This window comes from Chenopodium album, chromosome 23, assembly GCF_948465745.1.
Source record: "Chenopodium album chromosome 23, dcCheAlbu1.1, whole genome shotgun sequence".
NCBI classification, from domain to species: Eukaryota; Viridiplantae; Streptophyta; class Magnoliopsida; order Caryophyllales; family Amaranthaceae; genus Chenopodium; species Chenopodium album.
This window is the reverse complement of record NC_137856.1, coordinates 27889632-27944537: the sequence shown is the minus strand read 5'-3', so window position 1 is coordinate 27944537 and position 54906 is coordinate 27889632. Positions and strand designations below refer to the sequence as shown.

The following is a 54906-nucleotide window of genomic DNA, read 5'->3' as shown; positions in this document are numbered from 1 at the left end:
AAGTTCTGTGAAAGGAACTGTTACCTGCAAATTTTTTACTACCTCCAAAAACTTACCAAACTGCTTATCCAACTTAGTCTTCAAATGACGGTTGGGAAAAGGTAGCTTGATAACTGGTAGTGCTTCCCTACTCTTCTCCTAGGGTGCATCCTTCCCTGAGGTTGTACCCTGCAATGAAACATCAGAAATATTAGTATCAGGAATTTTACCCTGCAGCCCTGCAGGGGAAATTGGTACAACAGAATCAGGATTAGCAATATTAATTAAATCAGGTTCATCCTCTTTGGGCATTTGGGGCCCATCGTAGTGTGAACCACTCCTTAGGGTGATTGCATTGGCATGATCCGTAGGTTGAATTCCCTGCGCTGGTAAAGCTCCCTGCTGACGAGATTGAAGGGTAGAGGACAATTGTGCAATTTGGGTGTCCATGACTTTATTATGGGCTATAATAGAGTCAATCTGTTGGTCTCTACTCTCCATATGTTTTTGCATACTGGTCAGCATTGCCCTAATTTCTGATAAAGCAGGGTCAGAAGATGTAGTAGGGGGTTGTGATGGGGGTTTCTGGTTAGCATGAGGATGGTAATATTTCTGTTGTGGAGGGGGTGCTTGTTGTGGTTGTTGTGGGGGTGGAGGATTTTGAACATTAGTGCTACGGTAAGATAGGTAGGGATGGTTCCGGTAGCCAGGATTGTAGGAATTGGAGTATGGGTTATTTTGCTTGTAGGTTTGAAAAGCATTAACTTGCTCCATTGAACTCCTGCAATCTTGTTCATAATGACCTACACTTCCACAATTTTCACAAAAAGCATCATTAGCATTATTAGAAATAGCAGAAACATTAGCAACAGAATTAGGATTGTTAGTAGTAAGGTTATCTAGTTTCTGACAAATAGAAGTAAGCTGGGCTTGCAATAAAGTGACTGAATCAACATGATGCTTGCCCTTGTTAGCATAACCTCTAGCATTGCCATATTGGGAATTATGGATTGTCATATCTTCAATAACCTGACCTGCATCATCAACATTTAAATTCATAAATCTACCGCTAGCTGCGGAATCTAAAATTGTCCTAGATGCATTTCCTAAGCCATTGTAAAAAGCTTGAATCAACTGCCACTTCGCCAAATTGTGGTGGGGACACTCCCTCTGCAGATCCTTGAATCTTTCCCAAGCTTCATATAATGCTTCATCTGTCTCTTGGGCAAAATTCTGGATAGCGCTTCTCAATAAAGCTGTTTTCTCTGCAGGGTAATATTTATTATAAAAATTCAACGCAAGAGTCTCCCAGTTAGTAATACCAAGTGCAGCTCTATTCAAACCATTAAATCATAATTTAGCTTTTCCACATAAAGAAAAGGGAAAAAGAATCTCCCTGATTTGGTCCTGCGTTACCCCATTCTGCCTAATAGTATTGCAGTATTGACAGAAATCTGCAATGTGAAGATTAGGATCTTCACCCTTTGCTCCACTGAATTGCTTTCTTTCTATCATCGTTATGAACTGGGGCTTGATCTCGAACTGGACTCCCTCGAGATCGGGCGTAGGAGAAAGATGTGGAAAATCCGTCAAGGATGGTTGCGAATAATCGCTAAGCTTGCGAGGTGGAGGTGGTGGTGGTGTACCCATCTCTAGTTCTGAATCAGAAGAATGCTCCGAATCACTAGAAGTAGGTAATGGATTTCTAGGAATATTATTACTCCCAGAACCTGCTAGGATCTGCCTATAAAAATTCTTCTGTCTATGAAACGAGCGTTCGATCTCAGGATCGAATGGAATGTAACCTGATCTGGAACACTTGGGCATAAACAAAGAACTAAAAAGACAGATATTAGAACTACCTCAAAGAACTAATGTCCTTTGAGGCAAAAGGGAAAAATAATCTAAACTACAAAAACAATTAGAAATAAAAATAAAACCGTTTCCCCGGCAACGGCGCCAAATTTTGACAGGCTAAAGTCGTATCACCTAATCAAAAGTACTACCTAAATCCTCTAACTAAAGTAGATAGGGAAGTAGGGTCGAATCCACAGGGAAACTGGTCTTTTTACTCCTAATTAATTAATATAGTCTAAATTGTTAGAGTAACCAATTTGTTGTATATAATGTGAAACTATTCTACGGAGATCAAGTTCAGGGAGAAAATCAATAATAAGAAGGCCTAGGGTCATGGGTTCACCAATAATTAATACTCCGGGATAAAACATAATAATCAATCAATCAACATTGCATAAATAACATGATTAACAGGCTCTCGCAATTTATTAACCAACATAGATCTAACAGGCTCTCGCAATTTACTAGATCTAAGTTCCTATTGAAAATAGCCTTTAATATCAAATTAACATCTGCTCGATTCATCAATTCAATATTGCTAAACATTCACAATCAAATTACATCTGCTCGATTCATAATCCAATTGCAAAGAATTAAAACAATTCAATAAGACATTACCATGCAAAGTCAATAATCAACAATAACAAATTATCCCTTCATATTAATTATGGATTCCCTTAAACCCTAGAAATAAACTACTCGGACATAATTAAATCTAAAACATGCATAATAATAAAGTAAGCCATAAGGGAAATTGAAAGGAAGAAATTACTAAAATTAATTGAAATAGAAATCGTACCAAGACGGCGAAATTACAAAGTAGTCGAGATCAAAAGTAGGTAGAGAGAAAAATCTAGAGAGAGAAAATATTAAGTAGAGAGAGAAAGTGAAAAGGAAAGAGTAAGTAAAAATTACAATCCTAAACGTACTTAAACGAAAATAATTAACAACTCCTAATTAAAACTAAGTGCCTCGACAAAACAAGCTTCTCCAGAAACACGCGCCCGATCGGGCGCGCCTTTTGCTCGTAGCCCTCTGTTGCGCACCTCGCCCGATCGTGCTAAGCATCGCACGATCGGGCGCGCCTAGCACGTTGGCCCTATGATGCCTTGCCTTGCCCGATCGGGGCTATGCTTGCCCGATCGGGCCCTTGTGGCTCCACAAGGTTTTGGACTTGTGATTGGGCTCGACTCCTCGGCCCAATCCGGATTTCTCCTTCGGGTCGTCCAAACCTCGGTATTCCAAATACCGAGCCCTTAATCACCGGCTCGATGGCTCTAGCCGGACTTGGGCTTCAACGACGGTCATGCTCCTCCAATGCTCGTAGTAGCTTCATAAAATCCCGGGAAAGTGCTCCAAAGGTGCAATTCCCTACAAAACTCAAACAGCACTACAAAAACACTAGAAAATGCATATTAGTAACAAAAGTGGCTCTAAGGAGCCAAAAACTTTACTAATTATGACCAAGGGACGGGGGTAAAATACTATATAAAATGGACATATCAGTAGGCGCACTTCAAACGACGCTTACAGCTACGTATTACAATCACAGAATTAATCTACCGGTATTAAATCGCATCTCTCGAATCTTGACTTAACCATTAATAAATTAACCTGCCTATTGAAACTAAGCCTAAACATCAATTCTCATCTCTCGAATCAATATTGCTTAACTCATACAATTAAATCAGGCCTAATCTAATTGCATAGCATTAAAACAATAAATAGGAAATTAATCAAACATTGACAGTCAACAATAATAAATTACCCCTTCATATTAGTTATGGATCCCCACAAACCCTAGAAAGAAAACTACTCACACATAGTTAAATCTAAACTAGTCAAAGCATATAAACAAGACATGATTAGATTAAAAAATTACATTACTGAAAATAATAGAGAGGAAATCGTTACTAAAATTAACGGAAATAAAGGACTAAATTAAATCAAGAGTTGTGGAGAGATAAAAGTCATAAAACAAAAGAGGAGTTTAAGCTAAAACTTAGTAGATAGAGAAAAGCTAAGAGAAGAGATAATCGTATCAAAACAACTAAAAACGTATTTATACAAAGCTCCTAAAATCCTAATTAGAAACTAAGTATAATCGCCAGAAATCTCTATCAAAACATGCGCCCGGTCGGGCGAGGCACCGTTGACCGGGCCCACCTGGCGCCGGGCCCGAGACAAGGCGAAACATGCCCTTTTCCTTCTTCTGCCCCGCCTAGTCGGGTGCGCCTCAGGGCGAGGTGCCTGACCCGGGCGAGGCCACTTGGGCGACTTGGACTTCTTGCTTGGGCTATTAACTTCAGCCCAAACTAAGTTTCCTCCTTAGGGCTTTAATTACTCGGTCCAACTGTCTTGGTATCTTCAAAGTCAAGCCCTTAATCACCAGTTTGATGACTCCAACCGGCCTTGGTCTATGAAAGGTGGTCGCACTCTTCCTGTGCTTGTAATTGCTCCAAATAATCCCGGGAAAGTGATCCAAGCGTGCAATTTCCTACAAAACTCAACCAAAAACTACGAAAACACTAGAAACACAAATTAGTAATAAAAGTGGCCCTAAAGAGTCAAAAACACTACTAATTATGACCAAGGGACGTGAGTAAATTACTATATAAAATAGACATATCGTTACACGAATTATATAGATTTTATTTTTTTAAAATTGGTTGTCAATATTCTTTATTCGAAAAAGAATAATCATAATCTTATTAATTAGTTTTGAAAGAAATATTGTACTTGTTTGGTTTTAGAACTTATGAGGAAAAAAATAGAGAAAAAGATGATGTCAAAAATAGTTTTGGTGGGAAAATTTTTCATAAACAGTTGATAAGTGTCCCTTAATGATGTCTAAATATTTTGTTTTAGTAATAGTTAATAGATTTGTTCAAAATAGTTGTCAATGTTATGTTCTTTATTCGAAAAAGTGTAATCATAATCTGTTTTTAAATTATTTTGAAAGAAGTATTCTTTATTTAGTCTTAGAAATTAGGAGGAAAAAATAGAGAAAATAAAAAATGATATGTCAAAAATAGTTTTGGCGGGAAAAAATTTCATAAGAACTTGACATGTGTCCGTTAATGATGTCAACATGTTTTGTATTAGTAATAGGTATTGAAAAGAGTGGGTGAGTATAAGATAGAAAAATGTTATTAAAGTAAGACAGATGGTATAGTATGGGCTTGTTGGGCCCATACCGGGGGCAAAAATGTAATTTCACGTATATATTACTTACTAATGTTGTAAAAATGTAGTCTCAATAACAATATTCAACACTATAATAATAGTATACAAATCAAACAGTTACCGACGTCAATTTCGACCAAACTTAGACGATATCCAGCATAGAACTCACCGTTTTTAATGGCTATTAGAGTCATAAGTTTGCGTCTCTCGTTTTTAGGTTATGTTTTTTGGGTGGTTTCCGGTGATTTTTAACGGAGGTAGTTGCGTGTTTTGGGATTTCGACCAAGGTAGTAGTTGGTGGGTTGGGTTTCTTGCTGTCGGAGGTGAAGGTGTAGTGGGCGGAGGTTTGGTCGACAATAGGAGCTATCCATGGAGGTGAGGATAGGGTTTAAGGGAGGAAGAAGATGAAGAGGAAAGGAAAAAAATGGAAAGAAAAAAAAATATTTTATATTGTGGTATTGGGTAATACCTACTCCATTAATAGGTATGTGGAAAATTTAAGGAAGAAAGAGAGGAAAAGTATAAATGTGTGGAGAGAAAGAGTAAGGTGGTAGTATAAGGTTTGATTGATAAACATCATAAAAACTCATAACATTATTTAAAATACAAAAACAAATAAGTTAATAATAACATACTTCCAACATTGTTTTTACCTAACCTATTTTATTTAGGGAAATTATCAATTGTACACCCAAGGTTCGGACTTTTGTCAATGGTACACCAACTTAGTTTTTGTTTATCAGCGGTACACCCCACTTTTCACACGATTATCAACTATACACTTAACGTTAAACAAACGTTAAGTAAAGGTTAATTGGGGTTTAATTCGATTTTTTTAACTTAAAAAAATTCCCTCCCTTATTTTCCCACTTCCTTTTCCCTCATTTATGTACTCTACCCCACCCACCCCCTCTTCCTCTATATATAATTTCCCTCCTTTCTGATATTCCATCTTCACTCTTTTCCCCTTTTTTTTTTCGAATTTCACTCTTTCTTTTGTACGTGTTTATTTTTTTATTTTTATTTTCAATGTCTTTTTCTGGCATGGGTTTCTCTAGCAATAGAAATGGGAGGGGTTTATGGTTCAAATTAGTTAATTGCAATTGTCACCCCTCAAGATCTTCTAACATCAGATTCTCAAGCTATGTTTCAAACCCAAGAAGACCCTATTACAAGTGCAGATTGTGTGAATTTTTCATGTGGGTGAAGGAGGATTAGATGGTTAGTGACACAACAAGTAAAGTGGCTAGTACAGCTGAAGCTACAAGTGTTCAACTTTTGAGAAGAGAATTCAATGAGTTTATGTAGAGAACAAATGAATTTGCTGACTTTGTTCATTTGGTGGTCAAAGTGAAGAGGGGGTGGGTGGGGTAGAGTACATAAAGCAGGGAAAATGAAGAGGGAAAAAAAGGGAGGGAATTTTTTAAGTTAAAAAAATCGAAGAAACCCTAACTTAACCTTTACTTAACGTTTGTTTGACGTTAAGTGTATAGTTGATAATCGTGTGAAAAGTAGGGTGTATCGCTAATAAACAAAAACTAAGTTGGTGTACCATAAATAAAAGCCTGAATCTTGGGTGTACCATTGATAATTTTCCTTTTATTTAATTCGTTTTTCAATACATAAATCTAATCATCACATCAATATCTTTATATTTCATAATAAGTAAAAATTATAAAATAAATGTTATGATATGATTTATATATTGAGACAACTTAAACAAGATCTCACATTAATATGTTTTTCCTTACGTATAAATCACAATAAATGATCAAAAGTGAATGTGTGAATAGTGTCATTTAAAGTCAAAATAGATCAATTAAGTAAAACAATAATAAAAGTACACCATAACATTAAATTTCACCCAACTACATGGAAATAATCTACATACAACCTAATCAAGTGTATTATCTTTCCAATTGCACCATCTATTATTTTTGAGGGATTTACTATAAGGTCCGCCCTTGAGATCATTAGGGGTGATGAAGCTATAACGTTTACATGGACTCCCTCCATCCCTTATAATTTGCTCCATTTGACTGAAAATGCTCTCATAAAAAGTGAGTCCAGGCCATGGTGCAAATAAAAAGGGACTGAGGGAGTATGAGGTTGGAATTGAAAGATACATAGAGAGTAAGTGTCTGTTTGGCCGGGTTTCTCAAAGTGCTTCTAAGTGGTAAAAGGGGAAACTAGGCCAAATAGTATGATTTACAAAAGTAAATTTAGCTTCTCGAGAAGCCCACTGAGGAATATATAATACGCTGTTGTAGAAGTAGAAGCTAAAATTTGTAGTTTCTTGGTTCAGTTTCTCGAGGAGGAGTTTTATTCCATTAAATGAAAATTTATGTGGGCCAATATACCCTTAAAAAAAGTTAAAATGACCATAGGTCCTCTTATAATAAAATCAAGCCCTTTATCCTCTCTCTTTTTTATCTTTTATCTCTGTAAATTTGGCCACAACTCCGTCAAAACATGCTTTGCATTTGCAATTAAAACCTTGAAGCTTTATTGTCGCCGACTATTTAGACCAAAATATGAATGCTAGATTCGAGCAGGTTCTATAAGACAACAACTAGATTAATAATAAGTATGCAAATGATAGTGTAGGTTTAATGAATGAGGGTGAATAACCTATGAAAGATGAACAAAGGGGAAGGGATGAAGAGACAGAAGATGATGACGCAGAAAACCCTAGGAATAAGGGTAAAAACTGCGGGTGGCGTTGAATCCACCAATCTACTAGTTTGAGAATTAAGTATAGGTACAATGCAGGTTGTTTTTTTTATCAAGAATGAATTCGTAATTGGGTGCTAAATGCTAATGGCTATGGATAATGCCTAGGGCTCGTATGGTTTTTCAACCTATTTATAATAGGAGACCCTTTTGAAGTCTTGTAACAGCATCTTTGATGATTCCTTGAAAGTAGGAGCTAGTTGCTAGGTTCAGCTTCGAGATTTATACCACATTCTTCATGCTCTTATCCATTATCCTTTGACTTGATCTTTGTCAATGGATTGGAGAGTAGTGGCCTAGTGGGAGTTCAACTTGGATTCTCTTAGATTATTCCTTGGAAATATCTTTGTTTAACTTCGTTGAATACCTGGAACCAGGTAGCTGATCACGTAGCAATCTGTGACCTGCAATCTAGCAACCTGCGAACATCTGAACCTGTAGTGAAAATTTAGGCACAACACCGACCTGGTGGAGATTGTGGTGGCAAAGTTGGTGAACTTGTAGAGGAGTGGGTGGGAGGTCGGATTGATGTATCCGATGATTTTTAAGATGGGTTTTTATGAGTATAGCAAGCGACATATTAAGGATAGCAAGTGGTTGTGTCGTGGTAGTTTGAAGCAGTAGCACTAGTGTTAAAGATAAAGGCTTACAACTGTAGCACTAGCAGGAGAAAGGCAGAGATATGTGAGAAAAATAATAGGTCTTATATCATTTTTTTTAAAGATGAATAACATTACTCCACTCATTTTCATTTATCAAATAAAATTAATCTTTAATTATCAAATAAACATCATCTTCTTTTTATCAAATACTTCTTACAAATTAATCTTATTTTATCAAATACACAATAATTTTATTTTATCAAATACAGAATAATCATATTTTATCAAATAAGCATGGCCGTACTATTCCACTTTTCAATGGGCCAAACAATGTAAAAATTTTTCTCTCTCTCAAAAGCACTTTTGAAAATTTGTGTCCAAACAAATATGTTTCTAGCAAGTGTTTCTCTGGGAACAGTTTCTGGAAAATAACTTCTAGGAAACAGAAATTGTTTTCCAGAAGTTCGGCCAAACAGACCCTAATTGTGCCGCAACGAATTCGTTTTTTCTTATGGCTAGCTAGCGATCCAAGGATGATTGGTGATTATAAACACTTATTACAAATGATCTAAGATGTCTAGTATGAGGCGAGGTTGAAGAAATTGTTGAATATGTGGTTTGATAATGTGTAATACCTTGCAATTTTTAAGAATTAACTAGTATTTGGGCCCGGGTGATGCCCTGGGTCATTACATTTTTTTATTAATAATTTTTTTTTACGAGTTTTTATTAATAATTTAGTTATACATATTAATATTTTGTATCATAAGGTAATATAAAATATCACATAGCTTGGTGGTATAATTTTCACTTCTAGAATTAAAGGTTGTGTGTTCAAATCTTGTGGATAACATGTTTTAAAAATAGAAGTGCATGACATGCAATGAGAAACATATGGAAGGAAGAGCCACGAGGCGTTGAGTGGGTGACGTGGCGTAATAAGGAGTTGAGTGGATGATTGGCGTAATGAAGAGGTGCATGTTAGTGTTTATATATCTTATTAGTGTGTATGTATTTATCTTTAAAAAAACAATTGATTGAAGATCTTAATAATACAATCGCGTCGTGAAATGGAATCCACTGCCTTAGAAGCGAAATACGCCACCACTGGTACAAATTTCCTAGTGACGCACACCCCCCAAGTTTAACGCAACTTTCATCGTAATCCGTGTACCCGAACTCAGAGGATGAAATTACAACAAGAATTGTACATATCTCAAAGGGATGGTTTGTGTTTAATGTACTTAGGGTTTTTTTCTTTTCGTATCTAGCATATGGGGAATTAAAAGAGTATGTAAGGAGTAGACGAAAAAAGGAAAATAAAAGAAAAATCTTGCCTTCCACTCCACGTACACACAAGCAGTCGAGCTATTGCTCGCTTGCTATAGCTCGACCCTACCGAATACATGCGAGTAGTTGAGTTATCGCTCGCATGCTCACCCGCGAACTTGGGTGCATGCTTAATCTTGCGGTACACAAGCATGCACCCAAGCTATCGTTCCCCTCGTTTGTGAGCCATAGCTCGACCTTGCCGCAACCATGTGTGCAACCAAGCTATTGCTCGACCATTCCGTCACCTAAGAATGATAACTCCCAAGATAGCACGGTATTAACTTCCTCCAATTTGCATTACTATTGTCATAACTCCAACAACAGTTGCATCATCAATAGCATATTGGGATTGAGTGATGAGGGTTATTTGTATTATGTTACTCTTCTTAAACAATTTATTTTGATATCATTTATGTGGAATATTGTTTTAAATACATTTGATTTTCAGGTTTTTTTACATCACTATGGTTTTCAATTTGCTAGTTTTTTATTGTGAAAATCATATGATATACCCTTACTTCTTAAAACACTAAAACAAACATTTATGTATAGTATGTGGAAATTTGTACCCCTAAAAATGTTTGTTTACTTATTTGCTCTCATTAATGTTAATTGTCTCTTTTGTGTTTGAACTTGTATGAATAGTGTGCGGACATTTATATCCATAAATAAATATTTGTTTACACACACACACACACACACACACACATATATATATAAATTCCCTTATTAATGTCGCTAACAACTAAATTTGTGACATAAAGTCATACCAAAAGAGATCATTGGACGTGGCTAACTATGACACGAAGCCGCCCTAGTTTTATAAAAAAAACATTAAAAATTACTCAAATATATTATTATCATCATAATTATAAAGACTGACAACAAAAAAGTCCAAACTAGTTTATGTCATTTCCCAATTTTTGTTTACACAAAATGAAGACAAACTAGCCCTCAGACATTTGTTTGGTTTAATTTGGACCGTTTGGTTCCAAGCTGCAATAAGAGAGTTTAAAATTTGTTTTGAATCATGATTTGAGTTTGATTTAGTTTGGATACTGCTTGCTTAATGTGATAGAATGAAACTAAATGTCAAGGACCAACTCAACAAAAGTTTAAGTTCATAGTTGAAGTTCAAGATTGATTCTTAGTCTCTATGACACTCCCTCACATAAGAACCTATTGAAATGTGGATGCGGCATGGGCCTCCTCATACCCATTGCTAAATATTCCACATGAAAAGAGGGGTGGATGAGATTAATACCCATGACCTCTTTGTCTTAAAGGTTCTATAATATACTATGTTAGAGGTCCACTCAACCAAAAACTTAAATTTATGGTTAAAGCTCAAAATCGGACTTAGTCACTAATGTTGACTTTTATTAGTATATTGAGTGTTATTCCATATACTGACTAGATTCTTCATAAAAGCAAGCAAACTAAGGAAGCGAATGACGTGAGAGTTTTTGTAGGCACCTTGTGTGGCTATAGAGATGGCAAAACCAGAGGTGCTCTTATGCAAATCTTAATAATCCAGCTAACCAAGCAAGCTTGTATATTTGCTCAAATGGTAACAATTAAAATAGCCATGAAATGTGAGATTGAAATTTACTTTATAATAGATAGTAAAGAAAATGATAAGAAGTATATATTAAATGGTTGAGGCCTCAAATTGTGTGAATGTGATTAAATACGGATGGTGCAACAAAGGGTAACCTAGGAAGGGCAAGGGTAGGAGGCTTGGTTAGAGATAGTAGTGGAGAGCTTCATAAACCGTTTGCCTTGTATTGTGGCTTTTACACTTGTACAAAAGCTAAGCTTTTAATTGTTGTTATTATGCAGCTAATCAAACAATGGATAGGTTAGCTAATTATGAGGTTAATTCAGAAGAAAAACTCGTTTCTATAAAGCAGTCCTTAAAAATCTTCATGTTGTATTATTAGAGGTTCTTAGCGCAATGGCTTGACCGAGATTGGTGCATGAGAAGCTAGGGTAGCTGTTTCTTTTTCTTCCTTTTAGTCGTATTGATTATTTTTGTTTCTTATTAGTTTCTCCTAACCTTGTTATTTCTTCCGAGGCTTGCCCTACTCGTTCACAGTTTTTTTCAAACACATGCCCAAATATTACAAGAAGTGTTTTTTTTTTCTTTTTTTTGAAAAAACAATAAAAAAAAGAATTACCTAACTAAAATGATGCTGACATACATCCCACAAACTTTTCGTTGCAAAATAGGGTCCACAGTCCACTCCAGTACTATGTATCTGGTTGGGAGCAAAATTTGTGTGCAAAAATCAATCTTCTTATTTTAGTTGTTTAGACTTCCAAACAATTTTTTTGATGAGAGAGAATCAATTGCCCATAATTGTGGCCCTGTTTTGGTAGATTCGCCTAACTTCCATAGATTTAGACAGTGGTTTTCATATTACTTTAATCAATTTTTTGTACTGCAATACTCAATAGTCCAAGATTACTTTTTTTTTTTTTTTTTTAGATGAAGAAAATTTAAATATAATTACAAAAGAAAACCCCTATTTTTTACAAAAAAAAAAATAAAGATAACATTTTTGTACGATTACTCGGTTTTTTTTGTTGTTTTCTAAAGTGGGTTTTTTCATGTCTCCCTTCAATTTGGGTTCAATTTATCTCACTTTTTGACAAATTCAACATCGTCCTCCAATATTCCTCTCTCTACATTTTGGGGTTTTGGTTTTTTTTTTTTAGATCTTAATTTTTGTTTTCAGATCTTGCGGTTGGTTCGCAAGCCAGAATCAAGGTTAGATTCAATGTTTTGAGTTATACAGTGTATTTTTTTTTTTTTTTTTTTTCTTTTTTCTTTTTTATGTATATAGATTTGCACTTCAACTGTTTGTTGAATTTACTCAAAGAAAGAACTGGGTATTGTAAAAGATGTGATTTTTATTGATGTTGTTGTGAACTGTATTGTGGGTTTTCGATTTAAGTTTATTTGTGAAGGTATTGATTCGGTGAACTGGTAATTTGGTAGCCTTGTTAGTATAAATTTTGATTCTTGCTCATGTATATCAGCTGGTTAGTTGGTTTGAGGGGTTTATTGAGAATTTCTTGTTATATGTTTTCAAGGGAGCTTAGTTCAATCGGTGCATCCTCTATCTGATGGAATTGGGTAGGGAAATCTGGGTTTAAGATTAAAGTTGCATACATAATTGGAAATTGAGCTGTTTTGAGGGTTATATCTGTAAACAATGGAGGCTGGGATGGGAGGGATAACCGATGTTTATAGTTCAGCGGTGATGCCGGTGTCTGACCCGAAATCAGTAGGAAAGAAGACTTTGGAATGGGATTTGAATGATTGGAAATGGGATGGTGATCTTTTTCTTGCCACTCCATTGAATACTACTCATACACCTTTAGATTGTAGAAGTAAACAGCTTTTTCCCCTTGGACCGGAACTTGCAATGAACAATAATGTAGGCTCCGAAGAGATCAGTAAAACTAATGAGAAAGGAAAGAGGGAAATGGAGAAGAGAAGGAGGGTTGTGGTTGTTCCTCATGAGGAGTTGAATGAAGAAGGTAGACCACTGAATTTGAAGTTGGGTGAGCAGGTTTATCCTATAGCAGAAGATGAAGCTGATAAATTGGAAGGGAAGAGTGTGAAAAAGAGTAGGTCCGCTGGAACAGGAACTTCCCAACCTGCCTGTCAGGTAGAAGGTTGTATGGCCGATCTTAGTAATGCCAAGGATTACCATAGACGTCATAAAGTTTGTGAAGTGCACTCCAAGGTCAGTGAAGCTTTTGTGGGAAATGTTATGCAACGGTTCTGTCAGCAGTGTAGCAGGTTCCATGCTCTGCCAGAATTTGATGAAGGGAAGAGAAGCTGTCGTAGACGTCTAGCAGGGCATAACAAGAGGAGAAGAAAAACACTTCCTGAAACTTCACCTAATGTTGGTTCCTTGACTGATGAAAAGAGTGCAGGCTACCTACTTGTTAGTCTGCTGAGAATTTTGTCCAATCTGCACTGTAAGTATTTGTTTACTTACATTTTGTGTCTTTTTTAATGCAAGTTGGATGCTGATGATGGACATTGTTGATTGCTATGTGTTTTTTTTTTAATTAAATTGGACTGTTACTGCAGTGGTTTACTTGTCTGCTTCTCATCCATCACCTCTTAAAGTTGTTGTCTTCAGTTCACCATGTGTTTGTAGTCAAACATGTTGAATAAAGGAAATCTATTGTTGCATTCAGTAGTATATTTAGCGAATGATCTCAATTGTAGAATTTGAAAAGGCCTTTGGTGTGTTTACTTATTGTCATTATCTTATTTTAAAACAGTGTATATGTTTTCACTTCTGTCATTTTGATAAGAGCTGGATCCCTTTTACATCAACTCTTGCCGTTTCTGACAGACATAATCCCTCTGATCATACTTTCATTTCAACATCAACAATGCATTTGCACCAACACCTTTAGAGTGGTTTTTTCCCTGAAGGGAAACAGAAAGTTGGATGTATGCAATCTTTCTTTGTTAAAAATGGACAGGTTGTTTCCAATATACTTTAAATTGATATGCAACATATGCATGTTACTTTACAATAATTAAAAGTGCTAAATCTTTGATTAAAGATAAAAGTAAACCAAGATTTGCTACCCTTAGGGGTTGACTGAGGAAAACTCCCTCTGATGCTTAAGTCAGTGCCTAGCCGAGTGTAACTGTAAAGTACCAAAAATGTCAGACCAAGAAATAGGGGTATTTATAGATGTGCTTTAAGCCTTTAAGGCGTATCATCTTTTCTGAGATTCTTCTTTCTTGTCTATATCTATTTACATCTGTACCGTTTTAGCTAGATGCCTGTGGTTGCCCTCATACACCAAGTATTATAGAGCTTTCATTCCACCAGAAGTTTAAAATAATGTTGCTTTAAGTGATTGCAATCTTGATTTAAAGTTTCATCCCGCCTTACTGTTAGCAATGTGGACACTGGCAAGTTTAGAAGTAATTATTTAGACTAGCAAAATAATAGTTGGAGATATGTTACAAGCTACGTTGCTTTTTAATTTTGTTGCCTAGGGTCCTAGAGGAGTTGGTTATGTAATCAAGTTGTCCCATCTTGTCTCTGTGAAATTGATCCTTCTTGCTTGATTATATAAAGTTCAATGTGAATTGCAGCAAATGGTTCTGATGAGACAAAAGATCAAGATCTGATTTCTCATCTGTTGAGAAATCTTGCTAGTCAAGTTAGTGGAAGCAACTTGCCTGAACTACAGCAAGGATCTCAGAGGCTACTCAATGCAGGAATATCTGTCGGAATTCCAGAAAAGGTGTCAGATCTTATCGCTGATGGTTTATTTGAAAATTAGCTTTCTTTTTCATGAAGCCTCTAAAATCCTTTTTCTGGTATTCAGAACCCTTCTAGCGCACAAGAACTATGTCAAGCTGTGCCTTCAGCAGAAGCACATATAGGATTACTGACAAGAGAAAATCAGCATCAGAAAGAAAAAACACAATATGCTTCACAACCGGGCATTTTCCATCCAGCTGATGGTTCCATGGCTACAAAAGGAAGTGTACCTAGGGCTTACCTTGGCATTGACTTGAATAATGTTTATGATGACTCTCAAGAATGTGTAGATATTCCAGGAAATGGACATGGTTCTATTGCTTGTGCATATTGGCCAGAACATTTACAGAAATCAAGTCCACCTCAAACAAGTGGAATCTCCGATTCAAATTCTGGTCATTCTAGTTCTAGTGGCAGTGATTCACAGGTACATTCCTCTTCATGCAGATCCTCTAGAGCTTACAAATTACCAGATTTGGTTGGAACACCCCCTCTTCCTTTTACACAAACATATTTTGTATTGGCATCATGGATAGATGCTTGGCACTTCAACTTTCTAATTGCTGTTATGCCTATCATAGAATCAGATGAGGCTTCCCCCCCCACCCGTTCCTTAGTTTCTAGCATTCACTTTGACTGAGAACATGACGCTGGAACATTGATCCAAGATTAGTCAGCGTCTTTAATTTGGGAAAAGCTGCATGCATGTCATCAAGAATATTTGGACATGCGTTTAATTATTCTGTGATTGCATTCTTCTTGAATAATGGCTATAATGCTGTTATCTGCCTTATCATCAGCATTTCAAGGTTTTGTGTAAAGGGGAGGGTATTTTTCACACTATATTCTTTTACGGGGAGAAAGGGGGGTTTGGGGGGTGGGGGTGGTTATTGGGATGGGCTATATACGCTTCAGCTGGCAACGCCTTGATCCACCCGTTAGGAATCTTTTTGGCCATTCAGAAAATATCCTTTGGACCTTTTGTCATTCTTGTTTCTGTCACTTTGTCTTTTCTCTCGTCCTTATTATTCTAAAACTTTTTAGGGCCGAACTGATCGGATTGTTTTCAAGCTTTTTGGTAAGGATCCAGATGACTTGCCTCATCAATTGCGAACACAGGTAATGGTATTCCTCCCTTACTATGATTAGGCCATTGTTTGATTAATTGTCTCGTGCTCAAAATGTTGAGGTATTTAAATCTGTGCATTCCAGATTCTTGATTGGTTGTCCCACAAACCTTCGGACATTGAAGGGTACATCAGGCCTGGTTGCATTGTTTTGACAATATATCTTCGTTTGAACAAGTCCTCATGGGAAGAGGTTTTCTTATTATCCTTGACTTGGTAGTTTTCCTATTTTACGAAGGCTACATGCTGAGACTTTTTTTTCTATTATTCTTTCAGCTGTGCTATGACCTGAGCTCCAGTTTGAGTAGGCTCCTGAGTCTGTCTGATGATCCATTTTGGAAGACAGGATGGATCTATACCAGAGTGCAGCAAAGTGCAGCATTTATTTGTGATGGTTGGTTTTCACACCCCCTCACCATTTTTTTTTAATTTTTTTTAAATATTTTTATTAGATTAATGTTTGAAATATCATACATTAGTTTATTACCAGAATCATCACTTAGAGTATCATGATCTGTTTTTAAGGGTCATATAGCTGTCAGTATTCTTTTTTACCCTTGCTAATTCAGCTCTTTTTTCTTGTGCTGAAGGTCGGGTTGTTCTAGATACTCCTCTACCTTTCAAAAGCCGTGGCAGTCGAATTTCAAGCATCAGTCCCATTGCGGTTCCTGCTGCTCAGACAGTGCAGTTAGTTGTTAAGGTTTCTAATCTCTCTGGGCCAACTTCTAGGTACTTTAACCATCATGTTCATGTAAGCTACTTCAGTTGTCATTTTTGAGAGTTAACTTCAGATTGTTCCCCTTCCGTACGGAATACATACATTTTTTTTTTTAAACATTGTTGTAAAATAATTTTAAGGCTTACATTTGAGATTTGGTTAGAAGTTGATAACTTTTGTATATCTCACTTTACTATGTATAGGTTACTTTGTGCTATAGAAGGGAGGTATTTGGTCCAAGATAGCTGTTATAGCCTGGTAGAGAGTACTGCCGAGCAGGATGAGGTTCAGTCTCTTAGCTTTCATTGCTCTATACCAAATGTTGTTGGGAGAGGATTTATTGAGGTAATGCTATCTTATGCTTCTTGGTTAATTACTCGGGCTCTCCCTCCAGTGTCTCACTCTCATGTAAGCTAATTTCTTGTACATAAAGGATGAATACAAACTACTAATACATTCTACTATCATATCTTTTCACAATTTGTAGGAATGTTTTGCTATCTAGTTCTTTTGGTGTTCAAATACAATTTTGGTTAATAGTTTTGTTTAAATATTTTGCGATCCAATCATATGCCTGCAACGTTTGAAGCTTTCCTACTTGATATGCTTGCTTTGATTTGAGATCAAAATTATGTATACTCATAACTCAGTTGCAAACAAGTGAAAGAATCTGACATAATTGTGTTTGTCTCTGCATTAAAAATTGTCATGAAAGGGTTTGCCAAAGACTTCTAGGATTTGGAATATAATAAAAAGTGACATGAAGGATGTGTTTCCCTCGTATATCCAATTTTTAGATAAATTATTCTTACCCTGAATTCTGAGCCATGTGTTTAAGACATTCAGATATGTACTTGGGTACACACAGTTTCTACTTGGTAATTCAGAGTATTAGAATGATCTGCTCAATGTGTCAGGAATAGCCTGTTACTTTTTGTTCCCTGAGATACTTTTGGTAATTATTTTCGTGCAGGTGGAAGACTATGGCCTCAGTGGTTGCTTCTTTCCATTCATAGTTGCAGAACCTGAAATTTGTTCTGAGATTTGCATGCTTGAAAGAGTAATGGAGACTGTCGGTACAGATGAGGGTATTAATAGAAGGAATGATGCCTTAGAGTTTATAAATGAGATGGGTTGGCTGCTACACGCGGATCGTTTAAGCTCAATGTCTGGCCAACCTAATATCCAGTTGGACCTCTTCCCTTTTGTACGACTAAAGTGGCTAATAGATTTTTCAATGGACCATGATTGGAGTGCTGTTTTAAGAAAACTTCTGGATTTGCTGTTCAGTGGAATTGTTGATACTGGAAATCATGCTTCTGTCAAAAATGCATTGTCAGAGATGCCTCTCCTCCACACTGCCGTCCAGAGAAATAGCAGGTCAATGGTGGAATTTTTGTTAAGATATATACCCAAAAGAGTTAAAAATACTAAAGGCTCGGAACAGAAGCAGTCACATTATGAACCACCCATCAGCTTCTTATTTAGACCTGATGTCACTGGTTCCAATGGGTTGACCCCTTTGCACTTAGCTGCCAGTTGTGCTGGTTTTGAGAATATTTTGGATGCCTTGCTTGAAGATCCTGGAATGGTAATGAAATTATCGATGCTTGCTTTGATTTATTAACTATAATACTTGAGTATATTTTTGATAATGCTCTTTAGTTATTTGGTAAAATAAATTAAGGTATTGTTTATGAAGTTCTTGTGTAAGTGTGTGGATCCCCATTATTGAACCTTCTCTTCATTCATTATCATCATTACGTTTTACCATTTAAAGACGTGAGTATGAGCGAAAATGAATATGTATGTTAATTGGAAGTGTTGCACTATTATCTAAATTACCAAATAAGCTGTGTCCGTTTGTGGCTTTATGAATAGTGATTGTGTTTACAAGTGATCATTCTGGATTCTAATATGTTTCTCTCATATAGGTTGGTATTGGAGCTTGGGAAAACGCCCGAGACAGCACAGGATTGACCCCAAAAGATTATGCTTACCTTAGAGGTCATAACCATTACATTGATCTATTCCAGAGTAAAGTTAACAAAATTTCATCTGGCAAACATGTAGTTGTGGATATCCTTGGACTCTCGAACTTAAATTCCAAGCAAAAGCAGTATGATGAACTCAAATCTGCAAAGTTCAATAGCTTATACACTGAGAAGCGGCAAATCAGTCAAAACTGCAAACTTTGCGTGCAGAGGCCAAATTATGGATTCAGAGGAACATCACTAACATGTAGGCCAGTAGTGATGTCTCTTGTTACCATTGCTGTAGTTTGTGTTTGTACAGCTCTGCTTTTCAAGAGTATGCCTCGAGTTTGTTATGTCTTCGTGCCATTCAGGTGGGACTCACTGAAATATGGAGCAGTGTAGTTTACTTACATTCGGCTGTATAGTGTTAAGAGGTTTGTGAAAAAAGTTGGGAGTGGCGGACTGCCTGCTTCTAAAGAAGAGGGTGTAGCAGACTAATTAGTACGAGTAGTTTGTTCAAATATTTTCTTGTATGAGCATTACTCCTTGTACATGTAATCTTATCTTTTGCCCTGTATTATAAAGTGAAGATAGAATTCAAACGTCTAATTAACCAAAAATTGTAATGTAAAAGACAATTATTTATCAATGAACTGTTGCCTAGTCGTAAACTCGTAATAGCTCTTTGGATCTTGCTTCAGTTATTTTGTTGGTTCAGTTGATTAGGAAATGATTGATTCAGAGTTTCAGACTGAATTTCGTAGAAAAGAGAAGCGATGAGGCTGAGAAGCTTGCTGTAATTGCTGATGTATTGGTTCAAAATCGTTAAAGGTGATTGAAGAGATCAATACAAGCTTTGAGCTTGGTGTTTGCTGAGATTTGATCATGGAAATACAAAAATTGGAGAAAACGAGTTGAAGCCTCAATTGCCACGTCCCATCGCAAACATTCTCCCTCTAACTCTCTCCATGCTCTCCCTCACTTGATTATCATCATCAAAACTAGCTAATGTCGTCATACAATACTTGAATCATTGTTCTCATTAGAATTTACTCACGGAAAAAATTGATAACATACCACTACTTAGCATCTTGTTTTGTTAGGTCTAAGGGCATGCTCAACAACAATTTTTGGAGTAGCTTTTAATGTTTTGATCAAGCCAAAACATTACTTAACTCATAGGAAGTAATCGTATAATATTGTATGAATAACTGGTGGTAGATTATAGCTTTTAGCTTTAAAGAAGTAAGCACAAAAGCTAATCTAGAGTAGTGTTTGTCAAAAACTACCAAATCTACTTTAAACTTCTCATATTAAAATTTGTATTAGTATTTCAACAATTTACGGTGTTGAAACCTTTATCAAAGAACTACTTCTAACCCTATTAGCTAAATTATTTTGCTCTCACAAGTCACAACTATTATCAATTCACATATCTATTAGCTATTACAACAACTAATTTTACTGAATACATCTTAATTTTCGAATAATGAAAAGACATTTTAAATTTCCAAAAAAAATTAGGAAAAATACATTTTAATAATTCCAACTATTGCTGACTTACCTATTATAATCCCAACTAAAGTTTATTTTTCTAATAATCACAAAATCGATCCAGCCATCTCCTAACACGGTAACCCAATCATCTCTGTCCTCTTCATGTGCCATAGTAGCTTACCAAATTTTAGAGTGACCATACACTTGCAGGCCAACACCTTTGGAGCCATCATATAAAATGTTGCTGAATTCATCAGGAATACGTTGTAAATGAAAATGCATTAGCAAAACACCAACCCAACATATTAAATTAGCAAGGAGCAAACAGAAGCATGCAAAAATTAGACCAACCAAATCACATACATACAGCTACATTTCTTACATGCATAACAACAACAACTTAAAAATGTATATTTCATACCAACTTATCTTCCTGATTTCCTTCAAAACAAATTGTAAACGTAGGTGCAAAATTAGCCATCCAAGTGCCTAAACAGATTACTAATGTATATGCTTATACTTAGCTTATAATCATAATTCAGTGGCTGATTTGTATATGATAACAAAACAATGCTATTTATAGAGCTAAAACATTGCTAGAAATTTGTATCACATTAAATGCAATTAAATATAGCTTTGACATGAAAAGACTTAAGCAATATTTTGTTTTCAGAAACTGAAACAGAACTCAAATTCAACATTCTTTCCCAAGAGTCATACTAGCCATAATGACAAGTCAAGTATGTTCAAAAGAGGTATAATGATTTATATGAATACAACATTAACTTATATTCTTCTTGATACATTACAAATAACTTACATGTGTAATGCTCACTGATAATTGCTAGCTAATTTAGATCGAGTCATCTTTCTCAGAACTGACTATCCAAGCTACGTATTAGTCAAGCTCTGCTATTACTTAACTAATGAACTTTATCCATTCATGGTCATTGATGACATTCTATACAAATGCTAAAGTAATACATTAAGGTATATGTATAACATTCCTTCTTAAACAGCATAATAGATAGCTACTTACAAATTGTTACTCTATATTCATTGAGATTCATAATAATAAGTAAATCAAATCAATACATATAGACATATAAAACATGCAATACTTTATTTGACAGTTACAATAACACAAACTTTTAAGATACATGTAAGTCAACAATATGTATTGAAAATTATGAAATAATGGTTATCTAAATTGTTTACTTACTTGAACACATAATACTATGTGATTACAAACCACGTGTGTAAAGGAAGCAATGTCAAACATATTTCGATTTTAAACGATTTGTTTTACATATGTATCTCGTAAATTCAAACACAAAATTATAATAGGTAATCCAAATATATTTGTTTAGTGCTTCCTTGTTAGCGCCTTAATTTTGATTAGTGAAATGGTGAGCTCGCAACGCGCGCGGAACACTGAACTAGTAATAAAATAATAAGGCAAACAAGACAACGGAGTATACAAGTACTTGAAAACCAAATAAACTCCAACTCAAAATTGCAGTCTGTATTGTAAAAATCTCCCATGTTTAGTTGTTTACTACTCGTACTATACCAACTCATGTGTTCTATACTTCCCAATTTCCATATCAATGATAGCAACAATAATTATTCACTGAAATTACGATAATACCCCAGGTGCACCTAAAGGGTACTCAACAGCAGCTGAATTTATCTCACTTTACAAATTCAACATCGTCCTCCAATATTCCTCTCTCTACATTTTGGGGGTTTTTCGTTTATTTGTTTATTTAATTTTAATTTTTGTTTTCAGATCTTGCGTTTTGTTCGCAAGCCAGAATCAAGGTTAGATTCAATGGTTTGAGTTAAAGAGTGTATTTATTTTTATGTATATATATTTGCACTTCAACTGTTTGTTGAATTTACTCACAGAAAGAACTGGGTATTGTAAAAGATTTTATTGATGTTGTTGTAAAATGTGTTGTGGGTTTTCGATTTAAGTTTATTTGTGAAGGATTTGATTCGTTGAACTGGTAATTTGGTAGCTTTGTTAGTATAAATTTTAATTCTTGCTCATGCATAGAAGCTGGTTAGTTGTTTTTGAGGGGTTTATTGAGCAATTCTTGTTATATGTTTTCAAGGGAGCTTAGTTTAATTGGTGCATTCTCTATCTGATGGAATTGGGTAGGCAAATCAGGGTTTAAGATTAAAGTTGAACATATAATTGGAAATTGTGCTGTTTAGAGGGTTTAATTTGTAAACAATGGAGGCTGAGACGGGAGGGAAAGTCGATGTTTATAGTTCGGCGGTGATGCCGGTGTCTGACCTGAAAGCAGTAGGAAAGAAGACTTTGGAATGGGATTTGAATGATTGGAAATGGGATGGTGATCTTTTTCTTGCCACTCCATTGAATACTACTCATACACCTTTAGATTGTAGAAGTATACAGCTTTTTCCCCTTGCACCGGAACGTGCAACGAACATTAATGTAGGTTCTGAAGAGACCGGTAAAACTAATGAGAAAGGAAAGAGGGAAATGGAGAAGAGAAGGAGGTTTGTGGTTGTTCCTCATGAGGAGGTGAATGAAGAAGGTAGACCATTGAATTTGAAGTTGGGTGAGCAGGTTTATTCTATAGCAGAAGATGAAGCTGATAAGTTGGAAGGGAAGAGTGTGAAGAAGAGTAAGTCTGTTGGAACTGGAACTTCCCAACCTGCCTGTCAGGTAGAAGGTTGTACGGCTGATCTTAGTAATGCTAAGGATTACCATAGACGTCATAAAGTTTGTGAAGTGCACTCCAAAGTCAGTGAAGCTTTCGTGGGAAATTTTATGCAACGGTTCTGTCAGCAGTGTAGCAGGTTCCATAATCTGCCAGAATTTGATGAAGGGAAGAGAAGCTGTCGTAGACGTCTGGCTGGGCATAACAAGAGGAGAAGAAAAACACTTTCTGAAACTTCACCTAATGATGGTTCCTTGACTGATGAAAAGAGTGCAGGCTACCTACTTGTTAGTCTGCTGAGAATTTTGTCCAATCTGCACTGTAAGTTACTAATATTTTTTTGTCTTTTAAATGCAAATTGGATGCTAATGATGGACATTGTTGATTGCTATGTGTTTCAGTAATCAAATTGGACTTTGGAATTTGGACCATTACTGATTGGTTTACTTGTCCACTTCTTCTCATCCATCACCTCTCAATGTTGTTATCTTCAGTTCAGCGTATGTTTGTAGTCAAACATGTTGAATAAAGAAAATCTATTGTTGCATTTGGTAATATAATCTCAATTGTAAAATCCGAAAAGACCTTTGGTAGGTTTACTTATTGTCGTTATCTTATCTTAAAAACAGTGTAGTCGTTCTCACTTCTGTCATCTTGATAAGAGCTGGATCCCTTGTACATCAACTCTAAGCTGTTTCTGACAGACATAATCCCTCTGATTCATACTTTCATTTGAAACATCAACCAACACCTTTAAGGTGGTTTTTGCAGTGCAGGGAAACAGAAAGTTGGATGTATGCAATCTTTCGTTACTAATAAGGTTGTTTTCAATATACTTTAAAACAATATGCGACATACGTATGTTACTTCACAATAAGTTAGAGAGAGAAGCTTAACATAATGTTGCTTTAAGTGATTGCAATCTTGATTTAAAGTTTCATCCCGCCTTACTGTTATAGTAATGTGGACACTGGCAAGTTTAGAAGTAATTATTTAGACTAGCAAAATAATAGCTGGAGATATGGTACAAGCTACGTTGCTTTTTAATTTTGTTGCCTAGGGTCCTAAAGGAGTTGGTTATGTAATCAAGTTGTCCTATCTTGTTTCTGTGTAATTGATCCTTCTTGCTTGATTTTATAAAGTTCTATGTGAATTGCAGCAAATGGTTCTGACGAGACAAAAGATCAAGATCTGATTTATCATCTTTTGAGAAATCTTGCTTGTCAAGTTAGTGGAAGCAACTTGTCTGAACTACAGCAAGGATCCCAGAGGTTACTCAATGCAGGAATATCTGTCGGAATTCCAGAAAAGGTGTCAGATCTTATCGCTGATGGTTTATTGCAAATTAGCTTTCTTTTTCATGAAGCCTCTAAAATCCTTTTTCTGGTATTCAGAACCCTTCTAGCGCACAAGAACTATGTCAAGCTGTGCCTTCAGCAGAAGCACATATAGGATTACTGACCAGAGAAAATCAGCATCTGAAAGAAAAAACACAATATGCTTCACAACCGGGCATTTTCCATCCAGCTGATGGTTCCATAGCTACAAAAGGAAGTTTACCTGGGGCTTACCTTGGCATTGACTTGAATAATGTTTATGATGACTCTCAGGAATGTGTAGATATTCCAGGAAATGGACATGGTTCTATTGCTTGTGCATATTGGCCAGAACATTTACAGAAATCAAGTCCACCTCAAACAAGTGGAATCTCCGATTCAAATTCTGGTCATTCTAGTTCTAGTGGCAGTGATTCACAGGTACATTCCTCTTCATGTAGAGCCTATAGAGCTTACAATTTACTAGAATTTATTTGGTTGGAACACCCCCTCTTCCTTTTACCCACACATATTTGCATTGGCATCATGGATATATGCTTTTCATTTCAACTTTCTAACTGCTGTTATGCCTATAAGAGAATCAGGTGAGGTCCCCACTCCTTAGTTTCTAACATTGACTTTGACTGAGAGCATGACACTGGGACATTGATCCCAAGATTAGTCAGCGTCTTTAAGTTGGGAAAAGCTGCATGCATGTCATCAAGAATTTGTGGCACGCGTTTAATTATTCCTTGATTATATTCTTCTTAAATAATGCTGTTATCTGCCTTATCATCAACATTTCAAGGTTTTGTGTAAAGGGGAGGGCACTTCTCATACTACATTCTTGTACTGAGAGAAGGGGGTGGGCTATAGTGCTATACATGATTTAGCTGGCAATGTCTGGTTCCACCCGTTAGGAATATCTTTGGCCATTCAAAAAACATGCTTGGACCTTTTGTCATTCTTTTTTCTGTCACTTTGTCTTTTCTCTTGTCCTTATTATTCTAAAACTTTTTAGGGCCGAACTGATCGTATTGTTTTCAAGCTTTTTGGTAAGGATCCAGATGACTTGCCTCATCAATTGCGAACACAGGTAATGGTATTCCTCCCTTATTATGATTAGGCCATTGTTTGATTAATTGTCTCGTGCTCAAAATGTTGAGGTATTTAAATCTGTGCATTCCAGATTCTTGATTGGTTGTCCCACAAACCTTCGGACATTGAAGGGTACATCAGGCCTGGTTGCATTGTTTTGACAATATATCTTCGTTTGAACAAGTCCTTATGGGAAGAGGTTTTCTTCTTATCCTTGACTTGGTAGTTTTCCTATTCTACGAAGGCTACATGCTGAGATTTTTTTTTCTTTCAATTATTCTTTCAGCTCTGCTATGACATGAGCTCCAGTTTGAGTAGGCTCCTGAGTCTGTCTGATGATCCATTTTGGAAGACAGGATGGATCTATACCAGAGTGCAGCAAAGTGCAGCATTTATTTGTGATGGTTGGTTTTCACACCGCCTCACCAGTTGTTTTTTTTTTTTTTTTTTTTTTTTTTTGTTTTTAAATTTTTTTTTAGATGAATGTTTGAAATATCATACATTAGTTTATTACCAGATTCATCACTTAGAGTATCATGATCTGTTTTTAAGGGTCATATAGCTGTTAGTATTCTTTTTTACCCTTGTTAATTCAGCTCTTTTTTCTTGTGCTGAAGGTCGGGTTGTTCTAGATACTCCTCTACCTCTCAAAAGCCAGGGCAGTCGAATTTCAAGCATCAGTCCCATTGCGGTTCCTGCTGCTCAGACAGTGCAGTTAGTTGTTAAGGGTTCTAATCTCTCTGGGCCAACTTCTAGGTACTTTAACCATCATGTTCATGTAAGCTACTTCAGTTGTCATTTTTGAGAGTTAACTTCTGATTGTTACCTTTCCTTCTGGAATACATACATTAATTACATTTTTAATTAATTAATTTATTTATTTGTAATTTCTGTAAAATATTTGAGGCTTACATTTGAGACTTTGGTTAGCAGTTGTTAACTTTTGTATATCTCAATTTACTATGTATAGGTTACTTTGTGCTATAGAAGGGAAGTATCTGGTCCAAGATAGCTGTTGTTATAGCTTGGTAGATAGTACTGCTGCCGAGCAGGATGAGGTTCAGTCTCTTAGCTTTCATTGCTCTATACCAAATGTTGTTGGGAGAGGATTTATTGAGGTAATTCTATCTCATGCTTCTTGGTTGATTACTCAGTCGTTGCTTTCCTTCCGGTGTCTCACTCTTGTGTAAACTAATTTCGTATGCATTAAGGATGGATACAAACTACTAATACATTCTACTATCATATTTTTTCACAATATGTAGGAATGTATTGTTATCTAGTTCTTTCGGTGTCCAAATAAAATTTTTGTTTAGAGTTTTCTTTTAATATCTTGCGATCCAATCTGATGGCTGCAGCGTTTGAAGCTTTCCTACTTGAAATTAGTAATTGGTGCTGACACGAATGTTATTTTAGTTCTGGTCTTAAGTGAGTTGGTTGGTTCTGGTTGTATGTTGGCATTATGGTCTATCAATAGGCTACTTAACCCTGACTTCATTTCATCACAAGTACAAGTGTTGGTTACGCACTTGGATATGGGTGTCGAATCCATATATTGCACTTCATTACAGTTGAATTTGATGTTATCTTGTACCCTGAAATGGTAGAGAAACAAATATAGAAAGTGGGACAGGGGATATAAAGATATGTGCATGATATGCTTGCTTCGATTTGAGATCAAAATTATGTATACTCTTAACTCATTTGCAAACAAGTGAAAGAATCTTACATAATTGTGTTTGTTTCGGCATTAAAAATTACATGAAAAGGTGCTTGCCAAAGATTCTAAGATTTGGATTTTAATAAAAAGTGACATGAAGGATGTGTTTCCCTCATATATCCAGTTTTAAGATAAAGTATTCTTACCCTGAACATGTGTTTAAGACTTCAGATATGTACTTTTAGGTACACTCAGTTTCTACTTGGTAATTCAGAGTATTAGAAATTAAAATTAATCTGCTCAATGTGTCTGGATTAGCCTGTTACTTTTTGTCCCCTGAGATACTTCTGGTAATTATTTTCATGCAGGTGGAAGATTATGGCCTCAGTGGTTGCTTCTTTCCATTTATTGTTGCAGAGCCTGAAATTTGTTCTGAGATTTGCATGCTTGAAAGAGTAATGGAGATTGTCGGTACAGATGAGGGTTTTGATAGAAGGAATGATGCCTTAGAGTTTATACATGAGATGGGTTGGCTGCTACATACGAATCGTGTAAGCTCAATGTCAGGCCAAACTAATATCCAGTTGGACCTCTTCTCGTTGGTACGACTAAAGTGGCTAATAGATTTTTCAATGGACCATGATTGGTGTGCTGTTTTAAGAAAACTCCTGGATTTGCTGTTCAGTGGAATTGTAGATACTGGACATCATGCTTCTGTTGAAAATGCATTGTCAGAGATGCCTCTCCTTCACACTGCCGTCCAAAGAAATAGCAGGTCAATGGTGGAATTTTTGTTAAGATACATACCCAGAAAAGCTAAGAATACAAAAGTCTCAGATGAACCACCCAGCAGCTTCTTATTCAGACCTGATGTCACTGGTTCCAATGGGTTGACCCCTTTGCACTTAGCTGCCAGTTGTGCTGGTTTCGAGAATATGTTGGATGCCTTGCTTGAAGATCCTGGAATGGTAATGAAATTATTGATGCTTGCTTTGATTTATTCACAATAATGCTAAGTATATTTTTTGAGAAAGCTCTTTAGTTATTAGGTAATAAATTAAAGAATTGGTAATGAAGTTCTCATGTGATTTTGTGAATTGCCGTTATTTTACCTTCTCTTCATTCATTATTTCGTTATTATCATTATGTGTTACCATCTATAGATGTGAGTATGAGCGGAAATGAAAGTATATGTTAATTGGAAGTGTTGTACTATTATCGAAATTGCCTTGATGAGAAATTGTTTTGCACCCGGGTGCACGGTGCACCCAAGAGTATTGTTTGCTCATTTCGACAATTAGTGCTCATTTTATCATCAAATGAGCAAACAAATACCCTTGGGTGCACCGTAGACCGTACACCCGGGTGTATACAACAATCTCTCTACCTTGATCACTCAATAATTGGAGATTGCATGTAAGAATTGCTCTAATTTCATCACCATTCTAAATACCAAAGAAGCTGTGTGCTTTTGTGGCTTATTAAATAGTGATTGTGTTTACTAATGATCATTCTAGACTCTAATATGTTTCTCTTGTTTAGGTTGGTATTGGAGCTTGGGAAAACGCTCGAGACAGCACAGGATTGACCCCAAAAGATTATGCTTACCTTAGAGGTCATAACCATTACATCGATCTATTCCAGAGTAAAGTTAACCAAAATTCATCTGGCAAACATGTAGTTGTGGATATCCTTGGACTCTCGAACTTAAAATCCAAGCAAAAGCAGTCTGATGAACTCAAATCTGCAAAGTTCAATAGCTTATACACTGAGAAGTGGCAAATCAGTCAAAACTGCAAACTTTGCGAGCAGAGGCCAAATTATGGATTCAGAGGAACATCACTAACATGCAGGCCAGTAGTGATGTCTCTTGTTACCATTGCTGTAGTTTGTGTTTGTACAGCTCTGTTTTTCAAGAGTATGCCTCGAGTTTGTTATGTCTTCGTGCCATTCAGGTGGGACACACTGAAATATGGAGCAGTGTAGTTTACTTACATTCGGCTGTATAGTGTTAAGTGGTTTGTGAAAAAAGTTTGGAGTGGGGGACTGCCTGTTTCTACAAAAGAGGGTGTAGCTGACTAATTAGTAGTTTGTTCAGATATATTCTTGTATGAGCATTACACTCCTTGTACATGTAATCTTATCTTTCGCTCTGTATTTATAAAGTGAAGATAGAATTCAAACATCTAATTAACCAAAAGGTGTAATGTAAAAGACAATTATTCATAAATGAACTGTTGCCTAGTCGTAATAGCTCTTTTGATCTTGCTTCAGTTGATATTTAGTTGGTTCAGTTGATTAGGAGATGGTTGATTCAGAGTTTCAGACTGAATGATTTTTGTAGAAAAGAGAAGAGACGAGGTTGAGAAGCTTGCTGTAATGGTTGATGTGTTGGTTCAAAATCGTTGTAGTTGATTGAAGAGATCTATACAAGCTTGGATCTTGGTGTTGGCTGGGATTATGGTCATGGAAATGGCATACAAAATTGGAGAAAATGAGTTTAAGCCTCAATTGCAACATATCCCACCTTAAACATTCTCCCATTAACTCTCCATGTTCTCCCTCACTTCAACCATTGCCACTGATAGCACTGATTTAACGTCGTCAAAACTAGCTAAATTTTTCCATAGTTTTTGTATCATTGTTCTCGTTAGAATTGAACCAGGATGTACATTGTTCTGATTTGAACTTGATTAATTGAAACAAACAAAGTTGAAGTTTCTATAGGCCATGAAAGTTAATTGAATACACATAAAAATTAGAAACCAAAACCACTAATTAAAAATATACCAAATTACACATGAACTTAAAAGGCTAACCAGTCCTACAAAAACTGACGAAAAGTTAAGTGAAACATCATAGAAACTTATGACACAATGTATCATTGACAGCCTAAGGCGTGTTTAACAACAAATTTTGGAGTAGCTTTTAATGTTTTGACTAAGCCAAATCACTACTTGAACTCATATAATATTGTTCGAAAAAGTGGTGCTAGATGAATAGATGATACGAGTAGTTCTTAGCTTTTGAGGTAGTATTTCACAAAAACTAAATTAGAGCAGTGTTTGTCAAAAGCTACCAAATTGACTTTAAAATAACAAAATTAAAATTTGTATTACTATTTCAACAATTATTGGTGTTGAACACCTTCATCAAAGAACTACTTCTAATAACCACTACAGAAATGTCACTAAGGGTCTGTTCACATTTACCGAATTGAGTTAAATTGAACTGAACTAAACTGATTGGAGCTGAACTGAACTGAAATAAAATGAATATTTTATGTGAGAGGGAAATTAAGAGCTGAACTGAACTGAACTGATTGGAGCTGAACTGAATTAAACTGAACTGAAATTAAGTAAATGTGAACAGACCCTAAATACACACTTTTTTGTTTATCATGAAAATTAACTGGAGCTCCCTCGCTAACTATTATAACAACTAATTTTGCCAAATATACCCTAATTGTCAAAGAATGATACCGCTTTAAATTCCCAAAAACTTAAAAAAAAAATAATAACAATCTCATATAAATATATACTTCCTTTCTTTTTTTAGTTGACACCGTATGACTTCTACACTATTCACACACTACATTTGAGTATTTGACTCGTTTTTGTGATTTATAGATACGATAAAATGTAATCATGTGGGATCTTATTTGAATTTTCTAATATCTACTTTTTTATAATTTTATAATGTTGATAATTGAATTTATTAAGTGTTAAAAATATACAGGTGGTAAGCGTGATAATAAAAAGATTTCAACTTAAAAAGAAAAAAGATAAAGTATATGATAATCCTAAACTTTAAATCCCATTTATTTCGAGTCGAATTGAGTAAAATCGAACAATCAACCCCCGACTAGCCGAGCATTACCATCCCATAAAAATACTAAAATCCACAAATGAAAAAAATATAACATTGTACAAGTGCAGCAATGGCGACAACTTCTCTCTCCTCAATATCTTCCCTGATTCTCACTCCTTTACATCCTCAACAAAAACCCATTTACTCCACTAACTTATCAACCAAATACCCAACAATAATCCGCTGTGCAATTGCTTCATCTACCGCTCGCAACTCAAGATTATCCGAACCCAAAAACAAGAAGAAAATTTGGAGAGAAGGGGAATTCCCAGCAATTTCTCAGGGTTCAATTCCAAAGAGAAGAACCCAGATTAAGAATGTCAAGAAGAAGCTTGATCGTAAGGCTAAAGCTAAGGCTTGGGTTAATACTGTTACTGAAGCTCTTTCTGACCTTATCCTTAAGAAACAATGGCTTCAAGCTCTTCAGGTTCTTTTCTCTTTTCTACTTTTACTGTTTTTCGACTTTTGAGGATGTGTAATAGAGCTGTCAAAAACTGACCCGACTTAAAATAACCCCACGTCACTAATTAGTTAATGGAGGAGGATATTGGTTGATGATTATCCGGAATAATCAAATTTGGTTCATGTAGCCGATCCCACTTATGGGATTAAGGCTTTGATTGATTGATTGATTGAAATAACTTGACCTGAACACTCTAATTGACACTTACTTCACATTTAACAATTAACATTGTGTAATGTGTATTATTAATGTTACTAAGAAGAAGTCTAGTTGATTTTTTTAACTTTTTTGGTTGAATTGTTTTGTAGTTCTTGTGCATGAATGATTGTTATTGATGAGCAATAGGAAAGCAATGATATCATATTTGTGAATGGAAATTATAGTGGTGGTTTGAAATTTGGAATTGGATTAGGTGTTTGAGATGCTGAGAGAACAATCATTCTATCAACCAAAAGAAGGAACTTACATGAAACTCCTTGTGCTGCTTGGAAAATCAGGACAACCGCGACGAGCCCAGGAACTTTTTGATACTATGATAGAAGAAGGGCTTGAACCTACAGTTGAGCTTTATACTGCCTTGCTTGCTGCTTATTGCCGCAGTTTCTTGATTGATGAGGCGTTTGCAATTCTTAATAAGATGAAGGAGCTTCCTCTCTGTCAGCCTGATGTTTTCACATACAGTACTTTGATTAAGGCTTGTATTGATGCTACTGAATTTGATTTAGTTGAGTCCCTCTATAAGGAGATGAATGACCGAGGAATTACTCCCAATACGGTCACTCAGAACATTATACTCGGTGGATATGGAAAAGCTGGGAGATATGACCTAATGGAGAAGATTTTGTCTGAAATGCTTCATAATCCCACTTGCAAACCTGATGTGTGGACTATGAACACTATAATTGCTTTGTTTGGAAACATGGGTCAGATTGAGATGATGGAAAGGTGGTATGAGAAGTTCAGGGATTTTGGGATTGAACCAGAGACTAGGACTTTCAACATCCTAATTGGTGCTTATGGGAAGAAGCGCATGTATGATAAAATGTCTACGGTGATGGAATACATGCGTAAGCTTGAATTCCCTTGGACAACTTCCACTTACAATAACGTGATTGAGGCATTTTCTGACGTAGGAGATATGAAAAACATGGAATTTGCATTTGATCAAATGCGTGCTGAGGGCATGAAAGCAGACACTAAGACTATCTGTTGTCTTGTTCGGGGATATGCCAATGCAGGTGTCTTTCATAAAGTTGTGAGTACTGCTCAGTTGGCTGGAAGGCTGGAAATACCAGAAAACACATCATTTTTCAATGCTGTTATTTTTGCATGTGCAAAGGCTGAGGATCTAATGGAAATGGAGAGGGTTTATAAGAGGATGAAGGAGAAACACTGCCAGCCAGATGACGATACTTTCACTGTCATGATAGAGGCTTACAGGAAGGAAGGTATGAGCGACAAGATATATGACTTGGAGCAGGAAAGAGAGAAGATGGTCGCTGACTCAAGTGAAGTGATGGACCCTGTGGGTGATGTCTGATTGAAGACTATGATTGATATTCAAATGTGGTTTTGGCTTTTGGAAAACTTCCCAAGTAAAGGATTCCTTCTGCTGTCATCCTTTTTCATGACCACAAAAAAAAAAAAATCTCTTCAGTTACTGCAGCGATGCAGGAGGTCCTTCAGTCATGCAGAAAATGCCTATGAGATTGAACAGATGAAGTAATCAGCCTACACACTTCTGGAAGCTAGTATTCCTAATGGTGTATCTTCCAGTTGTTGAACGACCTTGCAGTTTTGTTTGTTGAAGAAGAACTAGATGACATATGTGGTCTTTATATTAATAGGAAGATGTAACAAATTTTAAGGAAAATGGGGTAGTGTAGGAATTAGTTGGTCAAGTTCTTACATTGTGCATAGTTGAGTGTTATGCTCTATGCATTATGCATAATTATTATAATTGTGCATGATTTGTTCGAGAATGTACTTACAGGGATATTTCAGTGCAGAAAACTATGTTTCGGTTAGTAACTATGTTTCAGTTAAAATTCTACTGTTTGAAGACAGGGGAGAATAAAGGATGGCGATACAGCAAATAGTAACATATCACCTAGAACAAAGGATGCTGTTAAAAGGCAAGTAATAATATACAGAGTATCACCTAGAATAAAGGACGCTGTTAAAAGATCGAACTCCAGAGAATGGAGTCACAGTGCAGGAGATGTGGTAAGTTGGTTTTGGGTTGAAATGGGATGTAATCTGCAAATACATCCCACTCAAGCCTGCAATGCATATTATATACTACGTAAAGAGAAGAATGTTGAACCTAGTGAAAAAAATAAAGGCAAAGTGTTTCTGAAAGGATTGAAAATGGAGATGGGATGTTTTCTTCAAGTGCGATTGGTGAGACTCAGTGAGGTTCTTCAAAAGCCTAGGCCTATGCAACGCCCCCACCCCACCCCAGCGTGGTTAAACGCTAATTAAGACAGAGCAGCTAAGGAATATGTTCATCTCTGCATTCACAGGTTCATTTGCAGGACATGCACATCATTCCAGGAAGAGATTTTGATAAGGTCAGGTTTAGTGAGGAAACTCAAGTTTCATGCAGACAATTCAAAGCAAATCTCAATATGAAGACAGTAAAAAATTGGTAGATGTAAGAATGATATAATTAGATTACAAATTAGACAGTAGATGAAAAAGTTAGTATACTCGTGTTACTGTAAATTTCCTCTAAAGTATAAATATAAAAATAATACTCGTAAACTAAAACACACCAACAATGTTGATGAAACAAAAACCATCTACCGTTCTCCCACCCCTAAAAACTCCCAACACAACAAGATTGAGAGGGAAACAACAAACAAATGAATGATATAAGCTTTACAAAAAAATAATAATTGAAATGAATTATGCAAACTCCGATCTTGGTGTAAATTAACAAATTCCTATCTCGTGTGTCATTGGTCCTCAATGAATCTAACTCTCGATTGTGTAAAACTAGCAGAGCCATAAACAACAATTTAAGAACAGATTTTCAGCTGACCGTCTTCTGTTCCAACGAGGAAAAGTCGTGAAAATGGAAGAATAGCTATGCTAGACAGCACAGACATATTTTGGAACCCTCGGTCTGCTGTATGTAGAGCCTGACGAACAATACGATGCTGGCCATACTGCGGAAAAGAAAAATGCAACAATTGAATTACACTACCAGGAAAAAAAAATATGGTCCTACTAAACCAGCACCTCTCACAAATTTAGCCAACTCAGCTACGCAGATTAACGCTTGAGAATAGAGGAGGGAGGTAAGGGAACCCCCTACTCCCAAGCAAATGTAGTTGGTGGATTTGTGACTTCAAAGTCACAAGGTGAATTCCTCACCAACTCCACCAAGCTTGCTTGGTTTAATACACAATATATGAAGTACAAGGGAATTGCAGCCTACAGTCCAGTCTCCTACTATGAATATATTCCTTAGTCTGTGTTGTATGTCAATAGTTAAACAGTTTTAGTACTTACTTCATCCACAGCTCCAGCCAGAGAGGATAGTCCAATTTTGTTTTTGGCAATTGAAACTATATCTTGGCCCCAAACAGAAAAATCTAATATACTATCACTGTGACCTTTGTAGACAATGGATTGTGGCGGCAAACTCCTGCAAAACAGAAAGCATATCCACCAATTAATAAATGAGCTGCAGCTTAGTATAATGCAGCACATATCAGTGTCCACAAACAAGAGTAATACTTTTAGATGAACAATCATTTCAAGACAAGCTGATCATGCAGTGCTTGTACAATTTGAAAACTAGTCATGCTGCCTAAATCCATGGCTCTAACTTCCCATTAGCATCGGCCGCAGAGGGAACTGAGAGTCTGAGACTGTACAAAATCTAGGACACCAGGGGTATGTGAAATTTGATGTCTCATGGTCACTCTTTTTCCATGGGGTCTGGACGCAAGTGATGGGATGCAACGAACTAGCGTGGTGTTGATAAATAAAATGGACGGAAGGTTGATTTGGATAAATAAAGCTCGAAGCTTTCGTACAATCGTCAATGGCTTTAGGCCATCACTCTCCAAGACTCTCTAAAAAAATAATACTTTCTGCCTACCCTCCTCTAACTTAGGCTATTCTATTTATACTACTTGATTGCTACAAGCTTTGGCCTACTGCCTTGATTGTTAAACATTTACTACTATTTGTCATCTAGCTAAATTACCACAGTGAAAGATAAAAGGTTGCCTGCAATTTCAGAATTGTTGCTGCTCATGGTAGTGGGTGTGTGTTGCCTTGTGTTGCTTGCTGTTTCTGTCTTCTTCTTCTGCTGTAGGTCAGAATGTGTGGAGGGGGTGGTTGGTGCATTGCATGGGAGATTATGTAGTATGCTAAACTCAAGGCCAGTGAACACAAAGGTAAGGCCATAAAGCACTTCAAAACATAACTCAAAACAAAGGTGATATTTGCATCAAGGACAATGGGGAGTTCTGGTATACAAGATTTGGAACCTAAGCCATTTTAATGCATAATTGCCTGCTTGTGCCTAGGTAATTATTGTAATTATAATTTCATGACCAAAATTATATTTATACAGCTTTCACCTCAGTTGAAAAATAACAGATGATACATGCACAAGATAAAAATAAAAAATTAAACAGCCTATATTAGAGAAAGGTACAGCCGGTCTAACTCCCCATAAAAGCAAATTAAGCAAGTGCAGTTAATTATAAATCATGAAGGCATCACAGCACTTAAATATAATACAACACAGACCACCCAACTCAAGACTTACTTTCTGAGGTCCCAGATTCGCAAGGTTTTGTCCAGAGAGCTGGAAACAAGATAATGGTCCTCCGGTGCAGCCAGCTGCAGGAACAAGTCATTCACATAAGTAATTTGCAATCTAAAGAGAAATATTATCTACCAAGACATACCTTTGTCACATATCCATCATGAGCACGCCAGGAGGCAATGACATTGCCACTTCTGGCATCAAGCAGCCTGCAATTACCAGAACCCAGTCCCACTGCAATCCAAGAATGAGAAGAAGTATATTCCATTTTGTCAGAACCACAAGAGCATATGGCAGAAACGAGGGAAGGGAATCCATAATCCACATATTCACTGTTCCACATATGAAGCTTCTCGCCAACAGCAGGATCAATGAATCTGCATTAGCAAAAGACTCTCAATAACCAGGAAATAGTAATCAGTCCATAGATTTGGTAAAGATAGAAACTACTTCCACTTTCCCTATACCTGAGACAACCATTTCCAGTACCAACTACTAGCTTTTCCACAGATTCTAAGAAATGCATGCAGGTATACAAAGTACTATCAATGCTGGTAAAAATTCCACCAGAATGTGGGTATGAGTTCAGCATACTAGCTTGGTCAGTGTTGACCCTCATTGCGGAAGATGGAGGTCCAGAAATTTGAGTCATATTGGCAGATGATTCAGAAATTATTGTTATTGCTTTTCCAGTTTGACTATTCCAAACATGTATGGTCCCATCACAAGACGCCACCCTCCCACTGTAAGGAAGGATACATATGTCATTCACCACCTGCAAGTAAAAAAATATCAATCAGACATCCAAGTTCATCAGGGCTGACAAGTCACATGTATAGAGAGCAGATAAAGAATAATCACCATAATTCACATAAAACAGAAAGAGCAGGAAAGTAAGATTAAAGAAACAAAATTACACCAATAAATATTCAACAATAATTGGTCAATAACTGCCTTGAATGACATCCTAAGGAAAAGTGCTGATATTATTTCAGTGTTTCACTGCTTCCTAATAAGGCAAACTGGAAGATTCCTAGCTTGAAATAGATCTTACAGATGCCTTGTAAGAACATTCTAATATTGCAATTTATGATTAAGCTCTTGCAGTTATTGATGCTTATAAATTTACTTGATAAATCCACAAGTCCAGCTGTGCAAAATGGCAAAAATACTATGCATAATTCTATTTTACAAGTACAGACCATGAACATTCTTATTTACAGGTAATTTGTCAGACAAATTGCTTGAGATTTTATCAAATCCTTGTTTGTTTCTTATTCAGTCAAACAGCTTAAACTACTCCATACAACTGACAAGCCTGTCCAAGATGTTCTTATCTAATGTAAATTCTCTAAAAGTAAGCTCTCATTGTGAGCAAGGGAACGTAGATACCATAAAAAGCAAGCCGCATGCAATTCCCAAGTCTATCCCGGTTATCAGTTCTTTCATTTTGATTAATCAATTACTCTAGGACAATGGACTAAATTTAATACTCAAGTTCTCCACTGATCAGAGAACGCCAAATATGAACTTTACAGAATGTGTTATGCTAAACCTATGAATTCTACATCCACATCATTGTTTGAATCTGTCATATATCCCTCTCAAGTTATCAAGAGGGACATCTCTTTATACCAATGAGCTGTTGAACAGAACAGTGAAAAAAACAGGAAAACCACCAATGATACAAAATTTTGATAGGAAGCAAACCTCCTCATGTCCATAGTATCCAGACATGCAATCAACAGTAGACAAGTCCCACCTTTGAACCATTCCCTTAAAACCAGGACCAACTCCTGCAGTAAATACAGTACACTCATCTTGATCCACAGCCAAAGACCTCAGCGCTCCATGATGAGCACGGACAGAGTGTATTACTGATGCCTTAATCTTCCATGGACTTTCATCTTTTGAAGTGCCAGCACGGGCAAGAAAATCTGGCCCTTCCCAAGTTGTAGCAGGAGTAGGGAACCAGAACCAAGGTTCACATTTGCCAACTTTAAACGTTTCTGAGTTCATTTCGGCTGAATTTTGATGAGTTTCGTAAAAGCGTTTATGAAGTACCAAATCATTGCTTCCTTTACTTCCCTGAGATTGTGGTACTGCCCATCCTACTCCGTTCATTAGCAGTTTGGTTGGATTGTACTTAGATTTAACGCTTTCTTTGATCAAGGCCTTTCTAGAATCACAGTTTCCTGAACTGCTCCTAGATGGATCTCCTGTAAATTCCCACTAAATCATAATGAATTTAGAGAAACGACATGTAAGTATACCATGAAATCAGTATCAACTCGACAAAGGAAATAAAAACATACAAGGAAAAGATAACCCCACCTTCCAGTTATAATGCTTAAGGAGATATTTTTCAAGCAGAAGCCAAGTAGCACAACATTGCCGCAGTCTCTCTATGCCAAGAAGAGTTGCAAGAAAAGGATATAAAAGCAACCTGCAGATATCCAAGTAAATCTTAAAAACAACAATAAGCAGACCACAATTCCAATTTCTAATATAGCACTAAAGTTTATTGGAGAAGTGCTCGACACGCACGCTAGATCCATGCGGCTTTCAATTTGTGCCTCCTTGTCCGAGCTGTGTTTGGAAATCTTATAGCTTTTTCCCAGAGAGGGGGGTGAACTAGATGATTCACGAGAAAAGGCAAGCTCATCAAACAGCTCTTTCAGCTGAGGTATGATATGCAAAGCTGTTAAATCTGGACCAATTTGCTGACAAACAGTGATGAGAGTAGCAGCAGCAGCCTGGAAACAGACTAGAACAATTCATCATATAAACAAGAAGTTTGCCACTCAAAATGCATGCAGGACTTCAGATGGAAAAAGCAAGAAAGGACTATTCCTCATACATAGAAATTGAAATGCAGGCCACACAAAGCCTAATACAACCGAGTATGAGAATTTAGACGGAGAGCTGAAGGATAGAGGAGGAGCATGCGTATTTAAATGCATACGTTCACAAAAAGATATGTAAACGTTTAGGTGTTGAAAATCTTCAGGATTAACTGCACTGTTTGTTTCAATTCCATAAGCTATCAAATAAAGAGCATCTCAAAGAGGGCTTAGAAGTAAGCTCCTGAACCCAATTAATAATATGAACGGCAAGCCACTGGAGCTCCTCAATGCCTCAACAACGCACGAGAAATTAAACAACGTCAGAAAAGGCATATCATTCGAATTGCTAGAGTAACAAGGACAAAGACTCAACAGCTACCGATAGTTTTTTGACAAAAACCACAAAATAATACAAACTTTTTGAAAATAAAAATAAAATTAATAGTTTGGCCCATATTCCATCACAAGGGTTAATTAGTAAAATAAGGAAACCTCAATCTTAACAATTAGTTGTTTACAATCCTGCCAACTACCAAGGTTTAAAAGCAGGCAAAGGCCTTGTGTTTGGCATATCCTTTGTCCAGGCAATTAACATATGAAGAAAAGAGGCAGAGTTCATCAATAATAACAAGGTTGTTATATCTTCATAAATGGAAGGCCGGTACCATAAGGAAATACAGGAATTCGATTTAAAAAAATATCTCGCCTTTCTCCAAAATGCGGAAGGAAATAAATATTATAACAAGAGGCCCAGGGTAATTTGTCCACTAAAATTTGGAAGAGCCGCTAGAAGAGAAAAACAAAAGGAGAGAGTTGCAATTTATGTATGATACAGTATTAACACTTGCTACTAGGTAACACAAGGATCAAAGAAAAACAAGCACTGAACATGTGCTTTGTTAACCATTGGATTAGTTACATTTCCATGTCATTGGAGTTTTGTATCCTTATCACGCATCCTCAGAAAAATTCACCAGAAGATTTTACAGATACAGATTTTTTTTTTTTCCCACTTAAGTCCTAGCATGTAGGTTGCACCAAGTCAAGGGGGGTAAAAAAAGGGAACAGTGATAGGGACAGAACAATGGCACAACATGCTATGAAGTAAATTGTCGTATCATCTCCGCTATGAAATTGTATAGGTACAAGAGATGACTATCAAGGGATATATGCTGCGTGCCACATAGCCCAGCATTCTATGCAATGTTTCTTTGTACCATGCTACACTTTCAAGTTCCTCTCTAACAGGATCCTAATTTCCAAAAACCTCATGCAAAAATTCTATCATTGAAATATTCCGTACATAAGGTCATGATAATTAACCAAAAAACTTTAGCTCACAGATTCCTTGATAATCAAGGCTGTTGCAAGTATAGTATAGTGGTATCCTTAATTGTTATACAAACAAGAATATTGGGTTCTCATCTCCAAAAAAATAACAACTATTTTGCCCCTCTCTGACATTAAAAACACTCTCACAAAACCATTAACTTCAAATTTTGCTCGTGCAAAAATCTTAGAATTGAAGTAAAATTGCAGATATAAAACCTGAAGTACTGGAAGTTCCAGATTTCCTCGCATAAGAATCACAACAAACAAGCAACTTTGGCCCTGTATGTTAGCATGCAAACACGATTAATAAGGGGAGAAAAATAAAATTAAGAGAAAGAATATAGAACTAGTTATAAATATAGGCCAGTACTTCAAGCAGCTCCTTGACCACCACCTCTTTCTGCAACAATGCGATCAAACCATCTAACACAAAGAGACAATCAACAAGAGCTAAAGAGTTCCAACTCTGCACAGGCTCGGGCTTATTGATAAAAGATGTATCAACGCAGGAACGAACAAAATTTTTCAGCAACGGAAGAACCTGTGAGACAATAAAATTCTCACCCAAAACAGCACCTGAAAATCAGAGGACATCTCAAACTCAGAAGTCAAGGCACCATTATCAGTTATCATAATCAAGCACCTCTTTCCAAAGTTTAAATAGAATTTTATACCAATTCTAACTAGAGCATCAATTCCATCAGCACAAAGTCCTTTGCCAAAACAAGACATTAGAGGCAAGATTGTCTGCAGTAACCAGCCATTGCTCAGTTCGACATAACTAAATAACAAAATGTCCATAAAATGAGAAGATCGGCAATACAATCCTATAGCTAACCTGCTGAATGGAAATAGGTACACCAAGCTCTTCACTGGAACCAATTAATAGCACGGATGCAGCAGATGCAGAGTTTTTATGAGGAGAATTAAGCAGGTTTGATATGATCAAAGGGTGAATTGTTTCAAGGTATATTTGCTTCCCAACATGATTCCATACCTCACGCACAAATGAATCTTGCAGAAGGGAAACTTTCAAATGTGAATAGCCTGTTGCCTGAAATAAGCATATCAGTAGCAGAAGAATAAAATGTTGACAAATTGCAATTTCAAATAAAGTAAATTATATAACTAGCCTGTAAAATCTTTTGAATGGAAGGCAACACCAATCTCTTGATTGCTTCAGGTTTCAGACATCTAAGAAATTCTTTAAAAAGTACACAAGCCCATTCAGCTTCAACATCTGATAAAGAGTTCTGCATTAGAGGTAAGCAATAAGTAGCACATATTTCGGCAGCAAACGTCCCCATGGCTCTCAAGGCCCCTTTCTTGGAAAAATTAGCAGCATAATGTAGACGTGACCCATCCTTTGCCAAGAGCTGAAGGGGAGCAATAAAAATATATGCGGACTTGACTGTTACTGGAAAGAATGGAGACTCCAGAAGACTCTTGGCGGAAGGCCTTCTGAAAAATAAAAGATAATTAGATGAATAAAAGAGAGATTTGCACTAGGATAGAATAAATGATTTTAAGAGTGGAGAGAGACAAAAAGGTCATTATCTGATTAGCTCTAAGTTGTATTTGAGAGCATAAAGTAGGTGTACCTTCTCCAATTCTTCTGGATACATGCTTCAACAAAAATTTTCACATGTGGAGGAAGTTCTCTCAAAATTCCAGGTAAAGCACCACTGTCCACGTATGCGGATAAAGAAACTGAATCAAATAGAGATTTCCTCAAGTAAACTTCTGCAATAACACAGCCCAGAGAAAAGATATCCTTTGCAACAGATGTTGAGAGTTTGTTCTGACGGGAAGATTGTTGAGCCCAAAGCAACAACTCTTGATATCCTTTATAATTATCATCGTCCTCAAGATACTCAAGGATATTATTGGAATCCACTTTAGGCAACATACAAAAGCTGGATTTGTTGTCAGTTGCTTTAGTAACATCACTTGCATGACACTTGCTATCCTGATTGGATGACTCTTGGTCAGCAGAGAAACTCTTCGCAACTTTCTCTGAATATATGGGACTTAAATGCCTAGAATGTTGGCAAAATGCAGCAGCTTCTTCTATCTTTCTCAAGAATTCAGTTCCATTAAATGAAGGTTTCTCGCTATCAACTAAGTTCTCATTAAGTATAGAGACAGCCCCCCCAACAGTAGCACAAACTCTATTTCTCTTGGTATTGCCCCAGCGAACAGGGTGTGGTTGAGTAAATAATTGACGACGCCCTATTGGCCTTGGCATTGTGGGTTGTGATGACGGCAGCATGACATTCTTGGCAGCTACAGCTGGCTGACCAGACATTTTGTATCCAAAGGTGATATCAATCCAGTTATGAATTTCACGTGAAACCCGCTCACTTTCAAGTGCATCACGATGAAATTTTATGAACTCTTGCGGACTTCGAGACCATGAAGGCACTGCTAAATCACTCATACCAGAGTGAAGAGAATAAAAGATTTGGTGATCACAATAAAACTCTGGAATGCACTCATCAGGAGTCCATTGGTATAGTCTTTGCATGGTGGAAGGATATTCATTAGGTTCATATACTGCACGCACAGCCAAACGCAGGACACTCAGAGGTAACCTCCTTGCTTTGTAGCTGCAAACAGCCAATTCAGAAAGGCACTCATCGGAAACATGGTGTGGAATTTCAGATGTTGAATATGTAAAATCCAGCTGTTCATCACCTTTTGCCAGACGCCACTTGCTTTTGCTTAAATCCCTCCACCCTACAGCAAAATTTTCATCAGGCTTGACACTGAAATCTATAACCCACGGCATTACTGTATGAAATGTGTGGTCTCCCCATCTTCTTCCAGCTAGTTTGTTTAAGACAAGTAGATACTCAAAGTTACTGAGCTCTCCCCTCCACCACTTATAAAAGTCTGTGGGCCAATTGATTGATGAGGAGAGATTCAGATCAGCATAAAGGCTTTTAGAAAGACAATCAGGAGTGGAACAACTTTTTCCTGTGAGGGGTGAGGCCAAGGATTCTTCATCATCGTCACCTGATACATACTTTACGTGAGGTCTATCACATATGCTTAACCAGGTCCATGAAAAACTTGACAGCATCACCGTAGAGGGACGGATGTTGCCATGGGTAAGCCCTAAACCATGGATATAGCAGAGGGCTGAGAGTAGCTGGTATATCATAAATCTTGTATGCCACTCAGAATTCAATGCTTCAGGACTGTAATGGAGAATGTTTTCCAACGTATAAGGAGCCTTAGGGTAAACTCCAATGGTATATCCAGGCACCTTTAGCATTCCCAACACTGGTACCAGATTTGGATGCCTCAAACAACCAGGGATTTGATCATCACAAAATGAAGGGATTCCAAGTAATCTAAGAAAATTTTGACTAGCACGACATGTTGCTTTACCTTCAATCATGACACTGAGAGAACACAATATGTCATCTTCCAACCATCCAGATGAAAAATTGGAAGCTATATTCTCAAATGCATAGAAGGTACAATGTCCAACAAAAGCGCATGGTGCAATTGCAGTAATAGTTCTTAAGCAAGATAACCTACCAGAATAATGACAAGAAGAGTTCTCACAATAAAGACTGCAGCCTCCAATCTTCATTCCAGTCCTTAACAATGGGGTGGACATTTTCCACATAGGAGAAGACAGCGAAAAGCTGTTGTCAGCAGAGACTTCTATGTCATTACTTTGATCATTGTTTCCGCTTTCAATGCATTCACCGTCATCCAAAATACAATCATCCCTATATCAAGACTTCACATGAGATAAGACACAAAGAAAAGAATATAAGTAAAATAAAATAATGTTTGGCTGTGACAAGAACATGAGTAAACCCATAGCTTGGGCATCTTATATCAACCAAGTAAACTTCAGTGCCTTCACCAAGCTTCTCATTAACTGGGAATTGCCCTTAAGCTAGATCAACACCCCCCGAAACAAAAAAAGGTTTCATTCCATACACAGACACAATCTATTACTTCTACTTTGTACTATATCAAATAAGCACGGTAACTACATTTAGGCAAAAGGAACTTGTAGAATTCCAGTAACAACCTATTACTCCTACTTTGTAGTATCCCAAATCTAGTAGAGTGATGCCATTGTTCAACATTCAAACCTTCATTCCTCTAAAGCTTTTGAATATAGTGATTATAGACAGTAATAGAAAGAATGCTTTCATCATAACTATAATATAGTCCCCCCGTCCCATAATACTGACATCATTTTGACTTTTTGCACTTTTCACACACCTCACTTTAACAATCTTTTTTTTTTTATTTTATATATATATATATATATATATATATATATATATATATATATATATATATATATGAAAGCAAATGTATTTATAGTATTGTTGGATCTATCAAAATGTATATTTTCCAAATACTAATCTTTGTATGTTGTTACTAATATATATTTAAATATAACACATAGGTAAGCGTGTTTAATCAAAATGTTGCAAGTATTTTGGGACAAAGGAGTATTCCCTTTTGACAAAAGCCCAATTCACCTCAGATCAAACTTATTACAACATTCAATTGATATAGCTATAATAAAATTCAAGTTAAATCCCACATTTTATAGCTTTCAAAGTATAATCCTTGACATAAGTTACATAACATAGATGATCACCCAACCATCTAAAGCAGTAAAGCATAACTAGATAAGAGAAAATGGCTCATATTTTGTGTCCTCCAACTTTCATACTCACTCCTTCCTGATTCGCAATTATATTACTAGTTCAAATTACACTATCGACATAACAATTAATTCTAGACAGATGGCATAAACACATAAATATATGTATAAAATGAACATAATTGAGAATTACACGTATTTTGTGATGCAGTCATCTTCTTGCCGAGGTAAATACACCAGCATAAATTTAGATGATTCCTCCCCACTTGAATTCGTCATCTAAAATCACAAATTACAAAAAATATTAGCACCCAAAACATAAATTAATCAAAAAAAAAAAAGTGAAATTGTTGCAAAATTGAAACTTTACTTGAACAACAGCCCTGGAAGCGAAGGGAAGAGCGGAATCAGAGATGGCGTAAGAGAAGAATAATTTATCGGAGAAATCTGATTGAATTCTATTTTTGAGGCAATCTATGCACATTTGTTCTTCCATTTTTTCTGTAATTTTGTGAGATTTTTGGGTTTTTTCTGGGCAATTGACCTATTAGTTCATAGTTTTGGGCATTGTTTTGAAGTTTTACTTACGTTGGGATCAGTTGTAAAATTAAGAACTGAAATTAATGTACCGGTTAATTTGGGAAGGTGCCGGATTTGTCCTATGAGCTATGACGACTCGGGTCCATTAACCGAGTTGGTGTCGAAATAGTGGACTCGAACCCAAATGGTAACCTAAATTAGATAAATGGAGTACTTCGTAAGTATAATCCGAACCAAATCGTTCCAAATCGTATTATTTAGGTATACGAGTAGTTAAAGTACTCCGTATCTTGTTTGAACATGTTGACCAATATGCAAATCTACGTACTGAAGCTGACGATATTTTTTTTGTTTCAGAATAATTGACACACTTTCTTGGACACCTATAGCTTAAGAAATTAATAAGTGGAAACCATATAAATGAGTTTTTTAATACTTCGTATAGAGCACAAAATAAAGTTAGCGATTTTTTAATTATTGAAAGTATAAACATGTGATAGTATGAAAAAATTAGTAGGTCATAGTATATATATGGTATACATAATTAAAAAAAGATGGTCGAGTTCTTATTATTTATGATAGTATGTCGATTATTTTAAAATAATCAAAAGAGAGAAGAGTGGAAATTGTTTCAAAATAGATGGAATATGAGATAAGTGTTATGAATTATATATAGAGAGAGAGCTAAAGAAGTATTTTACTATCTGTAATATTATGGCACTATAGATGAAAATGAGAATGGGTGAATTTGCAAGTGCATTTCACCGTGTATTTATAGTAGAAACATGCTACTACTAGATATACATTAGTCATACATATAGGTTACTAGGTTTGGAAAATATTGGCTATGCATTTAATGGTGATGACTAAAAAGACCAATAATTGTGTGGCATTTACACAAGTTAATTCATAACAATAAGCTATTTGTTGAGATATTTTATCCATTATTAGATAATATATCCATTAAATTACTCATGTTATTTAAAAATTAAAATTTCCTCTTAAGGGCTTGTTCACATTTACTTAATTTCAGTTCAGCTCAGCTCCAATCAGTTCATTTCAGCTCCAATCAATTCAATTCAGTTCAGTTCAGTTCAACTCTTAATTTCCTTCTCTCGTAAAATATTAATTTCAGCTCAATTCAGTTCAGTTCAGCTCCAATCAGTTTAGTTTAGTTCAATTCAGCTCATTTTAGTAAATGTGAACAGGCCGACACACATTGTTAAAGTTTAAGAGCAGTTACAATGCTACAATTTAAGCAGCTTGGGCATTATGGGAAGAAGACGAAGTCTTACATGAGCGTAGCGGTTGAAGAATTAAATTTGACTGAGTATTTGTGTTTTGAAAAAAAATTCATGAAGGTTGTTTGTGTTAAATGTATAATCATTGATGCACCTGTATAATGTTCTTTTTATTATTATTAATTTATCTAAAATATGTATTATTAAAACCCATGATTTATTCCATATGTTGACAATAATTTTAGAGCAAGGCCATTATATGACCAAAATATTTTGGTCATGAAATTATTTATTATTATGCTCTATTCAACCTCACTAATGACCAAAAAAGTTTATGCCCACTCTCATTTTAATACCTTTAACTAGTGAGTAGCCGGGGCGGTTGCCCCGGGTTGCGACTATTGTAGACGTACAATCGATATTTTTTTTGAGTCTTTTTAAAATTGTAGTTCATGGTCAAATTAAAATTGAATATTTTTTTTAGTATTTTTTTTCTTAGTTGAACCTTTTTGTTTGCACTTATATAATTTTTTTTTACATATTAATTACATACTTGATAATTGGCTAAGATGGTGAAATGGCTATTGTTGTTATACGAGGTCGAGGATTCGATCCTCTTTATCCTTATGTTTTTAAATTCAATAATCTTGGTTGCTTGGGTGATGTGTTGTTGTTTGAGTGATGATGCGGCATCACAATATATTGAAAAGATGATGTGGCGCAACAAAAAAGGGACTACGTGGCACATCGACGTTCTTAGGAACGCCTTTTAATATATAGTATAGATGGTTGCCCAAGAAAGTTTGGTCATAAACTCTCTCCTATTTTTACCCCCATACATTTTACCGTTATTTTGTTTTTAGCAATTTTTACCCCCATACATTTTACCGTTATTTTGTTTTTAGTAATTAAATCTCTTGATAACTTGGGGATGCAAGCCATTAAACATCCACGTGGCACTCTTGGAAACTTTGACCAACAGCTTGGTTTTGGTCACGGGCTCATGGCCAAGCCTTGGTCATTGCCCAATCCCGCCACTGTTTTTTTTAATTTTTATTTCTTTTCAATATATTAATACAAATTTGCAATTCTCTTTCCTCATGACCAACACTTTTGTCACCTGCTGGGCATGCTCTTAGTGTTAACTTATATGCTTCAAAGTGAGAGAACATGTTTCCTAACTTTTTACATTGCTATCATTGTTATTGATTGAAGAAGAAAAAATTTATTTTTATATATTTTTTTTATTTTTTATGTTTGGGTAAATTTTGGTTTTTTTTCCATTTCTTTTTTCCAACAAAGTTGGTATCAGAGCCATATGGTCTTATGCATCTTAAGAAGATTATGAGTGTTTAATCTAAAATTTTTAGATAGTAGAATACTTCGTAAGTTTGAATAAAATAGGTTCAAAAAATATAGGTAAGAAAAAACAAGTTTTTAATCACAATTTTAGATAATTTCAAATAAGTTTAGGCGATAACATAAGTTCAGACAAAACAATAAAGTTTAGATTAGTTCACATAATATAAGTGCAGATAAGTTCATACAAAACAGTACAACATAATTTTAGATAAGTTCTAATAACAAAATTTCAGACAAAATCAGATGAGCCAAAGCCTAATTTTATGAAATACACCGTACAACTAATAAAAATGGAAAGATAACATTGGATTGAATCAACAAAAGCAAGCTTGCTCATAGACTAGACCTTTTCTTCATAAATCAACAAAATCATAAAATTAGTTCCCAATATAGAAGCATCACTTAATTACAACCGAAGTAGTACACATAAGTAATGAAGTCTGTTGACAGACAAGTAGACAACTCACGTTCTCGAACAGTTTCTCAGTTTGTATCGGGTTTATCCCTTTGAAAAAAGATGTATAAAATTGTTCATTTAAACATAGCAAACATTTAATTATTCCTGAGCCATAATGCAATCAATTGCTTGCTTGCAAATGCCGGTCATGGTTGCCTCAGGGCCATATACCTGCACGAATAGATCGTTAAGGAAGAGAAAAAGTTTAGAATGTCGAATCGCACTTTTTATTTAACATTACTGGTCTACAAATTCACAAGTCTTCCATAACAAAAATGAAACTCATATTCATTGCCTTTGCAAATAGAGGAGTTTAATTTCACATCTCAAGACTGAAAAACACTGTAAGCTTTAGACATAAATAGCTTACCTCGATAGGGACCCCAAGCTCCTCACCAAGTGCACGCATTTTTTTAAGACCTGTTTGATAGTTTGGACCTCCTCTTCTAACAAACAGATTCATTCTTGCTGCCTTAAGTTTGGATTCCTGCCAGATATTTCCCGGAAAAGAAGGGACAGAGCGTAAGAACTATAGAACAAAGACATAGAGTGCTTCGATTTTGGGATATGGGAATTGGAATTACCTTTTCTCTCAAGGCTCTAATGATTCCGTTAAATGTGGCAGCGACATCAGTAAAGTTAGCAATACCGCCTCCTATCAATAGAGCCCTTTTACGACCATCAGGGTTTGCTGTGGCACACTGCAGCATAGAGATTGTTCTTATTTGTTTGACAGAACACCAACTAAGAGAAAATGATACACAAAGTATTTGACTAGCATGAAAGCAAATTATGAGGATCAAATAAATGAGACTCTTACATCAATAACTACTCGAGCATAGTTTAGGACCTCTTCTTCATTTGGAGCACCACTGTACTCGGCATAATTACCAAGTTCTGATGCATAACCTAAGTCTCCAACCTGGTAAAAATTAAAGGAGTAAACCACTAGACATATACAAAAGTACAGAACAATGACAATGAAAGTTACAGAGATAATATTTTAGTTATGAACTCACGGTGTCAGCATATATAACACTTGCACCACCTCCAGCAACCATAGTCCAAATGCGTCCTTTTGGGTTTAAAATGGTGAATTTCAATGATGCACTTGTCTGCAAGGTAAAGGAAGCATTATATACTTAAATTGATACTTCAGTTCTAATATAAGACAGTAAAAAGAATATCATGTCGGAAAAAGGGGACATGTAATCCTTTAGAGTCCCCAATAATAAGACCAATTCAGATAGTAACATTAGCTACAAAACCACCATATGCCAAATGATTCTAAAGATGGGTTTATTAGTAAAAAATCGTTAAATTAACCTAATTTCTAGCAGTAAATGAATGAAATAAGGAAGTACTGGGCAAAGAAAGTATTATCACAGACATTCCAAAAGATAGTATTCTAGCAGTAAAATGTAGATTAAAAATTATGGCACATACCTTCTCATCCAAAGAATGGATATAGTCTTCAGTAGAGCTTAAGACTCGGCCAAAAGGTAATGGGAACTCTATGTCGCCCCACCTACAAGTTGGAAGAAAGTAAGAAAATGAAAATTCTTTTTTGAAGATAAAATCCTGGACTTCTTGATTGATGTACATAATGAAACTTAGCCTACTTTTTAAAATTCTTGAAAGCAGCAGTATCATCGAGTTCTCCCCTCATGTCCAATGGTAAAGGTTCCCCATTAACCAATGTAAAGGGATTCATCTCCAGGAAACTAAAGTCCAGATCTGTAAGTCAAATAAATGAATGAAAATAAGGACAAAGATGATACTTAAGCATAAGCCCATAATATTGATATCTAACAATAGTAAAAATTATAGCAAATGATTGAGCACAAAATATATATTCAAAAATAATGAAATAATATCTGATTATTTGTTTAGAAGTACTCAGCAAAGACAAACATGAACGCATATCATACCTTGGAAAACTTCAAAGACACCCTTGATGAAATCGCCAATTTTTCCTCGTGTCTGTTAGAAAAAAAAAAAGAAAATAAGCACCATAATAAGGTAAATCATCTCATGAAAAGCAGTCTAACACAATATAAAAGCTTGAAAGACTTAAAAAGCACAACTCAGTCTTTGTTATGTATTCACTAGAACTATTGAGTATTGACACAATTATATCAAAAACATGATAGCACAGATGGCATAATATAAAAATTAACTTCAATACAAAAAATTATATCTTTCCAGTTTTCAAATTGACCGAAATCTTGATGCGAAGGGATGGGGCCTACCTCCAAAGGAAGTGTAGCAATCAGTGGAGCACAAGTCTCACTAGTCAAGGGTTTCTCTGTTGGCAAAAAGATGGTCTTAACCTGCACATTTCAAGCACCATAAATTTACATGAGATGCTTACTAGAGGATACTGTGATTGATTAAGGAGCCCAAGTTTAGCTTAAGTTGTGGTGTACCTTGTCCCAGTTCTCTTCAATTTCAATACCACCACACTCGGAGAAGCTAACAGTGCAACCGAGCCTTTCAGATACTATGGAGAGATAAAACTCCTGCTCGTGAGGGATAAATGGTTCAACGATAAATGTGGTAACAGGAGCCTTGCAACCCCCAACCTCAACCTGAAAATAATCGCAGACCGTGTTACAGCAAAATACCTTACATTTGAAAGAATAATAACTGTGTTGTATGTGTACAAAAGTAGCAGCCTACCTCTTTCCCAATTCGTTCTTTCACAAACTCGGCAACTTGAGCCAAGTCTAAATTCAAAGCAACAAGACCACTCTTACCACGCTTACCAAAAAGCATGTCTGGTTTCACAACCAATCTTGAAGACGAAAGCCATGTCTCGTCATTCACTAGTTGAGTGAAGTCTGTGGATCCTGTTACCTGGATAATCACAAAACCATTTAACACTGATGCATCAAAGTAAACCTTAAGTGTTTTCCTAGAGATCATTTCATCTCTACAATTCTTCATAAGAAAAACCTTATTATAGTAATATTAGAGTACAAGTTCACAATATATAGAAATTTGAATCCCAGTTGCCAATTTCAAGCTCATAAGTCAACATCCATTCAATGCTTCACACAAAGATTCGAGGCGATAAATGAAAAAGAGTGACAATTACAGAATTGTTACACATCTAATACAATCAAATCCACTAGTTGTAATAATTGAAGAAAATAAAAATGTCAACAAATTCCTGAACTTTCCTTCACCAAACAAGCACCACATTGAAAAATGTCAATAAACTCAAACCAAATCAAATCATGCATAGGTTCATAATTATGCATAGATATAACTCTGATCAAACCCCAATCCAAATTGAAACTAACAATCTTCCACAAAATTCAAGCAAAAAACAACAGATCAAATCAAACGAGTCAAATCAAAACCACCCCATCAAACAAAACAATCATAAGAACACATTGATCTACCCACATTAACAAATCATCAAAAGGGTATCAAAGATTCAATCTTTAATCAAAATTTAACACAAAAACAAAAGAAAATTGGACTCAAAATGAGAAAGAATTATACTTGAGCAGAGCAAATGGGTAAATCGATGCCAGCAATTCGTTTAAGATGTTGCTTAAGAAGTCTCTTGGAATCATACTCTCTGATCTTCTTTCTTGCCATCTTCAAATCACAAATTACAGGAAAATGGAAAGAGAAAGAGAGAAATAGAGAGGGGTAGATGGGAGTTGTGGGTGAAGATTGAGCGGGCGGAAGTTGTTAGGTGCAGTGCTTTATTATTCAATTCAAAGTTTACTCAATATATTTGCGATGAAGCAAGGTAGATGAGCTAAGCTGTGTGTATAAATTAAGATTTGGTTAGTTGGGTCATCAGACTCATCCATCTATGATCCATGAATCATAATCCATCTGCATCTCATTTATGTTCAAATTGTAGACCCTGTACTCTTCACCTTGTTTCGAAATTCAATTCATTTTGTCTGTATTTGGTATGAAGGATATGGATAAAGATAGAAGTGTGATCGAAGATAGTGAATTGATGAGTCGGATAAAGATACTATGTAAATCTTAACACTTCTGATTTTACACTTGTCATGGCATTAATTCAATCACAAATATATTAATTTATCAATAAGTAAAAATTAAAGTTTAAATTACGAAATCATAAACTAAACGGATCTAACAAGATCCACAAAACTATGTTTTTGGTAAAGTTCAACCGATCAATGTAAAGTATGTGAATAATGTAAAAGTCAAAGCGTTGCAAGTAAAAAGAAACATACGCATAACTTATTCTCCTTTCCTTACTTTTAATCTCAATCCTTATCCCTTCTCTAATCCCCCCCCCCCCTAAACCAACATTACACTTGCGTAATTGCGATCTCATGATCTCTATCCCTTATCCCTTTCCTTTAATTTCCCTACGCAAACATTTACTTTGAATATTAGATTGAATTAGATGAACTAAAAATATTTAGATATCACATAAAAAATTCTTTATTAATGAGGTTATTGGGGAATAAAAAGAGATTTAGGCTTAATTAGATAGGGAGTTAACGGACTTTTGTCTATAAAGACATTAATGAGTAGGATAAATATAATATTTACATCCTTTGTTCTTTCTCTTTATTTTTTTCTTGCAACACTTCTGATTTTACAGTTGTCATTACATTATTTTAATCACAAATGTCTTTACCTATGAATAAAAATAATAAAAAATTGAAATCATGGAAGCATAAACTAAGGCGAATATAATAAGATCCACACGACTATGTTTTAAGTAAATCATTAAAACCGGTCAAAAGTAAAGTATATAATGATGTAAAAGTCAAAGTGTTGCAATTAAAAAGAAACAGATGCATTAGTAATGTTTGATACTATGTACTTCGTATGAGTTATGTAGCAAAGTTACCAATATAACCTTATTAGTTCTTTTTTTATTCTTCTTTCCTTACTTTTCATTAAGGGCATATATGTATTTTCAATTCCCAATCTTGTTCCCTCCTCTAATCTTACTCCCCCTAAACCAACAATAGACTTGCGTTGTCGCCATCTCATTATCCGTATCCCTTATCCCTTCCCTTTTATTCCCCTAAGCAAACACTTACTTTGAATATTAGATTGAATTAGTTTAATTAAAAATATTTAGATACCATTTTAAAAAATTCTTAATTTATTGAGCTTATTAGGAAATAATAAAAAGAAGAGTTAGGGTTAATTAGACAAGGAGTTGACTAATTTTTGTCATTAAAAGCAATTGGTACATTTTTTTTGCAGTGATATGGTAAAATTTAAAAGTTGAGGCTTGGTAATACGGAGTACTTCGCACTAAAAAAAAGGTCGTTGACATCATCTGTATCCGAACGACAACTTTTGTTTGATTCTTTTTTTTTCCTAACTAAATGAATTCATATTCTATTTAAATCTTTCAAAATACACTATGAATTCTGACTACACTTTTCCACACATGTCGAGTACAATAACAACACTTTTCCAAATACTTTCATTTTATTTTCCTTATTTACGGGTATTACAAAGTAACGGATAGATATAAAAAAAAAACAGAGGGAGTATTTCATATTCATATTCAAAAAGGCCTTATTGGAAATAAATAAAAAAAAATCCGCCAATGTATAATACATGTCCAGATCCAAGGACTCAACTATTCAATAAAAAAGAACATACTCGTACGAAGTATAATACATGTAAATGACGAAATTACCCTTGAAAAACGATAAGTGGCAAAGAGGCCTGAATAGATCAAAGGACAAAAGAGTGAAACATGTCAAGTTAGAACATTTGTCGGCTGTCTTGTCGCCAACCTCAACTCAACTAACTTTGCTTCTTCTCATTCTTCCTCTTCTTCTTCCAGAACAATCCCACCATTTTCATTCCTAGAGAGAGAAATTCATCTGAATTCTAGAGAGAGAAGAGAAGAGAAGAAAAGAGATGTCAATGGGTATGGGAGAAACACATAAATATGGTGATCCATCATATTGGGATAAGAGATACAAACAAGATAAAACCCCTTTTGATTGGTACCAAAATTACTCTTCTTTGGCTCCTCTTTTTCATCTCTATTGTTCTCCTCCTCATTGCCGTGTTCTTGTCATCGGTTGCGGTAACTCTTGTATGTTGTTTTCTCTCATTCATCCATAATTAATTTCAGTAATTGTATGATTTTGTTGTTGTTGTTGTTGTTGTTGTGGTTGTTGTTGTGAGGCATTTGATCGTAAGGGATGGTGGGGAAAGATTTTTTTGGATGAATACACGGAATAATCAATTTTGGTTCATGTAGACGACCCCACTTATGG

The 54906-nt window shown here is 35.8% G+C and overlaps 6 protein-coding genes across 6 annotated transcripts in view; 4 read left to right on the top strand and 2 right to left on the bottom strand.

Annotated features, from left to right (window-relative positions):
* The first annotated feature begins 12012 nt into the window (after window positions 1–12012).
* On the top strand, window positions 12013–19496 carry LOC145609411 (squamosa promoter-binding-like protein 1). Its single transcript, XM_081664904.1, has 11 exons — window positions 12013–12462; window positions 12789–13685; window positions 14833–14984; window positions 15069–15431; window positions 16049–16123; window positions 16217–16324; window positions 16408–16525; window positions 16722–16860; window positions 17053–17194; window positions 17823–18440; window positions 18784–19496. The coding sequence occupies exons 2-11, from the start codon at window positions 12911–12913 to the stop codon at window positions 19225–19227; spliced, it is 2934 nt and encodes a 977-aa protein (XP_081521030.1). The 5' UTR covers window positions 12013–12462; window positions 12789–12910; the 3' UTR covers window positions 19228–19496.
* Window positions 19497–22028: 2532 nt separating this feature from the next.
* Window positions 22029–29343, top strand: LOC145606713 (squamosa promoter-binding-like protein 1). The gene is made up of 10 exons (XM_081662539.1): window positions 22029–23339; window positions 24178–24329; window positions 24413–24775; window positions 25356–25430; window positions 25524–25631; window positions 25719–25836; window positions 26050–26188; window positions 26403–26550; window positions 27461–28060; window positions 28635–29343. The coding sequence occupies exons 1-10, from the start codon at window positions 22565–22567 to the stop codon at window positions 29076–29078; spliced, it is 2922 nt and encodes a 973-aa protein (XP_081518665.1). The 5' UTR covers window positions 22029–22564; the 3' UTR covers window positions 29079–29343.
* Window positions 29344–30949: 1606 nt separating this feature from the next.
* On the top strand, window positions 30950–33456 carry LOC145608212 (pentatricopeptide repeat-containing protein At3g06430, chloroplastic-like). The gene is made up of 2 exons (XM_081663827.1): window positions 30950–31389; window positions 31838–33456. The coding sequence occupies exons 1-2, from the start codon at window positions 31033–31035 to the stop codon at window positions 32963–32965; spliced, it is 1485 nt and encodes a 494-aa protein (XP_081519953.1). The 5' UTR covers window positions 30950–31032; the 3' UTR covers window positions 32966–33456.
* Window positions 33457–34302: 846 nt separating this feature from the next.
* Window positions 34303–45660, bottom strand: LOC145608287 (protein GFS12-like). Its single transcript, XM_081663902.1, has 16 exons — window positions 45414–45660; window positions 45237–45322; window positions 41997–44141; window positions 41529–41856; window positions 41234–41449; window positions 41070–41142; window positions 40766–40971; window positions 40612–40674; window positions 38765–38973; window positions 38552–38663; window positions 37928–38449; window positions 36685–36992; window positions 36360–36594; window positions 36218–36291; window positions 34945–35080; window positions 34303–34598 (listed from the first exon to the last, which is right to left on the bottom strand). The coding sequence occupies exons 1-16, from the start codon at window positions 45537–45539 to the stop codon at window positions 34449–34451; spliced, it is 4989 nt and encodes a 1662-aa protein (XP_081520028.1). The 5' UTR covers window positions 45540–45660; the 3' UTR covers window positions 34303–34448.
* Window positions 45661–48495: 2835 nt separating this feature from the next.
* Window positions 48496–52368, bottom strand: LOC145606689 (ATP-citrate synthase alpha chain protein 2). Its single transcript, XM_081662510.1, has 12 exons — window positions 52157–52368; window positions 51326–51502; window positions 51073–51234; window positions 50896–50976; window positions 50575–50626; window positions 50266–50380; window positions 50090–50171; window positions 49663–49758; window positions 49464–49565; window positions 49228–49344; window positions 49014–49130; window positions 48496–48814 (listed from the first exon to the last, which is right to left on the bottom strand). Exons 1-12 carry the CDS (start codon window positions 52253–52255, stop codon window positions 48743–48745), a joined length of 1272 nt encoding a protein of 423 aa, XP_081518636.1. The 5' UTR covers window positions 52256–52368; the 3' UTR covers window positions 48496–48742.
* A 2084-nt stretch (window positions 52369–54452) lies between these two features.
* The window catches only part of LOC145608040 (uncharacterized), a 6602-nt gene continuing 6148 nt past the window's right edge, over window positions 54453–54906 (top strand). Inside the window, exon 1 of the mRNA XM_081663645.1 lies at window positions 54453–54722. Within this exon, the coding sequence (XP_081519771.1) occupies window positions 54542–54722 (181 nt within the window). The 5' untranslated portion in view covers window positions 54453–54541. The remainder of the gene's footprint in view (window positions 54723–54906) is intronic.

Bases quoted from the DNA above. Each gene is read 5' to 3' on its own strand.
- LOC145609411 (XM_081664904.1), top strand. From the start codon at position 12,911: ATGGAGGCTGGGATGGGAGGGATAACCGATGTTTATAGTTCAGCGGTG. The intron at 13,686-14,832 runs GTAAGTATTTGT...TGTGAATTGCAG, and splicing joins AATTTTGTCCAATCTGCACT to CAAATGGTTCTGATGAGACA. The intron at 16,861-17,052 runs GTACTTTAACCA...TACTATGTATAG, and splicing joins CTCTCTGGGCCAACTTCTAG to GTTACTTTGTGCTATAGAAG.
- LOC145606713 (XM_081662539.1), top strand. From the start codon at position 22,565: ATGGAGGCTGAGACGGGAGGGAAAGTCGATGTTTATAGTTCGGCGGTG. The intron at 24,330-24,412 runs GTGTCAGATCTT...TCTGGTATTCAG, and splicing joins CTGTCGGAATTCCAGAAAAG to AACCCTTCTAGCGCACAAGA. The intron at 25,431-25,523 runs GTAATGGTATTC...TGTGCATTCCAG, and splicing joins CTCATCAATTGCGAACACAG to ATTCTTGATTGGTTGTCCCA.
- LOC145608212 (XM_081663827.1), top strand. From the start codon at position 31,033: ATGGCGACAACTTCTCTCTCCTCAATATCTTCCCTGATTCTCACTCCT. The intron at 31,390-31,837 runs GTTCTTTTCTCT...GAATTGGATTAG, and splicing joins AATGGCTTCAAGCTCTTCAG to GTGTTTGAGATGCTGAGAGA.
- LOC145608287 (XM_081663902.1), bottom strand. From the start codon at position 45,539: ATGGAAGAACAAATGTGCATAGATTGCCTCAAAAATAGAATTCAATCA. The intron at 41,143-41,233 runs GTTAGCTATAGG...TGGTTACTGCAG, and splicing joins TACCTATTTCCATTCAGCAG to ACAATCTTGCCTCTAATGTC. The intron at 38,450-38,551 runs GTGGGGTTATCT...ATTATGATTTAG, and splicing joins TTAAGCATTATAACTGGAAG to TGGGAATTTACAGGAGATCC.
- LOC145606689 (XM_081662510.1), bottom strand. From the start codon at position 52,255: ATGGCAAGAAAGAAGATCAGAGAGTATGATTCCAAGAGACTTCTTAAG. The intron at 50,977-51,072 runs GTACACCACAAC...TGAAATGTGCAG, and splicing joins TTGAAGAGAACTGGGACAAG to GTTAAGACCATCTTTTTGCC. The intron at 49,345-49,463 runs GTAAGAGTCTCA...TCTATGCTGCAG, and splicing joins ATGCTCGAGTAGTTATTGAT to TGTGCCACAGCAAACCCTGA.